The 60,948-nt window shown below is 39.9% G+C and overlaps 4 protein-coding genes across 5 annotated transcripts in view; 1 reads left to right on the plus strand and 3 right to left on the minus strand.

Moving 5' to 3' along the window:
• The window catches only part of zgc:101663 (alpha-1,3-mannosyl-glycoprotein 4-beta-N-acetylglucosaminyltransferase C), a 9,595-nt gene extending 7,546 nt beyond the window's left edge, over positions 1-2,049 (minus strand). Inside the window, exon 1 of the mRNA XM_053483123.1 lies at positions 1,970-2,049. The gene's annotated coding sequence lies outside the window, so the exon portion shown is untranslated. The remainder of the gene's footprint in view (positions 1-1,969) is intronic.
• An 8,935-nt stretch (positions 2,050-10,984) lies between these two features.
• Positions 10,985-24,498, minus strand: ap4b1 (adaptor related protein complex 4 subunit beta 1). 2 transcript variants are annotated; one of them, XM_053483445.1, is made up of 11 exons: positions 24,348-24,498; positions 22,542-22,661; positions 22,144-22,368; positions 21,920-22,050; positions 20,831-20,978; positions 20,234-20,730; positions 18,756-18,839; positions 15,491-15,594; positions 13,286-13,493; positions 11,586-11,885; positions 10,985-11,486 (listed from the first exon to the last, which is right to left on the minus strand). In XM_053483445.1, exons 2-11 carry the CDS (start codon positions 22,652-22,654, stop codon positions 11,062-11,064), a joined length of 2,235 nt encoding a protein of 744 aa, XP_053339420.1. In that variant the 5' UTR covers positions 22,655-22,661; positions 24,348-24,498; the 3' UTR covers positions 10,985-11,061. The 2 variants fall into 2 exon arrangements, with proteins under 2 accessions (XP_053339420.1, XP_053339421.1); XM_053483446.1 differs by lacking the exons at positions 22,144-22,368; positions 22,542-22,661; positions 24,348-24,498 and having other exon boundaries at positions 21,796-21,924.
• Positions 24,499-26,254: 1,756 nt separating this feature from the next.
• bltp3a (bridge-like lipid transfer protein family member 3A) lies at positions 26,255-48,216 on the plus strand. The gene is made up of 21 exons (XM_053482746.1): positions 26,255-26,458; positions 34,446-34,608; positions 34,823-34,861; positions 35,580-35,671; positions 35,784-35,973; positions 37,527-37,667; positions 37,780-37,935; positions 38,165-38,345; positions 39,729-39,815; positions 39,998-40,129; positions 40,240-40,340; positions 40,915-41,056; positions 41,466-41,659; positions 41,757-42,925; positions 43,051-43,205; positions 43,945-44,036; positions 44,198-44,345; positions 44,435-44,688; positions 45,830-45,938; positions 46,072-46,127; positions 47,541-48,216. Exons 1-21 carry the CDS (start codon positions 26,415-26,417, stop codon positions 47,655-47,657), a joined length of 3,762 nt encoding a protein of 1,253 aa, XP_053338721.1. The 5' UTR covers positions 26,255-26,414; the 3' UTR covers positions 47,658-48,216.
• A 7,856-nt stretch (positions 48,217-56,072) lies between these two features.
• Positions 56,073-60,683, minus strand: taf11 (TAF11 RNA polymerase II, TATA box binding protein (TBP)-associated factor). The gene is made up of 6 exons (XM_053482032.1): positions 60,518-60,683; positions 59,493-59,663; positions 59,252-59,400; positions 58,203-58,290; positions 56,809-56,905; positions 56,073-56,724 (listed from the first exon to the last, which is right to left on the minus strand). Exons 2-6 carry the CDS (start codon positions 59,649-59,651, stop codon positions 56,594-56,596), a joined length of 624 nt encoding a protein of 207 aa, XP_053338007.1. The 5' UTR covers positions 59,652-59,663; positions 60,518-60,683; the 3' UTR covers positions 56,073-56,593.
• Positions 60,684-60,948: the final 265 nt, after the last annotated feature.

Below are 60,948 nucleotides of genomic sequence, written 5' to 3' on the forward strand. Positions count from 1 at the left end.
AATTTGCCCAAGGCCTCTCAACCTCATGTTAGTGACGATGATGATGATGATGATGATCAGTGTTGGGGGATGTTACTTTAAAAAAAAAAACAAATTACATTACAAAATTACTGTTTTTAAAAAGTAATCAGTTACATTACTTTCCGATAAAAGTAACTAGTTCGAGTACTTTTCCATTGCAGAAAATGAAAACTCCTTTGTGATTCCTCATGCATGTTGTTTTAGTTGAGACCTTTATAATTATTCTACCATCATCACTCAGCCAAGTTTGGCCCATAATCTGTTAACTACTAATACCCCCATCTCACCTACGCGGTTTCGCGCTGTGGCTGTAACTACCGCTCATCATGAATCACCGCGAGTTTTGGCGCTGTGATTAGGTTTCCATCTTTCCGCGCATCCTGTCCGCGCATAGTCAAACCGCACAGGTGAGATAGGGGTATAAGAGCAGGAATAACAGAGGGGGGGTTATCAGGGGCGGGGCTTGTAGGACAACTTTCACACACACACTAATGGATTGAGAATGAATGCTTTCTGGCTCACAGATTACATAAATTGTCTGAATGACGGATAACATTTTTGAAAAAATAACAAAATAACTGAGTACTTAAATGGCGAACCTAACGAGTTAGATTACTCATTATATCATGTAATGTATGTAATGTAATGTACATTCATCTATGCGTATGTGTGTGTGTGTATGTGTGAGTGTCAAGCCCTTTCACTTCCTCTCGAATAAAAGGTCAAACTAGTGCTCTAGCGAGTACTCCAACGCGCTACTTTGTAATGCGTTAAACCCAACACTGATGATTGAAGCTTATCATAAAAAACAACATAAAATATGTGCAACATAAAAAACTGTATGTTTTACAGCCTTCATTGGATTCATTGGATTGGATTGGTTTGGGTGGGGCTGTACATACACAGTGTAAAGCTGGTCATTAAAAAAAAAATGAAACAAATAACGTAAGCAATCTTTAGGTATTTGGAGCCTCACGCAAATTCTTAACTGTAACTGTTGAGTCAGTGACAGGAAAAGTAACAGATATTATTAAACCCTATGTAACCTGAACACAGATATTCAAGATCCAAGATGCAATATTTTTGATTTTTTTATTGTGACTATATAATGTAGAGATAAACTAGAGCAGCCCTTACAGTGACATTTTAATAATTTAATAATTGACACATTCACGCAAATAAAAGCGCACATAATGGATATAAAATTCTACAAAGTTAAAGTTAAAAAGGGAAATGTTTTCAGCAGAAAGGTCTCATAATATCCTGGATGCGTAAGCATGCACGCCTTTTTAAATAATATTCCATTTTTAAAATAGCATATACTGTACGACTTGGCTAAGTAAAGTGATTCCGATCAGCCTGGAATATACAGTAATTGAGGAGCTTTTCTACCACGAACAACTTAAATCACACATTAAATTTTAAAGCCATAATGCATGGACTGTAATGGATTTCAAGGGCATAATTTATTAATAAGAAGTAATGTACAAACCATTTGATCTACTAATGAAATAACATAAAGGCCATCGTTATTCTAACAGCGGCGTGTAGACTAAATGAATTGCATGTCTATAAATCGTATTGACAGACGTCTGTAAAATCAGATTAGCCTCAGACCCCTGTTATCTTCACATGCCGAAATCTTAGCCCTAAAAAAAAAAGTTAAGTATTAGTTCTAAACTGTTAATGAGTACAAAAGTACAAACAGGTTTTAGTGACACTACAACATTAAAGTTCACATCTGTCAGAGGTAACGCTTTCCTTTAATTCCTTTAAATCCACTATTCACTGACAAAAGCAACATTAATGCAGGTATAACTTAAAGGAATGTAAGTCAGTTCATTGTAGTGTTTTTTCCATATCAACCTATTTTAAATATCTTACACACAACACAATACACACACCTAAGATCCTTACTTACAGGGGTTAAGGGCAAAGCCACACTCACCTGAGCGATGATCTCAGTCTGCACACACACTCACACACACACACTCGCACACACAGGTGTCATGTCAAGCTAGTAACGCTCGCTGAAGATAATGTCTGGGTTGCACGAAGGCAGAGACTAAGGACCGTTTTCCACACCCACTCACTTCCACTTCCTCATCAAAAGAAAAAAAAAGAAAAAATCAACACATTTGAGAGTGTTGTAGATTTACACACGCACCCAGAATGAACCACAATCCATAAAAAAGGCAATTACGTTAGACAACTTTTTTTATTTTTACAAAAATAGTCGTGTGTTTGCACGTCACTTGAGCTCACCAAAACACAAACTCTATACACACACACACACACAGACACAACAGAGACATGTTTGTTTCCTTTTTCGATCGTATCAAGCCTGTTGAGTGTTATTAGATGGACAGCAGGTTATTAGGGGTCATATTTGTAATAAATATTATTTCAAATGCTTAAAAAAACCCCATACAAAAGTTTTTTTTATTTGTTTTATTTTATTATCAGCAAAGTCAGAAAGCTGTTTATACAGTAATAGTTACAATCCCAAACACTCCTAAATTAAGCAACACTATTTTCATTTGTTGCTCAAGCTCGGCTTCCGACAAATGTTTGGAAAGATCATGTGACCTGAAAGCTGATTTCTCAAAATAATAATGTGACTGAGAACTTTTTATTTTTTATCAATTCACAAAATGTATAATGGGTGGGCAGGATATGAGATAAAAGTCGTGAGGCAACTTTGTTTTCTTGACATCAAAAGAAAAATGAGTCATGATCAGAGTTAGGGTTCTGCACCACCATAACCTCCACAATATATATTCATTTAAGCAAGCTGTATACAATCCATTAAGACTTAAGGACTACGATATCTAGCTCTCGCCTGGTTTCTAAACTGAACTTTATTTGCAACAAGTGAAATTAGGTCCAGTTATGATGGAGGAAAGTAATCCCTAAACATACAGCAGCTACCACCTGGTGAACGTAATGTACCTTGCTAGCCTAGTTTTACTTTACTTAACTATGTGCCTGTGTTACACAGCTACATTAGAATCCTCATACAGTGTTGTAAAAAAGTACAGGCTGACATATAGAGAGAGAAAATGGATCTTTAACCTCTCTAATGAGACTTTCTTTTGCTTTAAATGTGCAAACACACACACAGGACGACTACAGTATTACACACGCATACAGACACAAAATAAAAAATGTTTTACGCACACAGTAAACAATACACGCGTGCGCGGATGTTGATTATACCAGTAATAGAGGAGCACCAAGACCCAGCAGGGAAGACGATTACCCACAATTCCACAGTGCAAGAGAGAAAAAAACTGTTGGCTCAGTTGTGATTACGTGACGCTCGGCGTCAAAACTAGTAGCGCATGCGTGATACATGATACTCAGTACTCATAAACCAAGACTTGTTTGTTTTCCAAGTCAAAATTTATTAAAAATCTTTGCTCGTCTTGCGGAACGCTCGCAAAGCACGTTACTCGCAATCCGAGGTTTCACTGTACAATTTACAAACGTGGTACTATATTCAGGAGCCAACAAAATAATAAAACAAAACCCACTAATCAGAGACACACCAATCTACTTAACCTATCAACAAGGCAAACCAAAATACATTAAATCTTACCCGACTCCCTGACAGGCATAACCAGGGGAACAAAAAGGGCATCGACTCCCTACCTACCACTACAAGTATGTACAGGACGATATTTACAAAGCATACAAATTGATGTTCTTACAGAGGTGCAATAAAAAAATCGAGGTCAAAAAGGGCAGCAAAAGTCGATAGACAGTAAGTCAGATATAAACAAGCGAAACACCTTAACAAGCCAAGCAGTTGTCTCTCGGGCTGCAGGCGGGATGGTGTTTACAGTAAATACAGCTTCACAGGAGGCACTATGATACTCGTTACAGCCCTTTGTGTAGGTTATACTATAACGAGAATAGGGAGGTAGGGTCACAGTTCAGTTCAGTGTGTCTCTGCATCTAACAGCTGTTAGTGACTTAGTGACTTAGTGACATAGCTGAGGGTACAAATTGTTCTTTAGTCTGGGATGCCTGGGTTTGAAACTTCTAGTAGTACATCAGAATATAAGTCACACATGGATATGTAAGCAATGTCGAAACACTAACATTTACCAAGTCAGTTATAACTAAAGGACTTTTATTTTATTGTAAGCTTGATAATGGCTACTACACAAAGATAAACATTTTTGTAAGAGAACATGATGCTAGCTGAAACATGTATGACCTCTATCTCTATACAAGGTTTCTGCCTTTAGTTAATGTTTGTAATTACGCCTAAACAATTGTCTAGACATAATAGTTTCCAGTGTTAATCTGTGTAACATCTGCTAACTTACACACTCACCCATCATTAATACTAGACTTAGGGAACAGGATGGGGTATGCGATGCCCATTCCATAACAATCCCAAACTGTACACATACTCACACACATTCAACCACTATGGGACTATTTGCGAGCACCAGTTAGCCTAATCTGCATGTCATTGGACTGTGGGAGGAAACCGGAGTAAGCGGAGGAAACCCACCAAGCACAGGGTGAACATGCAAACTCCATGCACACAGAGGCGAGAATCGAACCCGGACCCTGCAAGGCGACAATGCCAACCACTAAGCCACCTGTCTTTTTGGTAAATCATTTTTATTTAAAAATGTATTTTTTATTGTATTTGGACAAAAAAAAAAAATAAATCTGCATGTCTTATCAAGATAAGCATACTGGTGCTGGCACCCATTCTTCTACATTGGCTTCTACAAATGTACATTTTAACATTTTAACTGCAAAACATGATAAACAGCATTGTCTGACTTTTACTCACTTTGGCTTGATTTTTCTTTGAAACACAAGGTTGACTTCAACAAAATGTTTCATTTGAAAAAACACTATATACGGAGCCTTGCAAAGGAATTCATACCCTTTGAACTTTTCCACATTTTGTCACGTTACAACAACAAACATATTTTATTAGGATTTTATGTGACAGGCCAACACAGTGGCACACTTGGTATTCAGCCCCCTTTACTCTGATACCCCTGACTAAAATCCAGTGAACCTAATTGCCTTCAGAAGTCACCTAATTAAGTAAATAGATTCCACCTGTGTGTAATGTATTCTCAGTATAAATACAGATGTTCTGTGAAGCACTCAGAGGTTTGTTAGAGAACAATGGTTAACAAACAGCATCATCAAGCCCAAGGAACACACCAGACAGGTCGGGGATAAAGCATTGTTAGGTTATAAAAAAAACAACAACACCAGTTTACCGAATAGAGACTCTCCCCCACACACTTGTGTGAGTGTGAAAGTCTGTAAAAAATGTGAAAACTGGTGTGTGTGTGTGTGTGTGTGTGTGTGTGTGTGAATGGCATCAGTTTTTACACTTTTCACAGATACAAACACAAAGTAAAAGATGCTTTACGATCACACACACGTGGTCACAGTGTTATAGTAAACAGTACACGCGCAGATGTTGTACAAAGATGTACACAGATGTTGACGATATGAGTGACACACACGCACATAGACCGAGCATGGGAGATGATTACCCACAAGTCTGCAGCTCAAGAAAAAGAAAAATCATTGGCTCAGTTGTGCTCACGTGATCAAAACAAGAAGTGCATGTGTGCCACTTCATACTCGATGATATTTGGTACTCGTATATTAAGACTAACTCGTTTATCAAATCAAAAATTATTCAAGAATTTTGCTCTTCTTGCAAAACGCTCGCAAACCGGGTTACTCGCAACACGAGGTTCCACTGTATGTTGCGGAAAACTAACACTGGACATCACCCCAAACACACTATCCCCACTGTAAAACATGGTGGTGGCAGCATCATGTTGTGGGGAGGCTTTTTTCAGCAGGGACAGGAAAGCTGGTGAGAGATGGATGAAGCTAAATACAGGGCAATCTTAGAAGAAAAACTCTTAGAGTCTGCAAAAGACTTCAGGTTCACCTTCCAGCAGAACAATATGCAAAGATGTGCAAAGCTCCTAGAGATATACCCCAAAAGCTGTACTCAGCTCACAGTGAACACTTTTTAGATACTTATTTGTAAAAAAAAAAAAAAAAATGTTGAAAACCATTTATCATTTTCCCTCCTCTTTAAAGTTATGTGCCACTTCTGAGTTGGTCTCTCACCAATAAAACACATCTATGATTGTTGTTGTAACGCGACAAAATGTAAAGTTCAAGGGGTTTAAATACTTTTGCACGGCACTGTATCCCTATTTTAAAAGCTTTAAACTTCCATGTTTTAAGCATAGTACGACACGCAGCTGACAGATTTTTTAGCGAATGGTGTATTTGTTTCTCTGTTGTTGTCAGCTTCCACTCCCTAAATCCCAACACAGAGAGGCTCAAATTCAAATACAAATTCAAATTTTATGTGTCAGGTACACAGTCACACATGGTGGCGTAGTGGTTAGCACTGTTGTCTTGCATCTCCAGGTTGGGGACTGTGTGCATGGAGTTTGCATGTTCTCCACGTGCTTGTTGGGTTTCCTCCAGGTACTCCGGTTCCTCTCAGAATCCAAAGACATGAAGATTAGGCTAATTGGCGTTCCCAAGTTGCCCGTAGTGTGTGAATGCGTGTGAGTGTGTTTATATGTTTGCACCGTATTGCATTTTTGAAATGTTTATTTTTTACTATAAATTTGACTTAAAATGAGTTTTTCTTTAATTATTGTATTTAGATTTTATTTAATGAACACTGGTGAAAATCATGAACATGTATTAAATTTGATATATTTAATTTGAACTTTTTATTTATGAATCGCCCTAACACGAATGAGATTGTTATGCAGCTCAGGGCCGCAGAAAGTGATGAAGTTACTGGGTGATTTGACCTGCAAAAAACAATACAACAAATTAAAAGGTCTGTGGAAACGGCATGTCGGCATAAAGCACCACAAACGAAAGACTACCATTCGAACAGTATGCTTGGCAGACTTTGGGTTGTGAGAAACTAATTCAGGAAGCAGACGCGGTAAACACTGTTTAAAACAGGAAGGGAGTTGTTCACCTCGAGGACAAAACTCAGATTCCGTCATGTACTAAATAAATTGGTTGATATCCCATATAAGGCAAAAAATCAGATAAAGCAACTAGATGAAAATTATTGTCTGTTTTGTGAAACATAAGCTTAAAAATCTGACATTCGAACATGTCTGGGATGAACTAAAAAAAAATTATTGCATGTTTACTTGCATAGCAAACCGTTACTCGTATCAATCACTGCAGTAATTATCCAGTGGAAGGCTCTTTACTTTTTGCTCGGTTGAATCCAAGGAAGTGTGTTTATAATACAGTTTATCTGTAAAATCATATTTTATTTGGGTCAAAAACCGATCGTGGCAATTTCAGTTCTACAACGTTTGACCGAACGCAGTCACAAGCCGTCGCATTAAAACTGCCGAGCCGGCACTAGCCGAGTCCGAGACCATCTTCATGGGCATTGAGCGGAAGAGTCGTCAGTCACCACACTCACACCAAGCGGACTACATGGTCCCAACCTCAGCAGCAGCGTTCATGATATGTTCATGCCACAACCAGAAGTGGGATGTACCAGGATGTATCTATCAGACGCATAGATCTGATCAGCTCACAAGGGGTCAGGATCACCGATATATACTGTATAATAATATCTATAATAAAGTCGGTGACGATTGTTATACTCTGACTCAGTTATCATGTCTAGCATTTTGAAAAAAATGTTTAAAAAAGAACACTAACCATCTTTGAGGCGCCCCACACCCACCTGCTATTCAACAGATGAATTCAGTTCTAGTTGGATGATGAAAGATGATCATTTTTTCAGGCCTGAGTGTTGAATTACAGGGTAATATAAGCACAGGACAGAGAGACGCTTTCAGAGCCTGGGCTTTCTGTATAGTTTCTAAACACTGCTTACGTTACAGGCTCTGATCTTTATTCAGGCTTCATGTCTGGTTTTTGAGTTTGTGAGTAATTGAAGAACATGCTTTGGACACCTTACTGTATAGCTTTAACCGTACCCAGATCTTCGAATGTTTTCGCTTTTGTTTCCCGAATGACAAGACTCACCGGAAAGCCTGTTTATCGTTTTTTGGAATCTGTACCGGGTGTGTACAAGATTCCAAAAGCTGAATCATGCTGTCTTTTTATATGCTTTTAAAAACAAAACAAACAAACAAAAAAACACCCATTGGCTCATCCATACATGTATCACTTCACTGACCTCTAATGATCTCAGGTAGCTATGGGAACTCTGAGCTTCTGCTATCAGATACCTGCTATTGCATCAGAAACAATTGGGTGATATCAATACTGTGCCATAGCGCCACCAACAAAAAGGACACAAAAAAATAAAAAAGCACAGAAGTTAGCTCCCACGCAACCAAACAATCGTGGTACGTACGTAAACAGATCTGGAACACTGTATCATAGCTTTCCTTTTATATTTTAAAAAAACTGTTACCACCTAGTTGGAGTCATAGTTTGCAATAAGCTAATAACAGCCGAACCTTGATAGAAACCAAGCGCAGACCAATCAGCTCCAATTGAATCATTAACTTGAGATTTCAAGCCTGATGCAAAAGGCAAATAAAATGCAAAGGATGCAGCTGATTTACACATTTTGTGCATAACACACACAAAAACATTCTGTCTTTCTCAGGTATTTTCCTCTTCTCGATAATAATTTGAACCTTCTGAAGCAGAGCAACATCTTTGCCATGAGCACAGGATGTGTCTTCTGACGTAGTTGTTTAAGAAATGAGAAACTTCCTACTACATCAGAATTATTTTAATGTAGAAGAATGTCTTTATTGTGTAAATGTGTAAATCTGCATGCACATCTTTTCAGCTAAATAACTTACATTTAGGCATTTTCCCTCTTATCTAGAGCGACTTAAAAAAAAATTATCATTATAAACCTGAGCAGTTGTGGGTTAAGGGCACAACTTGGTGGTCATGGGATTTGATCCTGGTACCTTCCCAACCATAGTCTAATGCCTTAACAACTGAGCTACCCCTGACACCAGTGGAAGGCTCTTTACTCGGTTAAATCCAAGGAAGTTTGTTTATAATACAGTTTATCTGTGAAATTCTATTCAATTCAGTTAAATTCGGTTTTAGCGTATGGCACTTTTGATAATGGGAGTTGTCAAGCAGCTATACAGTGGCGCGGTGGTAAACTGCTCGTCCTATCATACGGAGATTAGCGAGTTCGATTCCTGGGTGATGCTGTAACCTCTTGCAGCCGGAGGTCTAGAGAGAGCTGATTGGCCGAGCTCTCTCAGAGGGGAGAGCCCTAAAATTGGGGGAAATAAATAAATAAAAATAGTATTGATTATAATAAACCATTTGTCCCTGATGAGTGAGCTGAGTGCACCGGACGCAAGAAAAAACTCCCTGAGATGGAAATGTATAGAAAGAAACTTAAGAGGACTCTCAAAAAAAAAGGGGAACCAATCCTCATTTGGGTGAGAGACCATGACCATGAAAAGATGTGCATACTGATTCATACATTTTGTGCGTAACGCATAAAGAACGCTCTGTCTCCAATTCCGTCTGTCTCAGTTTAGGTTCCTGTTTTCAATGAGTGTAAATCTATTTATGTCTATCCATCTGACTACAGAGGTTTTCTATTGGTTTTTACTCTCCCCATTTGGCTCTGTCTTTCTGCCCGTCTATCTATCCATCTATGTCTGTCTCGTTGTTTGTCTCTTAGTTCAGCTCTATTTGCGTGCGTTTGCTCTCCATCTGTCAACAGATTAGTTTGCATTTCCATTTGTCCATCCTATTTTTATTTGTCTTATTTTTAACTCTTGTTTCAGTTCGGAATGTCGTTCTACCTGCCTGCCTGCCTTCCTATCTATCTATCTATCTATCTATCTACAATGCTGTTAAAAAGTATTTGCCCCTTCTTTGTTTTTTTTTATTTCATATTTGTCACACTTAAATGATGAAGATCATCAATATTATACAAAGGTAAGTAAATGAGTAAATATAAAGTATATATAAAGTATAGTTTTTAAATAATGATTTCATTTATTAAAAGAAAAAAGCTGTCCAAACCCATGTCCTTTGCCTATGTGAAGAAGTATTTGTGCCCCCTTGCTAAATCATGAATTAAGAGTGATTTCTGGAAAGTTAAATTTAATTTGCCACTCCCAGGCCTGATTACATGTCAGACCTGTTGAATCAAGAAATCACTTAAATAGAACCTGTCTGTCAAAATGCAGCAGGCTAAAAGATCCAAAAAAGCAACACCATCTAAAGGCGTTCAAGAACAGACGGGAAACAAAGTAACTGACACGTAGCAGTCTGGAAAAGGTTAGTAAGACATTTCTAAGGCTTTGGGACTCCAGTGAACCACGGTGAGAGCCATTATCCACAAAAGCAAAAAACTTGGAACACTGGGGAACTTTCCCAGAAGTGGCCAGCAGTTACTTTGTACGAGAAGAGGAGAGGGTCCAATTCCTCCTCTCTTCTTACTCGAGCCTTACACACACACACATTTATTTTTACCTTTTTTAAAGGTAAAGTGCAGGTTAATTCTTTTATTTTTTTATTTTATATTTTTGTATTAATTATTTTTATGTATTTATTTTTTCGGGCTGTGGAATGAATAATTGGAGTTTCCATTATCACTTATGGGAAAATACACTTTGATTTACGAGTGTTTTGAAATACGAGCCTGCTTCCAAAACGAATTAGGCTCGTAATCCAAGGTTCCACTGTATTTGTTTGTCTGTCTGTCATTATATAGCTTACTGTTATCTGTCTACCTAAAGTCTATCTGTTATTAATTTTAAATTTCTTTGTCTCATCTCGGTTTAGCTCTATCAATCCATATATCTATCTATAGTACATATCAGTTGGTCTTTCTGTTTGTCTCTTATCTATCTCTCTGTCTGTTTTCGTCAGAGATCACGTCAACTAAAAATGAAGTACAGGTAATTACGAAACCACAAACTACTGTAGCTCAAATGAATTTATTAATTAAAAGATTATTATGGATGAAATGAACAGTCTATAGCTTTGAAAGTGAACGCATCATGATGTGTCGGCTGAGCTCAGTGTGCGTAGGACGTTTAAGACCACAGACACGAAGCCTTCGACGGCTTCTCGCTCCTCGGGATGCTGTTTGATAGACAGTTTGAGGTTGCCGTGGCGATGGGGCTCGTCTGCAGCGTCCTGCAGGAGCTCGGCGAGGATCACGCTGCCACCACTCCAGCTGTACATGTAGAGCTTCCAGGGACGGGCGTCGCTCCGGCTGTACGCCAAGATCTGGATCTTCACCAGCTGGAAGGCGGAGTTTAGAGTGTCGGGAGAGACGGAGGGACGAGGGACGCCCAGACACTGACGGTGCAGCACCTGCAGCTCCATCCACAGCTTTTCAAAAACGTCATGGGATACCAGAGGACTCAGAGACAGCGCTGGTTCTGCTGAGGCATCAGGAATGCCGTCAGTGTCTCTTTCTAACATAGACGGAAAGGAAATTAGCTTCATGACATTGATACAGTCCTCTATGTGATATGCTAGCTACTTTAGAAGAACAGAGTGTATCTAGAGCGTACCTTCCCTCAGTGTTCCATTCTGAAAGGCTGGATCCGTATCATCTATTTTGATTTCTCCATCTCCATTAGAGATCTCTGCAGGAACGTCCTGAGCGCGGCTCTCGGCTCCTAAAAGAGGATCCAGCGTGTTGAAACTGGAAGCCCAGTGATTGACAGGTTCCTCGGTCCGCCCGGTAATGATGGTCATGGACATGTCTGATTTTGGACCCAGGAGAACCTTGCGGGTTTCGTTTACTCCACACTGCAGGAGTCTGTAGTACAACAGAGCTCGATCTCTCACACACATATCACTGTCCTCCTCTGTGGAACAAACACAATGAAAAACTCCAAATTCAACAAAGATCACAGAAACACTGACACGCTGATCTGGAGCTTTACACTGGGGTGCACGATTCTTTCTAAAATGTGGATTACTATTCTTCTCCATGGAAATAAAGATCACAATTCCGATCAAAGATTCTAATTTTTTTCCAACCAAAATATTTTATACACTTGAGAAAAAATAAAATAAAATAAATAAATAAATAATGATAATTCATAAAAAATTTAATAACAACAATAAATTATTATTTTTTTATATTTTTATATTTATTTAAGATTTTCTACAAATATAATATATAAATAATAAATATAAATAAACATTTCTAATAATCTACAAATATAAATAAAAAACTTTAAATAAATATAAATAAATATTTTAGATTTTCTACAAACATAAATAAATAACTTAAAATTAGTATAAATTAATTTTTTTAATTTTCCACAAATATAAATAAAAAGCCTGAAATAAATATTAATTAATATCGAAAAATTCCTACAAATATAAATCAAAAACTTGAAATAAATATAGACAAATATTTAAAATTTTCTGCAAATATAAATAAAAAACTTGAAATAGAAATAAATAGGTAAAATTGTCTATAAATATAAATAGAAAACATGCGTCAGGTTTAATTATCTAATACAGTAAGTTAAATAACAACCAGAATTTGTACATGCCTGTCTCTGTTCGGACGGTAATATATGTTTTAGTTGTGTAGTGTTCCCTAGAAGAAAAGGATGTAATGGTTCGACACATGCACATTGAGGGAATACAGAGAGCATGCAAAGGAGCCAATCAGAAACAGGTCATGGTTACAGTACAGAATAGTCCCCGCCTCCAGCTTAAGATTGGCTGGAAAATCACAGCGTTGTGATATTGAGTGTGCACAGGAGAAGTAAATAATCAAACATGTGAACATCTACTGGTTATTTAACATTTATCCAATGTCTAATAATTAACTGATATTTATCTAAAGCTCATCTTATGTTTATCCAATGCCCAACTAATAATACTCCAGGGTTTATCAAATGTCAATCTAATGTTGATCTAATGTTAATCTAACATTTGTTGAACTCCCATTTAACTTTTATCTGATACCCAACTAATGCTCCTTTATCAAATCTCTATATAATCTATACATTTATAACATTTCTTTCGAGTTTTATTTCTGTAAAGGGACTTTATGACAATGTCTAGCGTAAAAAATACTATTTAAAAAAAAACCTGCCATAAATTAAATTAATGTTTTTTTTTCGAATGCCCATCTAACATTTATTAAATCCCCAACTAAAGCTCATCTAACATTTATCTGACTTACTTCCGAGCTAAATCCAAAAAGTTATTACTTGGCATTTTTTTCTTCTTCTGTCTTACGTACCAATACAGTAGTGTAAGAGACGCCCCAGCATGTCCTGAGTCTCTGCAGGACGGGACAGAAATAATTTCAGCGATGCTGTGAGAAGTTCTGTCTTCACTGCAGAGGAGATCTCCATCCTTAGTCCGTCTATGAAGCCCTCCAGCACATAGGGGGCGCTACTGATCTGATCTCCATGCACCCCAAGCAGCCATAACAAAGCCTGTTTTCCCTGAGAGAGAGAGAGAGAAAGAAACATAATCTGTATTGTAAGGACAACAATGACGAAGGCAATGTTTACACTCATTTACCACGTGTTTAACGTCCGTCTAACATTCAGTCAACAATCAGCTAATACACATCATCTAAAGTTTATTTAATGTTAAGCTAATGTTAAACTAACATTCATCCAACGCCCATCCCTTGGTCTGAGGTCCTTTTAACATAAATCTAAACTTTATATAACATTCATCTAATGTCTATCTAATATTAATCTAACATATAGTATATCCAACACTAGCGTAAGTACGTGTCGTTGACCGAAAAAGAGTTTGTGGAAATAGTTAAAAGGTTTAAGCTAAAAATAGTCTGATGAACTTTAATGTAATCAGTGATATTATTATTATTTCAGGTTAAAGTCCACGTATAAGTCTGTCTGTCTTTCTGTACAGCAGAACTCTCTGTCTAACTTATTAATACAAAGAAATCACATTCGGTAAGGCTGAGTATACACGCCTAGTTTACACTACGTAAGTTGTCCTTCTTTCTGGATCAGACAAATACACTCCCTGTTCGGTAATCGGAGAGTGAATCACAAATGAAAAATGGAAAAAGTAGATCAGGTATAAAGATTAAGTTTTGTTTTAAAACGACTCCAGCGTGTTAAAAGTTCACTTATACCACTTCAGCGCTGTTATTTCAGCCAAAGTGAAAATATGAACTAATCCCAGTAAAAATATTCAGTTTAGCTTTTCTAATTAATATCTGTTGGTGCAGGTGTGTGTTTACATTGAGACAGTAGCGCATTAGTAGATTATTTTACAGTAGATTATTAAGTCCGGCACATAACTGTTTATAACATCGCTTTCACTGAACATTTTGATTTCACTGATGGTGCAGGTTAAACTTCAGGTTGAGATCTAAGGACTGCAAAAGTGCGCCCACGGTTTGACACAGGTGCAGTACTCTGTTAAAACTGCTCATAACTAAATTCTGCTTAACATTTTGATTCTGTTTATGGTGCAGATTTAACTTCAGGCAAATACCATAGTACTGCCAAAATTTCAATAAATTCTGCCCAGCCAGTTTTATGCGGCGCTGTGACAAAATCTAGCTGGACAGACATACAGACATACAGACAGACAGAAACTTTTTTGAAGGGTCCTTCACTGTATAAAGTATAACATCTTTCTAAGGTTTCGATAAAGTTTATCTAACATTCATCCAACATTCACCTTACGTCCATCCAGCACTGACATCATGTCCTACCATTCCTCCAAAGGTCATCTAATCACAATCTAACTTTCATCAAACCTTCATCTAATCTTTGATTAAACGTTCACCTAACAAGTTCTTCTAATGTTTATCTAACACTCATCTAACCTTCATTTTACTTTTGATCCAACTAGTCACTGAACACCTGTCTAACGGTTATCTAACACTGACCTGACCTTCATGTACCATCCTTCTAATGTTCATCTAATGGAAATCTTACATTCACCAAACCTTCACCTAATGTTCATCTGATGTTCACCTAACGCTCATTCCTACCACCAGTCATCTAAAGACATTCATCAAACCTTCATCTAATCCTCACTGAAAACCTCAGTCACTTATCAACCGTCTAACCTTCCAACATTCACCTACTTATCTTCTATTCATTGTTCTTCTAACACACGTCAAACGCCTGTCAATCGTCCATCTCACTCTCACTATCGTTCATCTAAAGCTGATCTAATGCTTTCATCCAGTGTTTATCTTACCGCCATCCATCACCTATGAACAAATAAGAAAAAGAAAGACAAACGGCTCAGTGTACACAAGATCCAAATGTTGCCCAAGAAAAATATCAGCATGGAAATCTATGCTAATCAGCTAAGACCTTGCAGGTAATGCAAATTTTGTTTTTTTCAACACTGGCTCGAGTTTAACTTGTCTTCTTAGTTCGTGAATAAAAAAAACTACCTACAGAATAAAACATGACAAAAGCTGAGTCTTGAGTTTCCATACCTCGTCGTCCTGAGGGAGATCGTCACACCCCTCGACGGCACGACACACGGCCGCGGTGCTTTGGGGGCAAAACCATGCCAGGTCTCTGTACGTCTGTAACACAGCTACATACACACAAACACACACAATAAGGGGCACGTTGTGTTTTACACAAAGCTTCAGCATTACCATGATTATACAGTATATTTTAGTTACATAACAACACATTTTAGATACACTGCCGTCTTTTGCTTGGATTACGGCTGTGGGATTGTTCCAACAGAGCTCACTAAACAGTACATTTATTATAAGTTCAGAGTCTTATTAGTTTCTCTCCAAATTCTTGTATCGATGATGGAAGAGTCTTTTTTAAAGTCTTCTTCAGCACATCGTAAAGATTCTCAATTGTTTTTAGGTCTAGTTCCTGTGTTGGCTTGTACGGTAGACACAAGGCATGATTGGTGCATTACTTCATCTACATCTCTTTTTACCTTGATGGCGTAATCGCTCTGAAACAGGGTAAATCTTGACTTGTTACACCACATGACTTTTCTTAATTGCTACACAGTCCATTTTTTATGCTTTCTCACAATTAGAAGCATCTTTTTCCCAATTACTCTCACTGGTAAGTGGTTTTCTTAAGGCTACACAGCTGTTTTATCCCAATCGCTCGAGTTCTCTCCATGTTGTGCGTGTGGAAACACTCTTACTTTCACTATTAAACACAGCTGGTCATTTAAATCTTGTTTCTTTATGATTTGATTTCACAAAGCGTTTAAGAGATCTCCTATTACGCTCATTCTGGCTCTTTTCGAGCACATTTCTTCTTTGAAGATGATGTTTCACCACCATCCTTCCAGGTTCTTAAGCCAACTTTAGCAGTTTCAGGAATCTCCTTAGTTGTTTTCTTTGCTAGATCCAGGGCAATCATTTGACCCTTCTAAAACAGAGCAACATCTTTAACATTTAGGCTTTTTATCCAGAGCGACTTATTTCATTATACATTGAGCAGTTGAGGGTTAAGGGTCTTGCTAAATAGCCCAACAGGTGGTGACTTTTTTCAGGGGCTGGACAGTTTATGTTTAATTTTGTGGCATGACTATAATATAAGATTGTGTGAGTGAGACGTTTCTATAGAAACAAGAACTTATTACAAAAAGAAAAGAATTAATATATGGTCGAGTCCAATAACTAACACAGTATGACACTTTTTTTCTTTTATTTAAAGCCCTATACACCTAAACAATTGATTTGAAATAAAGCAATCAACATGTTATTGAAATGTAAATGTTCAGCTTTAAATCAAGTGCTTTAAAAAGTACAAAGTTAACCATTTATGAAGTATAGCCATTTTAGCACTCAACTTTTGCAAACTCAAAAGTAAAAGGACGACTGGTTAATAAAGCAGTATAATCTCAAGTTGTGGCCTGTTTCTTAGTTCTTTCATAACAGATTTGAATCCACGTGTTGAAGTTGCCCTTATTAGCTGTTCTTGGTTACTCTCTAAATGTGGTCTACAGAGGCAGTGATGCAAGTAAAGGAGACCATCGTAAGGCTAAAAAATGTAAACAGACCTATCAGAGAAAGACAGAGATGAAACAATTAAAGTGGTGACCCGGGAATTAGTTCCTAGACGAAGAAGCACCCTTCACATGACCTAGCGGAGTCGAGAACACTCTGGACGAGGTGGGAGTATCATTGTCAAAGTTCACAATCAAAAGACACCTTCATGAATGTAAACACAGATGGTCTGTCTCAAGATGTAAACCACTAGGAACATTCAAGAACAACAAGGCCAAATTAGACCTAGCCAGACAACATCTAAAACGCCTGCATAGTTCTGGAATAAGATTGTCTGGACAGCTGAAACCAAAATGATCTTGTACAATCACAGCTTTCATGCGTCTCAGCCTGTCAGTCTGTCACGTTGCTGTTTGGGTAACTTTATGCCACTATTGGTGCAACAAACCAAGCAGCTTGGCTTAATGTGATAGCTTTTGATCATACATCTTCCTCTTGATCACAATCCAGAAGTTTACGATCAGGCTCAGATCTGGAGATTGGGATGACCATGACAGAGTCTTGATCTGGCCACATGGCCTCCATCCACACTTGACTGACCTGGCTGTGTGGCGTGGAGCATTGTCTTTAGAGTTTGGGGAACATGAGAGCAGAAGGAAAGCAAATGTTCCAGGGTGACCGTGTACATGATTTGATTCAGACAAATCTGCAAAAATTGAAGAAATCTGCAAATCTTGATGAAGCAAATATCATCATTGATCCCCAGATCATCATTGATCCTCCTCCAGATTTCACAGTTGGTACGAGACACTGTGGCTTGTACGTCTCTCCAGGTCAGCATCTAACAATAAGATGACCAGGTGTTGGCCGAAGCAGAAAACTGAACTCAAAGATGACCTTACTCAAGTTCTCTGCTCTTTAATTCCATTCTTGCAAACCTTCACAGACTTTGCATGACTTTCAAACCATCCTCACCGTGCTCTTCAACCAAGCTTAAGTTTGTCACTGTGTTTTTAAGGGCCACTTAATGCTGTCCTACAGTTACTGAGAGACGTTTGAATGGGTTTGTGGTCGTCCCTGTAAGCAGAGATTTGGTTTTGCCCTCTGCCAGTTTGTAGCTTTGTTGTCTGCTGCTTGACCTTGTTCTTGTCTGCTGCCATCTTTGAAACGTTTAAGTATGGAAGCTACCTGATGCTCAAAGAATTCCTGTGCCAGTAAAGGCAGAATTGAACCCTTCTTTTCTTCACTCTAAACTTTTCATTAAACTCTTTTGGTATAGGTAACGGTTAGTTTGAAAAAGTCAGTCATCTGATGTTGGAATCGAATGGAACTTAAAAATAAAAGAATAAATTCAGAGCACAATTAAAATTATGTACGGTTCAGAAATAAAGGAAAAGTCCTTTGCCTTGGACTACATCTACTTGATCACTTGATTGGCAAAACATTGTATCATTTACATGACGTTCTGCTCAACTGACGATTTGGCAACACACACCGTGTCAGATTTCAGCTTGTTTGCAAACGGACCTATTGTATACGAAAAGATCCACTTCTGGGATAAGAAAGTATCACCAAACACAAGCGACCTGTAACTCATCATACCGTTTAGAAATATTATAAAGTTTATACACTGAACTAAATCCAGAAACGTTAATATTGGCACCTTCTGGATTAAACATAAATTTAAAGAAATGCTAAAAATGAGACAGATGCAGTGATCACTGACCCATGTGTGTGTTCATTCATGTGTGTATTTCTTTCTTACCAGAAGTGATGTGTTCCTGCTTCAGTGCCAACAATCCTGTGAGAATCTCCAGACACTTCTCAGTGTACGTTCGTCCGATCCGGCCTTCAGGAACGGAGAGGTGTTTTAATCAGGCATGTTTCAAAGTCAAATTAGAGAAGTAATAGAATTAGAAATATAAGAGAAATATGGAAATAAACTTGGATGTAAAGGTCTTCTTTTTTTTCCCCCAGATTTTTCTTTCTAATTCAGTCGTGTCCAATTCCTTCCCGTCACTAGGGGGCTCCCACATCAAGGCTACTACTACCACTCAGTCGGGAGGGCCAAAGACTATCGCATGTTTCCTCCGACTCACGTGACACATCTTATCGAACTGCTCGCTCACGCACCGTTGGGGGCGGAGTAACACACTTGGAGGAGCGATATCCGCTTCTTCCGCTTGCGTGAGCTCACAGACGCCCCTGATTGGCTGTAGAGCCGTGATTATTGTGGGAGCACTAAGTACCTCTCATCCCTCCCCTCTGATAGAGCTCGGCCAATCAGCTCTCTCTAGACCTTCGGCTGTGAGAGGTTACAGCAATGGTGCATTTTAGAGCATAACACTGGGTCAGTAGCGTACTGTATGTAGTGAGCATAATAACGTCAATGGATACATTTGTTACATGGACCACAAAAAAAAAGGCGATTCAGCATCATCAGCCTAATCAACCATTGTCTTAAACCGCTGGCAGCAGACAGCATGAGACCCAACAAAGTAGGAAGACACTTAGAGACAACACACCCCAGTCACATAACCTAATCAGCTATGAAATGTAAAAAAGGAAAAAAATAATAATTTGGGTCCCAGTGTTTTGGATAGGGGCTTGTCCCAGGACCCCCTAAATCACTTTGTAGAGAATCAGCAGCAAATCTTAGAAGTTTTTCACATTAGGAACAATCGATTTGTACCTTTTCCCCCCCTCCTCCCCCGCTGGCCAGCGTTCACATTGCTTTGTGCTTCGTTTTCGGGTACACTTGCGTATTTACGTCTTCCGATACGGCAAGTGGCACTTATTCGGTTTGTGAGCCGTCATTAAACACTTTTGTGCTGTGCCTCATATTATTAATACTTTAGTAAAAATGCCAAGAGTGGCGCTCTCGTGTGACTTCTGCTTTGGCTGTGAAGGTTAAAGGATGAGATCGGCGCGTGCTACATGCACAATGAGATTTCGGAGGAGACAGACGTCGCATCTAAACAGCGATCTACTTCCGTTCTCAGGTACGATTTCATCCATATCTGATTCTATATGGCTGAGTGCGCTGTATCGTTCCCTAGACCACCTCTTCAAGCAGACCTGCGAACGGTTCCCGAGCACGGAGCGATTGTGTTCACACTGATCAAAATGAACCAGACTTTGGGGTGAAGTGTTCTCAGACATAATGAGACAGAAAAAGGGGCCATAATGTGAAAAAATCATTTATAAAGTGTGAACTGCGTGTATATTCACTCAGTGTGTTACCTATCGCTTTAATGGCAGCCTGGGCCAGTTCGGTGGAGACGTCAGTACAGTAACTCTTCATTTCCTCTAAGATCAGTGCTACATTCTCGTCGTTCACCAGCTCCTCCAGGATCTCCATTTTGCGGAGTTTGATGTACGTCGGTTCAGAGAAAGCGCAGAAGAAGCGTTTGTAATGGCTGCCGTATGCGGTTGGTTGACTCCGGAGGACCTGCTGCACGTGGCAGAGCGCTGTGAAGCGCATTTCGCGGGCTGCAGCTCCGCAGGCTGCCAGCAGGGGGCCCCGGGCACGCGTAAGGGCGTCAGCCTGCACCGTTGGCTGAGCGGCAGCTAAATGCAGGAAAAGGCGGAGTGTGGCGGCCATGACGGGCGGCTGAGCGCTGAGCAGGAAGGTGTCGATCAGGCTGAGGATGTCGAAGAGCTCGTCGTCGTTTCGGGGACGGTAACGCAGGAGGAACGTGAGAACTTCGCTCTGAGACCAGCTGTCCAAATCCTTCAGCCTAAAACGGAGAAAGAGAATACTAGAGATAAATACTGCACCTACAGTCACACGGTCAGACGATCAGGGCGCAGGCGGGGCGAGCTGGGGATCAATCAGACCTGTTGATGAGGTGGTGAGCGATGGGCTTGTTGATGACGACGCCTCCTTCCTGGTGTAAGATCTCCTCCAGAGCACGCAGGCAGTTTACCATCACTACAGGGTCGGGGTCTCTCAACAGAGAGTACAGCTCGTTCACCATAGCGCCATCTGCAGCACAAACACCATCATCATCAAAAACAAAGACACATCTTAAATATATATATTAGTGAGTGAGTTTACAATGACATTTTTGCACATTCTGTAAATCCTCTGTAATTTATCTCACTCACTCACTCACTCGACTTCTATACCGCTTTATCCTGGATTCAGGGTTGCGGGGGGGCTGGAGCCTATCCCAGGAGACTTAGGGCATAAGGCGGGGTACAGGGTGCCAATCCATCGCAGGGCACACACACGTACACACACTCACACATCCATTCACACACACTACGGGCAATTTGGGAACGCCAATTAAACCGGAGGAAATTCACGAAGCATGGGGAGAACATGCAACCTCCATGCACACGAGACGGCAATCGAGCCTGGCCGGGAATCGAACCCGGACCCTGGAGGTGCAAGGAAATTTTATCTTTCTAGATATTCTATCATATGTGTATGGTTGTATACGTGACAAATACAATTTGAATTTAAATATACAATCGATAAACAACGAAATGAAAAATAAATAAAGAGATAGGGGAAGAAAAAAAAGAGAAGGAAAAAAAGGAAGTAACAAGGAAGAGAGAAAGAGAAAAAAATGAAAAATGGATTTTTGAAAATTTTGGAAAAATGCAATGAAAGAAACTTGTGTAGTTTTTGAACAACTTCCAAATATTCTCTTATTACTTTCCGTATTTCTTCCAGCTGTTTCATATTTATTGGTTCAACTGGGGTGAAAAATGTTTTAACACATACTAAAAGGTAAAACGTTTTTTTCTTTTTTATTTAAATTCCTCTTTGAGGTGTATTGTGGGTACATAGAAACCTTTCTTGTTTGGATTAGATTTTTTTTTCCTTTTCATTGGTAATTCAGCAGGAGTGTGATATTCTTCAAAACGTAACAGAGGCGAGTCGATGCGAGTGATGTCATTAGAGCAAACGGTTCTGACCGATCTCAGCTTCAGGTTGGAGGCTGTGTATTTTGGCGCATCCTAACACGGCTACTCTCCTCACGTAGGACGATTTGTCCCGCAGTGCGTTCAGGACCGGCTGATGGATGTACTCGATTATTCCGGGCATCCTGCAATCAAAGAAAGGTAAAGCCTATGATAAACCAACACACCTTGTCGAGGTGGCGCCATCTTGTGGTCTACCTGGTTCCTGACATCCGTACCTGAGGTTGCACATGTTGCGGAGCGCCAGGCCGCGGATCATGGGGTTCGGGTTGTCGCAGTCCTTCCTCAGCGTGTTTATCGCGAGCAGAGCCATGTCGGGTTTCACCGCGGCGAACGTCACCATGTAGAGAAACACCAGCTTCTTCTGCACCACGTCCACCGTCGCGCTCGCCTTCACCATCTCCATGAACACACTCGACACGTCCACACCCTCCGTCATACACCTGCAAATTAAACCGGCAAAGCCATTTTTAATCAACATTTATTCAACATCAATCACAAACTGATAGATAGTGCTGCAAGAAGCGATCATAGGGGTCCAAGCACTTTAAAAAATGTAAGTGTAATTGTTACTGACGAACAACAACCACTGTGACAAACTAAACTTGGCACTAACCTGATGACCCGTGTGATGTAATTTCTGTAGCGGAGCCGGTCTGCTTGGACATTTGGATTGGACAGCGCCCTCTTCAGGTCCTTCACCGTCTCCTCGCACCCGAAATACGGCATCGTCTCGCTGGAGACAAAGACAGGAGATAGTAGAAGATGAATTACTGAATAATGTATACGTTACGGCATGTTTAAAAAATGTTTCGGCACTTGTAATCTTCTGAGATCTTTGTTTTTCATAGTTAATTACACGTTACAAAAGAATTGGGCAAAGTATGCAAATCCATATACATGTGTACTTGAGAAACAACCATTAAAATGACTGAAGTTTCAAAGTAAATTGTAAACGTGCTGTTGTGAATGTCAGCTTCTCATTCCGAACACCTGTTACATTATTATGTGTGTCTCAAAAAAAAAAAAAGGCAAGTCACGCAATTCATGCAAACTCATAATAGTATGCAGGTAGCGAAATGTCATTATGTACCGCAACATCATGCAGAAATGTAGTGAAGTAAAAGTATATGTGCTGTTCTGTTGAGTGGAGTTAAAGTATTAAAAATGATCCACTAATAGTTTTTATATTTCACCATGTACAGTGATTTATTACGCCAATTTTTTTTCCACCCAAGTATCAATATCTTCTGTATATTATGTAACATTATGTAATAAATTACTTATTATTTCTGTTTGTTTATTATTATTTCAGTGGGCGGGGTTTGTGGTGTTTGGACAGGTGGTTCTGTTAACCTTCTCGTCAAAGGCGTTCCTCCCTGAATCTTAATCTTACAGTAGGCAGCCTCATCATCAACTTTTATGTTGAACATCCAATCCGCAACACACATGTTTTTTGGCACAGGTTTTACCCCGGACGCCCTTCCTGGCATAACCCTCCTCTTTTATCTGAGCTTGAGACCAGTGGCGGTGGTTTGGCCGTTGGGTGGGAATCGAACCCGGGCTTTCCACATGGCAGGCGGGCGGAGCCGCAGGTAAACCACTGGTTTTCCATAAAAGCAGCTCTGAAAGCAGCTCCAGCTGCGAGGAAAATCGTTGGTTTGTATTAATGCGCTCTTCCGACTCTAATCTCATTTATAAGGACTTGTATGGCTGATGTGTAACATAAACATTACATATAGATATCATTTCTAATAATAAACAAAATATAAAACATGACGTTTCACCGTAACGTGACAAGCTGATTCCGGAGCGAAGGAAAAAGTGTTTCTTCATAAATGTTTCACAACATTACACGGAATTATAAATTGTTAAAAAACAGGATTTGTAAAATTAAAATGTTATAATGAAGTAAATTAAATGTTACAAGTCAAATGTACTAACTGTAATAAAACTGATACAGCATTAAAATGCATTTTTGGTGTGATGCTATAGAAAACAGTCTTTTACCCCTTATATAAATGTATTTACATAGATCTACAGCAATATCTGTGTGAAGTTATATTATTATTTTATTATTATTATTATTATAATTATACATCCACAGATTCTAACTGGTTTCAAAGCAGCCTCATTTGTAAACCGTGCCCCAAACGATGACGTCATCACCAAGGTAACCGAGAATTAACCGTACAAAAAAACGTTTGTCCTAAGACCTGCCCACTAGACAGAGCGTCATCCTGATTCAGCCAATCAGATTGTAAGCACAACCCGGATGACGTGCAGAATGTGCAGATCATACCGAATACGTCAAAACACGGGTAACTAGCCGGTTACAAATGACTAGCGTAAAATGATAACTCTCGGTTTTAGACTGTTTGTCATCATTTCGCCCTCAATCCCAGAGTTAATAATAACTTACCTGATTAGTTACTTAATCCCGGTAAAATGGTTTATTCCGCTTTTTAAAGTGTAATCATCGGGTGGAGACGGGACTTAAAAATATCTAGATACATTTTGTTTATGGGGAGATTGTCCAAGCGTGAGCTCGGAAACAAGACCGATACTTCCGGTTGTGTGTAAAAATGCAAAATAAAAGTCTTTACTTGTACCAAACATCAGACTGGTAGTGACATGTTTTAAGAACCAAAAAAAAACTCCACTTGTTTATGATTTACTTTATTTACAATAAAAGATCTAGCTATCTTAAAGTATGATCTGAAGTGCACGATTGATGCAAATACGAATTCTAAATAAATAGCTAAATAAAAATACAATATAATAATGATAATGATAATAAAATGATATTAAAAGGAAATTTAAAAGGAAATATAAAAGGAAGGGTGTGTTTTACCCTGTAGCTCATAGCTACTGAAACCCCAGATCAGATTGTGAAGATTCAACAGCAACAGCGTCTTCGACAGGCGCGAGTTGACCATCACTCCATTTGGGCTTTGGACCCGTACTGCATCCAGTGGCTGTGGTTTAGGCATTGTATAAAATGAATCCTGGGCCTTCTGTATGGCATATATTGTATTAAATTTACATTCAAATTTTGTTTGTCAGGTACACAACCATATACAGTATGATATAGAGTAAAATGCTTATTTGACTGTGATTGGAAAAAGTAAATTTTAAATGTAAAACTTTGGCATGAAATGTACAGATCTAAAATTTACAGATTTACAATGTTAAAATAAAATATAAATAAAATAGAAACACCCGAAATATATAAATTACACAAGATGTGCAGGATGTGCACTTTAAAGGGGTATATTATATTACTAATACTATATATTATATTATATTATATTATATTATATTATATTATATTATATTATATTATATTATATTATATTATATTATGCATTTATTTACATTTTTACCACAGTTGTTATTTTATTAATAATTATCATTATCATACTAATATAAAATAAATATACATTTTGTCTCTAATTTCGCATTTGATCAATAGAAATGTTTCTTATTAACTTTAATTAGTAAGAATAACTTAACAAACATTAATATTTGGCCATACTTTATTTAATAAATGTTAAACATTACACTTGCAGTAATTCTTTAAGGAGAATTACAGGTGTTTAGAGTAAAAGTGGTCTTTTTTAATTAATTATGGAGTTTATTCTATAAAAATAATTTTTATATATTTGTTTTAGTTTTTGTATCGTTTTGTTAAATAAGTTGCTTTATTAGAAACAATTTGATTTTTCTTATTATTTTTAATTGTTATATTGTAAAAAAAATATTCTTTTTATTTGACGTTATTTTGTATTATTATTATTTTATTGGTTATGGATCTATTTATTTTTTATGATTATTTTTTTGTTCTTTTATTGTTATAATTATTGTATTATGATTTTATTTTTTTATATTGTTATATTAACTTTTTATTTAATTTATTTTTATTAAATTGTTATATCTATTTATATAAAATTTACATACACTATTTACTACATGAATAAAAAAAATTCTATTTATTTATATACATTATTAGTATTTGTGTGTTGTTATATTTATTTTTATTATTTATTTTCGTTTTTTTATTAGTTTTAATGTTATATTTAATTTTAGTGTTAATGTATTTGTTATTTACGTTTTATTTTATTTTATTTCATAGATTTATGTTTTATTTGTGATTTACAACATTTAGATTTTAGACTCAAACGAATAAACATCATCATTAATACCGTCACCATTAACATCGCAATGATGACGCTGTAGAAATTGACATTTTGCACGCATGCGCAGTTTATCCGGGATTTCCGGGTACACAGTTCTGTCAGCTACCAGATTTCCGCGTGCCACCGGCACCGTGCCCGTTGTGCGCGAGCGAGAGCAGTTATAAAGATGTTGTGGACACAGGGCTTAGCCTAGCCTAGCTTAGCCAGTTAGCTGGAACATGCGGATTAAACAGGAGGGTCAGTAAATAAACCCAGTTTGCTCTTGATCCCGGAACTGGACTGGACTGGAGATGGCTGGAATCATTAAAAAACAGATCCTGAAGCATTTGTCCAGGTAAAAACATGTCCAGGCTGAAGGCTGGAGCACAAACAGGGCTCTCATCAGCTGTACAGTGTGTGTGTGGAGGCTTTCACTCTAATGCTGTATTTTATTTCCTTTAACTCTGATTAGCTTGTGTATTTCCTGTCTGTATCACTCACTGCAGGGGTTGTCATGGTGATTAATTAATTAATTAATTAATCTGTCTTCATTCTAAAACCAGGACAGTCCTGCTCGGCTTCACCCTTTTGTGTGTGTGTACTGCAGTGTTTATCATGTCTCCTCTTTATTTAATGGTATTTTTTGTCCTGCCAAGGGAAGGTGAGGGACGTCTCCTCCTTCTGACGTCACAAGGGGACACTGTTCTGGATGCCTCCTGATACGGGCGGTACCACAAAGTTTAGAGATTAGCTCCGTTTACAAGCTCTGTGTTTTCGCCATATGTCCACCTTCAGACCTGGCAGTTGAATTCACTCCTGACGATCTGCCCCCTGAGGACACATACTGGCAAAAAAGACGATGGACTTGCACTCGGTCGAGCTGTGGACCTGCCTCGCCTTTTTCAATTGTGGCTCGTCAACTGTGAAGACAGTTGCTTCGTGTCAGGGCCGTCCCCGTACACCCTGGCAAGTTTTGTCACCTTTAATGATCCCCGACATGATGGACGGTTTGCTAGCTGTCCATGATAAAATAAGGAACGTGGTGGTCAGAATGGCACATGTAGGCAGAACGATGTCTTTTGGCACACAAGGTCGCTGCTTGTGCTGCCATTGGTTGTCATGAAACTTTTTGACACCATCTCGTACAATCCTCAAATCTGATTGGTCAGAAAGTGTAACATAGGAGTATTAATAATAATTAATAATTTATTATTATTATTATTAATTATTATTATTATGTGATGGTTGATTTGATGATGTTTTTTGTGATGAGATGCAAAATTTGTGGGAGGAGTTTCAGCAGTGTGTGAACGTTTCCATGCGCAGGAGAGTTCCCCAGAGTTTATACTTTCAGATTTCTCAGGAAAATCACAAGCTGTGTGTGTGTGTAAGCGTGAGAGGAAACATGAACTACTCAGTCATTCTACAGCTACAAGTTAAATCTTATTGTATAAACCGTTTAAAAATGTGAAGTGTGTTGTTAATTAATTGATCATTATAATCCATTGATCAATCATTAAAACCCATTACAACTGATGATTTTCCAACAACAGCATGAAATTACCTCTTCCCCACCTCGGGATATTACGAAAATGTCGTAATTACGAGGTGAGCGCATTGGGAAGGACACCACGATGACGTCATTACTAATTCGGAACTTCTGCAGTTCCTCTGTAATCCTGCAGGGGGCGAGTTCCAAACCGTCCGCACTGCTGATAGAAGCGAATTATTATTTGCTTAAGAAGTTTGTCACCAAATCTAAAAACAAGTACGTATTTATAAAATTGTGATATGTTCAGAATCGTGATACAGATCGAATCGACACGGGGTATCGTGATGATATCGTATCGGGTGATCCCTGGTGATTCCCTACAATAGAGTTCGACTTAATATTATCACATTAAACTTTGGAATACGTTCAAAAATCGACGCAGTTACAATTTCCTCGTGTTCTCTTCGGTGTGGACAAGCGATGAAGCCGCAGGAGCTTGGTCAGAAGACCAGTCGTGGGACAGATCAGGGTTTTGGCAGCGACTTGGCCGTGATCGCACACACACACACACACACACATATCACAGCATGTGCTTTTCCACCCACTGAGTGTCTGTTTAACTGCACACACGCTGAGCGTGAGGGAAAATGATAATCATGTGATACACACAGCTTCTGGCTTCGTGTGTGAAGTAGCAAGAATAAAGAGAAGAAGAAACGAGCCGTGCTGGGGATGAGACTCGGGTGTTGGAGTCGCGTTGAGTTCAGTCAGGCTTTGAATCCATGACTCTGATTGGTCAGAAAGCGTTGATTTTTTTTTTTTTGTTCACAGACCTGTACGCTACACGCTTCCCGCTATGACTAAAACATAGATAAGCAGATCAATCGACACGCGCGTGAGTGACGCGACAGAAGCTCGTCCACTCTACCCTCGCCGATACAGACACGCGAGTTTGAATCCCAATTCAGCCATTTGTAGCCGGGAGCTCATAACCATCATCTTTGCTCTATTCCCGGCCCCTAACAGTGCACGTGCAGCAAGTCAACAATCTGTCGAGTTTTCATTTTCAGTTGGGTTTTAATTTTATTTAAAAAGCGGGACAAAAGCTCTGAGCAGGAACCTGAAGAAAATCGTAAAATTGTAACAGCTCCGGACAAAAATGCAAAACCTACCTTTCATCTCTCCATTCCTCAGTTTTCTTCTTTTCTCTTCTCTTCTAGCCCTTCTTTTTCTTTGATCCTCCCTCTCTTCTTCTTCTTTTTCTTCTTTGTCTCTCTTTTGTCCTTTCTTTTTGCTTCTTCTTTTTCTCCTTACCTGGGTCTCCTTCTCCCTTCCTCTTCTTCTCTCAACCTTCTCTCCTATTTTTCATCCCTTCATCTCTTATTATAATTTGCAGATTTTTTGCTCCTACCGTACAGGATAATGTGCCGTGTCAGTAGTTTAGAGAACCACGTCCAGGATTATAGAGAAACTACAACATTTCACATTACAGCATTTGGCGGACTCCCTTTTCCAGAGATGATTTAAATTTTTTATCTCATTATACATCTGAGTATTTGAGGGTTAAGGGCCTTGCTTAAGGGCCCAACAGGGACAACTTGGTGCTTGTGAACTGGTGAATTTTCAAAACCTAAAATAAAAACCGGTTTAAAAATGGAATAACTCCCCCCTCCCAGTTTTGTTATATACATTTAATTGAATACATAAAAAAATTAGTTACAAATAATGACTTTGTAAGAGATGGATCTTGCAGCTTTTTCACTCGAGGGATCATTTCAGAGAACACTCGACCCTAAAGTCTGCTTCGTTTCGATCAGTGTGATCACAAACGTTCCATGCTTGGGAACGGCCTGAAGAGGTGATCTATACAGCCATCGCTGATGCAGTAGGAAGGCACACGAGAGCGCTACTCGACTTTTTTATTATTTTTTATTATCATCAGGCATAGCACGAAAGTTAACTTCCTTATTCTATTTCTCTCTCTTGCGTTTTAATGGCAGCTCACAAACCAAGTAGCTGCACACTGCCCCCTACTGTACCAGAGAGTGTAAAAACCCAAGCGTACCCGAGTACGGAGAACAAAAACAACAACAATGTGAACGCTGGCTAGTGGGGGAGCGAAGCGAAGAGGGGGGGGCACGCTTGGTGTATTTTCCACATGCGAATCTGATGGACGTTCCACAGCGCTGTAACTGTGAACGCTGTGTCATTTCTTAATAGGTTTTTAAAAGTGGGTTGTTAACAAAATGTTCATCGAAATCGATGCCGAGACCGAGAAAGAGTTTTTATTAAAGAGCAACTCAACAGAAAGGATCACGCCTCTCCAGTGTAACCATGGCAACAATTAGATAATTGTAGCCTGTTAGAGTGTGTGCACGCCTGTGTGTGTGTGTGTGGGTTTAAACGCAGGTCAGTTAATGTTGTATGTGCGAGATAACGGTGCTGAAGTGTTGGTGAGGGTTATTTCAGGAGACGAGTTAGTGGGAGAGGGAGTGTGTAAAAGAAGTCAAGGTCCCACACACTCATGAGGTGTGTGTGTGTGTGTGTGTCAGATGTGAGATTTTCTGATTCTGTCCAACTGTGACAGAGGTCGGCTATTTAGAGAGGGAAAGCGAGAGACCGCATGGTAATGATGAGCTAGTGTGTGTGTGTGTGTGTGTGTGTGTGTGTGTGTGTGTGTGTTACCTGTTACACTGACTAGAGGAAGCTTTCTGACTTCCTTATGTCCTCACTCCCTTTTTTCTTCTTCTCTTTTTTCCTTCTTTCCTGTCTTTGCTTCCTCTCCTCTTCCTTCAACACCGATGCTGATATTCAGCACAACAGCATGACCTCACGTGTGATATTGCTTTTATGTGACAGTTCCACAAACCCCATTTGTTATAAACGGATTATGTTTTCTCTTGTGTGTTTCTGTAACCAGTCCTTCCACGCCTGGTTTAAGTACAGCTAGTCCCCGATTTACGAACACGCTTAGTGAACGGAACTCGTTCGTAAGTCGGATCTGTTCTTAAGTCTGACAAAGTGAGTCTTATTTGCCTTTAACATGAAAATACAATGTAAATTATACCAATCCACTTGATTAAATCTCTGTCCCGTTTCCCCACACTGCCATACTGCTGTAATCCCGCCTAAGGAAATGAATCTCACAGTGAAATGTAACAGTGTTGTCCATGCGCCTTTACATAGTGAGGAAGAATCCCAGAATAATTTTGTCTCAGAGCTGTTTTCCACTGTATTAGACTTTAAATTATGCTGTTTTGTTGAGGATTTTCCAGAAATTAGAATTCAGGACTTTACACTGACTGATTTATTGAAACTGGTGAGGCTGACTCATTTCTCCCGTACCCACATACAGTATATGGGACGTTTTATACATTTACTTACACACGAAAAAAAGTAAATATTTACAATTATAGTTATCTGGTGCACTAAAGTGTCTACATTTACATTTAGGCATTTGGCAGACGCTCTTATCCAGAGCAACTTACAAAAAGTGCTTTAAAGTTTACATCATTGGATACATACTTACACTGGGTTAACTAGGTTAATAACTAAGTGCCATTAGTTCAACACAACTGGAAAGAGGTTTTTTTGGGGGGGGGGTTAGTCCATGTACTGGAGAAACAGATGCGTCTTGAGTCGTCGTTTAAAGATAGTCAAAGTCTCTGCTGTATGGACAACTAGAGGAAGTTCATTCCACCACCTAGGTGCTAGAACAGAAAAGAGCTTGGATGAATGCCGCCCTTGATCCCTGAGAGATGGTGGAATCCAGTGCTGGAGGATCGGAGGGAACGTGGTGCGATTAGAGCAGATAGGTAAGTGGGTGCTGGGCCATTTTTAGCTTTGTAGGCAAGCATCAGCGTTTTGAATTTGATGCGGGCAGCTACAGGAAGCCAGTGCAGGGAGCGGAGGAGTGGTGTGGTGTGGGATAACTTGGGAAGGTTATAAACGAGACGTGCTGCTGCATTCTGGATCGGTTGCAGAGGACGAATCGTGGACTATAGTAGTCCACGTAGAATAGTAGTAGAATAGTAGTAGTCGTAGAATAGTAGTCTAGTCTTGAAATAACAAGGGACTGAACAAGCACCTGAGTAGCCTGTGAAGAAAGAAATGGGCGAATTTTTCTGATATTGTAAAGAAGAAATTTACAAGAGCGAGTAAGGTTAGCGATTTGTGGGGAAAATGACAGATGATTGTCCACGGTTACCCCAAGATTGCGGGCGGTGGTTGAAGGAGTGATTTGGTTGTTTGGTTGTATCCAATGATGTAAACTTTAAAGCACTTTTTGTAAGTCCAGGGATATCACAAGGTCTTGACATGGGGATGAGTCACAAGGGATAAACAACAGATCGGTTTTACCGATTGAGCTTCAGCTGATGAGCAGCCATCCAGGATGAGATGTCTACCAGAGATCTGGGTGAAAACCTGAGTGTCAGAGGGAGGAAAGGAGAGAGTAAGTTGGGTGTCATCTGCATAACAATGGTATGAAAATCCATGCGATGATATGACCTTACCAAGAGACCGGGTATAGAGGGAGAACAGAAGCGATGTGAGGGGAAAATGACAGAGGGTGGGGTAGCTCAGTGGTTAAGGTATTGGACTACGGTTCAAAAGATCCCAGGTTTAAACCCCACAACCACCAAGTTGCCACTGTTGGGCCCTTGAGCAAGGCCCTTAACCCTCAACTGCTCAGATGTGTAATGAGATAAAAAAAAAATGTAAGTCGCTCTGGATAAGAGCGTTTGCCAAATGCCTAAATGTAAGAAACCCAAGTACTGAGCCCTGCGGGACACTAGTAGAGAGTCTACGTGGGGCAGATGTAGATCCCCTCCATGTTACCTCATATGACCTATCTTCTAGGTAAGAAGCAAACCATTGCCACGCTGTTCCACAAATTCCAAGGCTTGTAAAAATAAATAATAGAATCTTGTGGTTCACCATGTGAAATGCAGCTGACAGGTCCAGGAGGATGAGGACAGATGACAGTTTAGCAAATCTAGCGGCATGGAGCTTCTCAGTGACTGGCAGAAGGGCAGTCTCTGTAGAATGTGCCACTTTGAATCCAGATTGATTGGGATCATAAAGGTTAGAACAACCTAAAGAGATAAAGAGACATTTGGTTATAAAAAGCTCTTTCAAGAATATTGGAAATAAAAGGGAGAAGTGATACCGGGCGATAATTGTTAACTTCTGATGGCTCCAGGCAGAGTTTCTTTAGGATGGGAATAACCCTTGCCTTCTTAAAAGCAGCAGGAACATGACCAGAAGATATGGAATGCTTAATGATGGTTGTGGTGAAAGGAAGGAGGTCTCGTGAGATGGCCTGGAGCATTGTGGAAGGGATTGGGTCTAATGAACAGGTGGTGGGGTTAGATGACGAGATGATCTGCTGAATCTCATCAGATGACAGGATGGAAAATTCTGCTAAGGGAGGGAAGGGAAGGTCCTGAGGTTCTGCCATCGGAGTTTGGTTGAGAGCGAAGGACTGGCGGATTGCTGCAATCTTCCCATCGTAGAATGTGGCAAAATCATCAGCACTCCGAGAGGAAGGGGCAGGAGGTTTAGCTGTTTAAAGTTAAAGAGAAGGAGTTAAGGAGAGGGAGAAGGAAAGGGGATTTGAGTTTGTCAAATGGAAGGTTATAATCTCCTAGAACAGTGAGAGGAGTGTTAGCAGAAGCAAAAAGACTAAGAAGCATGTCCATTTCATTTAGAAAGTTTCCTAGAGAGCCAGGAGGACGGTAAATAACCAAGATGTCGAGGTTAACTGGAGAGGTTACCTTAACTGCATGAAATTCAAATGATGAAAAACTGAGATGAGACAAGGGGAAAGGCTAGAAGGACCATCTCTTGGACAACAGGAGACCCGTACCACCACCTCTGCCAGTTTCTCGTGGAGAGTGAGAGAATACATAGGCAGAGGATAGGGCAGCCGGTGTAGCTGAGTTCTGAGGAGATATCCATGTCTCAGTTATTGCCAGAAAGTCAAAAGAGTAATGGGTAGCTAGGGCAGAGATAAAATCTGCTTTCTTTACAGCAGATTGGCAGTTCCAGAGCCCACCTACCACCAGTGCAAGGCAATGAGACAGTACTAGAGGGTAGATGAGGTTTCTGGGAGGTCTGCCTCTGCTGGGTGAGTTAGAGCATCTTTGTCTGTGATAACTGACAGAGATAGGTTGAAGACACATGCTAGACTGAGGTAATTGTCTATAAAATTTGTAACTTTTTGGTAAACTAGAGTTTGAGTCAGTTCTCTATGCACTTACTATCTAGATTCTTGACTAACTTTGTTGCAGGATATGCTTATTAACCGCTACAGACACTTGTAGCGGAGACACCTTCAATATATGTAGCTAATCCCTGCCCACAATTCTCACCTTAAGGAAGCCAGAAACTACTCTTAAATAGGTACAAGAGTACCTAGGTACAGTATACAGTAAAAAACCAATCGTGTTTCTAAAACAGTACAAAAGTTAAAAACCTACCTTACCAATGAAGAAGAATCCGATTTAGAAAACTAAAGCACACAGTGTCTATTTTTTGTTTAATACATGTAAGCTACTCCTGGTGTTTGTTCACATCTACGAATGTTCGTTCACATCTGCCAAAATTCGTAACTCGAATGTTGATAAGTCAGGGACTACCTGTAACTAACGGCAACTGGCAAAGCTGGCGACCGACAGTTAGTGTAATTCACAGGGGTGGAAGAAATTCTTACTGGTTCTGTGTAGCCAAAAAGGTGAGAATATATCAAACATGGAGGTTTTGGACAGTCTTGAGAAACGTACAAGGTGTGTGGAGTGTATATGAGACTATACAAGTAAGAATTCCTTTCGCTCTGTTTCTGTTACAGGTTTACGAAGAACCTGTCTCCGGATAAGATCAACCTGAGCACCCTTAAGGGAGAAGGTCAGCTCTCCAACCTGGAGCTGGATGAGGAGGTTTTGCAGAACATGCTGGATCTGCCCACGTGGCTCTCCATCAGCCGGGTCTACTGCAACAAAGCTGCCATCAGAGTGAGACCGTAGATACCAGAGAGAGAGAGAGAGAGAAAGTCATGTTTCACTTCCATGTTAACAGAGGACACTTTAATATAACATTATATAATTTAATACAATGATTTATTCTGATTGTTGTATATAAAGTTATTTATGTAATCAAATATTAATATAGCTGTGTTTACACTAACTCCTCTCTCTCTCTCTCTCTCTCTCTCTCTCTCGCCTCCAGATCCAGTGGACAAAATTAAAAACCAGCCCCATATGCCTGGTGAGACTCCCCGTCTTCACTCTCAATACTTCACTCTCACTTTCTCTCTGTTTCTCTTCCTCCTTTTCTGACTCTGACGATCATCCCTTACTTTATTCATTTGTTTGTAGACTATTTTGCCTCTCCGTTAATGGACAGGCAGAAAGACAGTCAGGGGAAGAAAGAGACAGAGAGTAAGAAAAAGGGAGAGACAGAAACGGACAAGTGGACAGGCTCGGGGAGAGAGACGGGGAGAGAGACACACCAAGAAAATGAGAGGGAAATAGACAAAGGGAAAGGGAGACAGATGGAGAGACAGACAGTAAGGTAGAAACAAGAAAGAGAGACAGAAACAGACAGGTTGAGAGAGAGTGAGACAGACAGAGAGAGGTAGACATGGAGACAGGCTGAGAGAAAGCGAGAGACACAGACAGGCCGAAGGGGACAGACAGACACAACCAGGCCAAGGGACACAGACAGACAAGTAGGCAGGCTGAGGGAGAGAGACGGAGAGAGAGAGAGAGACACCAAGAAAGTGAGAGAAAAATAGATGAAGGGAAAGGGAGACGGACAGAAAGACAGACAGTAAGGAAGAAAAAAGAAAGAGAGACAGAAACAGACAGGTAGACGGGTTAAGAGAGAGAGTGAGACAGACAGCAAGAGGTAGACATAGAGACAGGCCGAGGGACACAGACAGACAGACAGATTTACAAATTAATAACCATTTCTCTCTCTCTAGTTTCTCGACAAGGTGGAGGTAGAGATGATGACCTGTGAGGAGCCCCGTCCTCCTAATGGCCCCTCCCCCATAGCCATCACTGCAGGTCAAAGGTCAGAATGATCTGTTTTCATGCATCAGATAATGCAAGAGATAATCACTGGAGATTGTGTGTGTATATGTGTGTGTGTGTGTGTGTGTGTGTGTGTGTGTGTGTGTGTGTAGTGAGTACGGCTTTGCCGAGAAGGTGGTGGAGGGCATGTCGGTCATCATTAACTCCATCGTTATTAAAGTAAAGTCCAAAGCGTTTCACGCCTCCTTCGAGCTCTGGCAGCTTCAGGGCTACAGTCTGAACCCTAAGTGGCAGAAGAGTGACCTCCGATACACACGAATCACACACCCTAAGAGAGGAGAGGTAATACACACACACACATGCACACACACAATAATAATATTGTGTTCTAAATCAGTACTTTTCCAAAGTCTTAGCAACAGACAAAACTAATCTTTTACACCACAGATTTCTGTATTAAATCCCTAAACAGGTGACAAAACACAGGCAAGTGATGTTTGCACAGAAACCTCGGCCCTTTTCTCATAACAGCCGCCATGTCACGTTTTTAGACGTTTTATAATGAAATATAATTGAGCAATATCGCACTCGGCTCCGCGCTGTTATGCGATCGTAGTGTGATGTTGCTTTTATACAACAGTCACACAAACATTATTTATCATCAATAGATTATGCTATGTTTTTTTTTTTTTTTTTTTAACCAGTTATTTGCTTCGCTAACACACATCCTTCCGCGACTGGCGGAGCTGGCGACTGACAGTTAGCGTAATTACCAGGAGTGAAAGTAGTTTTATATTTTATTGGTTCTATATAGTCAAAAGGCGAAGAGTGTGAACCATGGAGGTGGCGGACAGTCCTGAGGAACTCACAAGATTTACTTAAGATTTCCACTTATTCCGCTTTAGAATACCAGTTTTGTTAACTTCCATGTTCTGGGGTTAAATCCTAAATAGCGTTAAATAAAAAGCTAACATACTACTTGTATGGAGGGATAAAATACAGTAAGAGCGAGCACTAAGACCCAGCAGGGGAGATAAATACCTGCAGCGCAAGAGAGAAAAACCGTTGGCTCAGTTGTGATGACGCGACGCTCAGTGTCAAAACAAGAAGCGCATGCGTTACACATGATACTTGGTGCTCGTAAACCACGACAACTCTCATTTTTTAAGTAAAAAATTATTCAAAATCTTTGCTCGTCTTGCGGAACACTCGTAAACCGCGTTACTCGTAATCTGAGGTTCCACTGTATAATCGTTCTCTTGTTTTTGTTGCTAAGACAGGAAAAATAAAACATCATAGCAGGTGATGTCACAGAGAAACCAAGAAGTGCGAAATTTCCCCACTTTAAAACTTTCCCAATAGTGGAAACTTACTGAATGTTACAGTACAAAGCACTTGCACTGGAGATCTCTTTGAAAATCAAATTAAAATTTTATTCATCACATACACAGTCATACACAGTATGATATGAAGTAAATTGCTTACACGACTGCTGTTGACCTCAATATTACAAAAAATATTACAGAAAATAACTTTACATTTTATTTATAATTTACATTATACATATATAAATAAATATATAAAACAACTGTTTTATAGATATACGTATATACATAACTGTTAATTAAATTTCTCTCTTAAGGAACCGTTTCTTGTGTGTCTTAAGTAAATAATACGCACCTTTACATTACACAGATTTTAGACATTTTTGGGATATTGCATTTATAGAAAACGTTGTGTGTATAGTCTATAATGAATTCTTCGGCCCATTTGATGACATCATGAGTTAGGACTTTAAAGCCGTAGAGCAAACGTAGAGCAGCTTTGCAAACACACACATACACAACTTAATAGTAACTGCATGTGCCTATGTATGTTTTGTGCTTGTATTGCAGGTGCTGACCTTTAAAGAAATCAACTGGCAGAGTTTGCGTATCGAAGCAGATGCTATAGAGAGCGAGGAACAGGATTTAGGGAACACACCGCTACGCCTCATCACCAACCAGGGGCGCATCCGGATCGCTCTTAAACGCAGAGTAATCGTCTTATAAAAATAATATTAAGTTAGAATATCCCCTGAACACCATAAACCACATCCATATATACACAAGGTACCTTCTACATTCCTAGCATCTCTGTTTCTCCCAGGTGAAGGACTGTAACGTTCTGGCATCAAAGCTGCTCTTCATCCTGGATGACCTGCTGTGGGTCCTGACCGACTCTCAACTTAAGGCAGTAATCCATTACGCCAAATCTCTAAGTGAGGTCATGGAGAAATCTGCACAGCAGAGGAAGAGCATGGAGGTAGACACACACACACACACACATGGATGTTGATTAGGTTCCTTATCTCTCTGATTTAAGTGGAATTTCATTACTGTAATCATTCTAAATCGTATCCGCTAGTATTTCTGAACTGGGGCGTATTTACTTTTGGTATCAGGAAAAAGTTCTTTAAGCCACTTTGAGATCTGCAATCTCCATTAAAGCAGCTCCTCTCTTAAGTAATGGTTTTCTATAAACTGTGTTTCAGACAGTCCCGACCTCTCCTGGACCTCGTCCACCGTGGCCAGAGCCACACCCGGTTCCCGTGTCGACGCCCAACACGTTGGCACAGTATTTCGACCTTTATGATGTGAAAGAGTCGTCATATCACACGTTTATTTCTCGCCTTGACCTGCACATCTGCAACGACAGCTCACCATCAGAAACAGGTCAGCAACTTTATCTTATCAAACCAGTTTACCTCACCTCCATACACGTTGTCTCATTTACCTCACCTCGATACACGTTGTCTTATATACCTCACCTCGATACACGTTGTCTTATTTACCTCACCTCGATACACGTTGTCTTATTTACCTCACCTCGATACACGTTGTCTTATTTACCTCACCTCGATACACGTTGTCTCATTTACCTCACCTCGATACACGTTGTCTCATTTACCTCACCTCGATACACGTTGTCTCATTTACCTCACCTCGATGCACGTTGTCTCGTTTACCTCACCTCGATGCACGTTGTCTCGTTTACCTCACCTCGATGCACGTTGTCTCGTTTACCTCACCTCGATGCACGTTGTCTCGTTTACCTCACCTCGATGCACGTTGTCTCGTTTACCTCACCTCGATGCACGTTGTCTCGTTTACCTCACCTCGATGCACGTTGTCTCGTTTACCTCACCTCGATGCACGTTGTCTCGTTTACCTCACCTCGATGCACGTTGTCTCGTTTACCTCACCTCGATGCACGTTGTCTCGTTTACCTCACCTCGATGCACGTTGTCTCGTTTACCTCACCTCGATGCACGTTGTCTCGTTTACCTCACCTCGATGCACGTTGTCTCGTTTACCTCACCTCGATGCACGTTGTCTCGTTTACCTCACCTCGATGCACGTTGTCTCGTTTACCTCACCTCGATGCACGTTGTCTCGTTTACCTCACCTCGATGCACGTTGTCTCGTTTACCTCACCTCGATGCACGTTGTCTCGTTTACCTCACCTCGATGCACGTTGTCTCGTTTACCTCACCTCGATGCACGTTGTCTCGTTTACCTCACCTCGATGCACGTTGTCTCGTTTACCTCACCTCGATGCACGTTGTCTCGTTTACCTCACCTCGATGCACGTTGTCTCGTTTACCTCACCTCGATGCACGTTGTCTCGTTTACCTCGATGCACGTTGTCTCATTAATCTCAGCTCGGTGCACGTTGTCTCATTAATCTCAGCTCGATGCACGTTGTCCCTTTTACCTCACCTAGGTGCACATTTTTTATATAGCTCACCCAGACACACAACGGCTTTTTATGCATTACCTCATTTTCCGCACCTTGACAGACATGGCCCCATTTACCTCACCCAGAACTCACTCTAAAACGCAATGCTTTATTTTCATCACCTTAGAACATGTTGCTTCATTTACGTCACCCAAATATGTTTTTTTTTCCTCATTTGCCTCACTCCAAAATGTATTTCCTTGTTTATCTTACCTCGACACGCATTGCATTACATCATTTGCCTCATTGAGAACCCAGACCTTACAGATGATGCACTGAGTTTTTGGCATTTAACTTTTCTTTTTTTTTTTTTTTAGATGAAGCCCCCATACCAGGCTCCCAGGGTGCAATGCAACTGACCTTTCGTAAGCTGGGCTTTGATTATTACCCCTTCCACAGGCCAGGTGAGTGTATACAGGGGCATCTTTTTAAATAGCTACCTTGTCTTTTTTCACTTATTTCAGCCTGACATGTGTCATTGAGATCATGCATAAAGGTGTAACAGAGTAGTCATTACCTGTTGTGTGTGTGTGTGTGTGTGTGTGTGTGTGTGTGTGTGTGTGTGTGTGTGTGTGTGTGTGAGAAGGCGATGGCTGTCGGCATTGGGAGCGTTACTGCAGTGCTTTAGACTCTCGCACTCAGTGGGCGTCCAAACTGTTACAGGACTTTCAGAAGAAACTGGAGAGCTCAGGATTTCCCCAGCCTCCATCTGAACCTCGTAAGATCTGCTCTATATATATATATATATATATATATATTAGTGTATATACAGCTTCTGGTGAGATTTTGTGAAGTGGTGAAATCATACTGATGTTTTATATCTATTAGGAGATGGAGAGTCAGTTACAAACTCTGATGAAAGTTTGGCTTTAAAGAAACTCCGCTCTAGCTGTATGGTGATCCGCGTGGACGATCTGGACATTCGCCAGGTTTTTTGTCCTCACAGACACTCACTCACACTCACACAGTCGTAGTTTTGTATAGCAATCACTGTTCCATGTCTATCCATCTGTCAGCCTATCTATTTGTTTAACTGTTTATTATGCACCTGACTTTCCTCCGAAAGTGTCAAGGTGACTCAAACAGAACAGAGAAGTGAAAGGGTTTGTGGTCACAGGAACGACAGAGGGACGACTAATGGGGCGAGAAAAGTACAGAACAGAAAATAGAGTGAAGTATGAAAAAGAACAGAAGTGAGAGGGGTTTCACTATCAGTCATACAGATATTGTTTTCTAATATGGATATTTGTCTATCTCTCAATTCTAGTCTGTTTTTGTGTTCCTCTCTTTCCCCACACACACACTTCCAGTGTATACAATGACATCACAGGTGCTTTACACGCACTCAGATGCTTAAATGTCAGAAAGTTCCCAAAGTTCAGAAGAACTAATCGTAGAAACTCAGTTATAACTGTGACTCAGGGCTATAAGATGCCCGCAGTGACCCATTGGTTTGTCCATGTAGTGAAACCGAACTGTTGTTCTTTCTCCGTGTTGTCTCAGGTGTCCACCGGGGGGCGTCACAGCAAGAAAACCCAGTCGCTTTTATCGTGTAACCGCAAAGTGCTGAACATGGCGGAGAACACACCTGCGATCCACCTGCAGTTCACAGAGTATTACTTCCCCCACAGCGCCGGAGGACCCGGTACCTCTGATATTCAACTACTGTTTTATTATTTTTTTGTTATTTTTATTTTTATTTTTACGTCATAACACAGAGATTTAGATAACACAGAATTCGTCCTGTATGTACAGTAATTAATTGTGAGTACGGTTCACTTCACGTACATTAAGTGGGTCATTGAAGGTAACCAATAGCTAGCATTAAAGCTAAGAGAATAGAACGTAGAGAATATAAACGCCACCTACTAGTAAAAATGTAATATCAAATTGGGAAATTTATAAAATCGCAATAAAAAAATGGAATTGGCAGCCAGGTATCATGATAATATCGTATCTGCTGATCCCTGGTAATTCCATCTTTAGTAAACAGGCTAAACAACAAACTAGCACTGGATAACCGTCTTTCTGTCTCTATCGCTGTCTCTCTGCAGTGCCCTGCTCTAATCTGTACGGTCAGCTGAACGGTCTGCAGCTGTGTGTGGACGCTGCGAGTGTGTTGTGGATGTATGTGTTTTGCCACGGCTTGCTGACGACTCTGGAGCAGGTCAAGGCCTTCTACCACCTGCAGGACAGCAGCAAAAGCGAGGAACACGTGGACGTCCGTGTGGACGCTACGCAGCTCAAGGTGAGGTCATGACTCTCAAGCCGCTTTAAAATATTAGTTAACGCTTTATTTTTCTGTCTCACTGATAATTGTGTTTTTTTTTTATTTTACTCTGAAGCTGATTGTTCCTCTCGACTCGTCCATCCTGGATCACCCCGATCGTCCACACGCTCTGGCTTTCACCCTGTCTCAGGCGTTCATAAGCAACACCCATCACTCTCCTCACTCGTCCTTGTCCGACCTGGAATCCACGTTCTCTTCGTTCTCCGCACATCCGTTTTTCCGTCCATCCCCACCAGTCCCCCCTTTTCCTCGTGACCAGAACACCCTGCACCCTCTTCCTCCAGCCTTCTTAAAGTCAGAGTCTTCGTTTTCGCTTTCACGTTCTTCTTCCTCAAGGGACGTGTGGAGTATCAGCCTGTCCCGGGCAGCGGGGTATTTTGAGGGCGCGCGGCGAGGAGGCAAAGTGCCGCCGTTCATGGAGCCGTTCACCGCGTGCGTGTGGATGTGCCGCCCGCAAGCCCTAACGAAGTCGTTAAGTCAGGTTTTAACAAGGGCGGAAAACGGTGCCGCGAATCCGCCCGGTCACGACGCTCCATCCGCATCCGTCCACCTCCTGGTTCAGTCCATCACCCCAATCCGAATGTGGCTCAGTCATTACCAGTACGTCGCTCTGCTCCGGATGAAAGATTATCTCGCCAGGTTGGGCTCCGACCTCAATCGCATTCCGAGCGCGAAGACCAGAACCGTGTCTCCTCCCACCGTCTGCATATCCCTCCTCATCGAAGCCGTGGAGCTCGGTCTGCTCCTCCCACCCGTCGTCGGGAAACCAGAAGACGACGAAGCGCCCGAGGACACCGACACGCAAAGCCTGACCGACTCCGATCTCTCGCCGTCACGGCCGGACAGCGGGATAATGGGAAGCGCGGAAAAATCGTCGGAGCAGCAGCAGGAGGAGGAGCGTGATGGCGCAGGGGAGGGGCCTGTTGAGGAGGCGTGTGAAGCTGTTGAAGAGGGATTGGATGAAAGGACCGGCCAGGGAGACGAATCCCAGGGCAGTGTCACTTCACCACCGCCGTCTTCAGCCACAGTGCAGAATCCAAACGCTTCTACGGTCAGCCTGGAGGGGGAGCTGTCCAACGCGCTCAGCGTGACCAAAGACGTGACTAAAGACGCCTTCAATGCGTCCCTGGACCTCACCAAGGGGGCGCTGTCCATCACTAAAGACGCTTTTAGCATCCTGAGCCGCGGTTCTGCCATGAGCAAAATATTCAGCACTCAGAGCAAGTAAGAGTTCATATAAAAAAATAAAAAAACAGTGTCATTTTATTTATTGTTGTTTACGAAATATACAGTGTGACCTTTGTGAGGTTTGTCTGTATGGATTGTGTTAACTCGCTGTGTGTGTGCAGGGAACCAGACGACTCCAGTTTGCGTCTGCCACCCCTCAAACACTCGCTTTCCCAGAATTCCTGTGACAGCGTGGTCATGGACACCAGCGCGGCTGACGATGGTCTCTCACTGGACAGCGACACCAGTGAAAACTTTGTCATCCTCACCGACTCGGGTATGACGTCATCACCGTGTTGAGTCTTTAACCACTAACACACATCTGTCTTTCTGTCCATCTCTCTCTCTCTCTTTCTCTCTCTCTCTGTCTTTTTTCTCCTGTGTCTCTGTCTGCATGTGTCTCTTTATCTCTGTTGTTTTTTTGGCTTTTTGTTTCTTTCTGTGTCTGGCTGTCTCTTTCTTCCTCTTTCTTTCTCTCTGTATGTCTTCATCCACACGTCTTTCTCTGCATATGAATTTCTGTCTGCCTGCATATTTGTCTGTCCTTTTGTCATGTTGTCTGTCAGTCTGTCTGTCTCTCTTTCTCTCTTCATGTCTGTCTTTTTTTTTTTTCTCTGCATGTCTTCCTGTTTGTTTGTCACTTTGTCTCTCTCTGTCTATCTGTCTTTTTTTGCCTTTCTGTCACTTTCTGTTTATATCCACCATATGTCTGTCTTTTCTTTTTTTTTTCTTTCCTTCACGTGTCTGTCTTTCTGTTTGCCTGTGTCTCTGGCACTTTCTCTCCACATGATTCTCTCTTCATATCTGTCTGTCTTTTTGTCCTGTCTGGTTCTCTGGTCCCTTAATTTTTTCTTTCTTTCTCTTTCCCTGCCTGCCTCTCTTTCTCTCTTTCTCTTACTGTCTTTCTGTCTCTGTATGTCTTTACCTTTGTCTCTGCCCCTCTCTCTATTGCTTTGTTTCTCACTTTGTTTTACTGTCTGTCTTTTTTTTTTTTTCACTCTCTGTCTCTCTCGCAGAGTCCACTCGTCCCAACGGCACTCCCATTCACTCATCGGCTGATCTGAGCAGCTCCCTGTCTCAGAGCACTGAAGACATGTCTCAGGAAATGGTGAGACGCAAACACACACATACACACACACACACACGCACGTACGTACATCTAGCTGTAATAGAAGTTTGTGTGTTAAAGCAAAACTTTTAGTACCTTTTGATGTTTTATGAACCATATGTCTCTCTGTCTCTCCCTCTCTCTGTCTCTGTCTGTCTCAGGTGTGTGTGGTGTTGCTGTCTGTGCGTGCACTTCGCTCTCTGATGGAGTTCCACGCGCAGGACGCAGTTGTCGCGATGGAGGTTCAGTCCGTTACGCCTAAGCAGCTGGGAAACCAGCGAGTTCTGGAGCTACAGACGCTCGTACAAGGTGAGACACATGCGCACACACACACACACACATTTGCGATACACAACTTTAACTTAGACTTAACGCAGTCTCTTCTCTCCTCTTTACAGGCGCTCTATCTCCGCCCGTGTCTCCTGTGTCCCGCCCACCAGTGGTGTGTCTGAGGGCGGAGGCGGGGCCAGGGGCAGGGCGTCATTGCTGCACGGCGGAGAGTGCGGGGTTCATAGAGGTGTGTGTGCGTGGGTGCGAGGCAGAGCTGCTCACCTCGACCATAAACACACTCGGGCCGTTCATGGAGGACGAGCTGAACGCAGACGCCCAGCCAATCAGGATCACCGTACACAACACGCGCGTCACACTCAAGGTGAGGGGGCGGAGCTATCGGAGTTTTAACCGCGCTTATGCAAAACCAATCGAAATAGATTTTATTAGATACAGTGAAACGTTGGATTGCGAGTAACGTGGTTTGCGAGTGTTCCGCAAGACGAGCAAAAATTTTTACATTAATTTTGACTTGGAAAACGAACAAGTCTTGGTTTACTGTGACCACGTGTGTGTGTGTGTGTGTAAAACATATTTTATTTTGTGTATGCGTGTTTGTACAGCGTGCGTGTAAAGCAAAAGCAAGTCTCATTAGAGAGGTTAAAGATCCATTTTCTCTCTCTGCTCAAGGCTCAGTCTGCTTTATTTGTCTGTGTGCGCACGTCATTGGACACTGTGCCACACACACACACACACAGACTCCTCCTACTTTCGCCTTCACAGACACACACATGCACTTTTTCTCTGCTCTGTCGTGATTCTTTTCAAAGGTTAACTGCAGGTTAATTTGTTTTATTTTCACTTTACAGTAGTGATTCCGTTAGTGTGTCTCTCAATCGAGTGTCATTAGAGAGATTTCTTGTTTATTATTCCGATAAAACAGTGTTTCCGTTGTGTGCGCGCGTGTGTGTGAAAAGAGTTGAGGAAGGGTGTGTAAGACAAAGAGGTAGGGAGAGCGGAGCTTACTTCATATTCATACATACGCACACACGCCTGCACACACAAACGGAAACCCTTATCCTTGTAAGGATTTATTTTAACTTTTTTTTTTTTTAAGGTAAAGTGCAGTTCCTTTTTTTTTATTATTTTTACTTAATATTTTGTGTTAATTATTTTTATGTATTTATTTTTGGGGGCTGTGGAATGAATACTTTAAGGTTTCCATTATTTCTTATGGGAAAAATCGATTTGGTTTATGGGTGTTTTGGAATACGAGCCCGCTTCCGGAATTAAGTATGCTCATAATCCAAGGTTCCACTGTATTATACTATTGTTAGGATTATAATACTGTTTCTAGGCAACATGGAAACAAGGACAGTGAGAAGCGGCCTACTAGTTGGCTAGTTGTTTTAACTAGTTACCTGACTAACATGTACAGAAAGAGGAGAGAGAAGAATGAAGGACTTCTCAACACTAACTCTGTGTGTGTGTGTGTGTGTGTGTGTGTGTGTGTGTTTTTTCAGGATGATGGTCCTCGTGTTTATCCCACCTCCCCCCAGCCTGTTCCCGTTTCCTTTCTTCTAGACGGTATAGTTCTGGAACGTCTGGACGACACCATGCTCACAGTCAGACGTGGGTGCTCTGTGTGTGTGTGTGTGTGTGTGTGTGTGTGTGTGTGTGTGTGTGTGTGTGTGTGTGTGTGTGTGTGTGTGTGTGTCAGTGTCAAAGAGAGAGCTCTGTTCATATGTCTTATTTTCTCTCTCAGCCACTGCCAGCCAATCGGGAAGCAAAGCCTGCTGTGAACCTGAACGAGATGACACGGTAGACGTCTCTCTTACACACACACACACACACACACACACACACACACAGAAACACAGTTTCGACTAAAGACTTTTGAAACCGTTCGGATAAAGGACTCCTAATGACTCTCATTCCTGTTAGTGCAAATGTTTATTGTACCAGGGTAAGTCGGAAATTATCCGCACTCTGGTTATATTAAAACCTCTGTTCTGTCTCATCGGCGCGTTCTGTTGAAGGCCGCTGTCTCCCCCAGTCTCTGCTGTGCAGGTGTGACCGTGTTACATCAGTTCCTTTGTAACTGATGTAACATGTACATTCTCAAGGACCAGAAGTATTGGAACATCATCTGGCAAAAAGGTTCAACAATCAACAGCGCTCGTTACAGTGAGACGCTTATTGAAGAGCCGAAGACTAAACACAGAGGACTGATCTCGGAGGGCGTCGTGATCTCTCACGATGATGCACGTTTCTTTAGTCCTGATCTCGCTCCATTAGACTTTCAAAGTGAATCTAAACTCGAGTTATTATCCAAAGATGTTGAAATTGTCGACAAAAAAGGTAGCACGAACTCCGTTACATGAACGCATCACCCAAACGACCACACTGAAAGCATAAAAATGCGGGCCGATGCTACTCCGTCAACTAGCAGGGCTATTAGTGGGGCTGTACCAAAGCAGATATCGATCATGTCGTCTTTCGTGGCCATTACACCTTATGAAAGGTGTTCCAAAAGGAGCAAGGATAAAACCAGGGCCGTTACTAACTTTCTAGCGAAAGATATGATGCCCCTAAGCACACGAGGCTGAAGTTAGCTCCTTATTCACAGCTTCCGATTTGTTTGGCTTCTTGTGCGCAGCGTCTCATTCTGCGGCTGAAGTTAGCTCCCTATCCGCCTCGTTACTAACGGGAGTGTTCACGTTGGCGAAAGCTGCGCAGATTTTTTAATAAAACGTTATTTTGGTGGCTTAAACCATTCTGGCCAGGCAAATATGAACTATACCATACCATCTGGGCCAGGACAATTTTACTTTTCCTATATAGTTGGGTACCTGCTAGGTGTTGTATAGTTCATATTTGCCTGGCCCAGACTGATAGCTGCATCTAGCCATTGGTAAGTTAAGCTTCGGGAAAAAAATTTGTGGCTCCAGTCACTGTTGGGATACTCTTTTAAAGCTGGCAGCATTAACAGTTTATATCGAAATATATATCGTTACCGTTCAATATGGGGAAAAAATATCGAGATTACTTTTCTGCCATATCGCCCAGCCCTATTTGACTCGCACTCATATACGTTTAACTAAGTGACTCTTGTTCCCATTAGACTAAAAGAATTGTTTATCTGTTTGGTTAAATGACTCTTCTGTCTTTACATTCACAGCTTTAGAAGTTTCCTAGTTTAGTATTTTATTTCTAGTGTGTATGTGCTTTCAGATCCAGGCCCTACACTCCAAGCTCTCAGACGTTCACTCCGCCCTCTCCGCTGCCGTCTCCGACCGAGAACGTCTCTTACAGGAAATCCGCAAATACGACCCGTACTTCGCGCTGTGACCTTACACCACCAGCATGGGGGAAGGTCGGGGGTCATGGTTCAAACGCAAGAACTAAATCTGTGGGTGTGGAGTGTTTACTTACTGTGTCGTCCAATGTCAACCAGGTGCCATGAACTTCCTGTTACTTCGTGACCGTGACAGTGTTACAGCTTTTTTTTAATACTGATTTTCCTTTTTTTTTTTTTTTAGCTGTTAATAGAGTGGTGTGTTTAGTCTGGGTTTACACATGTGTATATGTGGTGTGTGTGTGTGGTAGAGAGAAAGGGTTAAGGAGAAAAGTGAGAAAACACTGGTCCTCAGTTTTATTTCAGCTGCAGTGTGTGTGTGTGTGTGTGTGTGAAAGAGAGAGAGTCCATGAGAAGAATGAAAACACCGCACTGGTCCTCACTCTTATTTCAGATGTATGTGTGTGTGTGTTAAGGCAGATATGTGTGAGATGTGAGTTTTAGGGACTTTCAATAATACACACAAAGTGCAGCTGAAATAAAAGTGAGGACCAGTGTGGCGTTTTAATTTTTTTATGAAAACACACACACACACACATACATACATACATACATACACTTGTTCTCACTTTGATTTCAGCTGCACTCTGAGTGTGTGTGTGTGTGTGTTAAGGTAGTTATGTGTGAGATGTGAGTTTTAGGGACTTTAACAATACACACACACACACACACACTCAAACCAACAATGTACACGCATCATATGTGCCAATTTATTCCTCACAATTTTTACACACACACCCACGCACGCATCCTCCTTTGCTAATATCCTCAAGTGCAAGTGTACAAGTGTTGATTAGAACACAACCGTAATTGTTAGATACAAAGACCACAAAAGTTCTAGTCTGTGATTAATCACTAATCGATTATCAGCACATACTTGCTTTCTTTTTTCAGTTTTTCGGTACGGGAAGTGTGTGAGAGACTAGCTCTAAGTTTGTTTGTTTGTTTTCTACTTCTTTTACATGATTTGCACAAACCTGAAAATGTGATTTTTGCATGCTAAAGGTGTTAGGTGTTAAAGTTCTCTTGGTACAGAGTCACGTGTTTCACGTTCAGTGGTTCGTTGTGTAGTTCTAGAGGTACAGGGTGGAAGGTTCGAGCAGATGGTGTAGTGTACTATAAATACGTTTACTTTGTTTTACGTCTAAAAGACTAGAAAAACTAGCAGCGGCATTTTATATTCCCAAAGTTCAGTGTTTCAGCATCATACGACCGCCGCCGCCCTGTAGCGGACCGTTAGTTAAGCATTTTATTCCTCTTGTATAACAATGATCATCACGCGACTTAGTTCCTGTCATCATTTGTTATAGTATCTATAAAAACACGCGTAACGTTAATACGCTAAAAATCACCACATGACGTTACTAAGAAACCGGAACCAGACGTTTCCCGACTGTTACGCAGCGCTGACACTGGAAACTCTTTCCATACATGTCCCTTAAACATATCCGTAAATAAAAACGTCACCATAATCGTTTAATTTTATTCAACCACTTTTTTTTTTAGGTAACATGTTAAAACAATCACTAACATTTTTGTAGGCAGTATATCCAATATGTAGTGTTTGTTTATTTATTTATTTATGTAAGTGTAAATCCGTTAAATTTCTCGAACAGATGTTAAATTTTTCAAAAGGTTATACCAGATGACCTTTGGTGACCCCATGACTTTAATCAGTAATTTGACACCATTTCAGAATCTTTGTGGCGATGGAATTTCCATCATATTGCAGTCAGGCTAAACGTAATTAGCTAACAGGGTCACGGGAGCGCAAGCTCGTTTTAGGTAACGTCTAAATGCGTCACACTTCGTCCAATGTCTGAAAATGTTAATTTAGCTAAAAACATACAAACACACGAACATCTTAAAAAAAAATTTTTTTTTAAATAACACAAATGTCCAAAAATATAAGTGTGATTATAATTAAAGAGGCAGGAATTTTCTTTTTATTTATTCTACGAAATAAGAAAACGCTGAGAGTGCGAAAGTATTTCCCCCCCCCCTTTTTTTTGTATGCTAACGAACCACAATGTTTAGCATTAGCTTTTTGTTGTCTGTAGCCGAGTTTATAGCTCTGACTTTTTTTCTTTTTTTCCCCCTCTATTTTGCCCCCTAGTGGAATAACAGACAAGATGATGTCCGTTTGACAGGTCTGCTCTAAAACATGGTGAAACAGACAAGACGGAAAAATTTCCACATACAGTACACTGTCAGTTGAATGTTTTTAAACATCATGTATTAACATTCTTAGATAGATTTAAGGGGAGTAACTATGAACTTTAATCAATGTCTTCGAACCAACAGATTTACACCTAATAATCTTCATGTGATGATGGTAGAAGGATATTGTAGTTGGGGGAAAAACTGTCATTTCTTCATATTAGCATTTAATTATTTGTTCAGCTCAATGAAGGGATTTTTTTCCCGCATATCCTGGTTAGTCAGAGATGCTTGGCGGTGCTCGGGCTCGAACCCCATGACCTTCCGATCAGTGACCCAGTAACCCACATCCCTAACCGAATAAGCCAGAACTGGCCTATTTGTCTTAATGAGGACATTCGGGTCTCAGAGGCTAAAGAGTTTTAGCTTCAGCACACGACATGTTTGTGTTACAGTTGATATCAGTTAACCGTTGTCGAGTCTGAGACAACTTTTTGTAATAAAAATAAAAAGTCAAGGTTCGAGTGTCTAAGTAAAAGCGAGAGCAAGAACAAGAAGCTTCAGGTAATTTTTCGATGTCAGGTTTTAGTTCTTTTTTTTTTTTTTTTTTTAGGAGAAATGACTTCACATCAAAATTTTAAACAAAGATGAAAGGCGACTCTTTCCATGAACAATTCCGTAAACAAGAACGTCACCATATAAATATTTAATCTCAATTGACAACTTTTTTCTTCCGTAAATCAGTTAATCATCAGTCTAACATTTGTGTGTAAGATCGAACACTAAACATCACATCATATTAAGAAATATCAGGTTAAAACAATCACTAATGTTTTTGTATACAGTATAAACAAACACTACGTATTGAATATTTAATTATTTATTTATTCATTTATTTATTTATTTATTTATTTATTTATTTAAGTATAAATCAGTTAAATCACTCAAAGATTTTTAAAAATCTTTTTACGAAAGAATATACAAGGTGACCTTTTGTGACCCCGAGATTTTAATCAGAAATTCAAAGTCATTTCAGAATTCCTTGGAATATTCGTCGGAAACGAGACTGAAAATATTCAGCATTTAGTTAAAAAGGTACATCCTAAATAAAAATACAACACGTACAAACACACAAGAACCTTTCACTATCAGAATTTTGAACAAAGGCAAACCCGAACAAAGGTTATTTTTATAAGATCAAAGTCAGGACCAGGATTATATTATGTTTAGAAAGACCAGCGTTTGGTCAGTATACAAAAACAAAGTCCAAGTCACAGACCCAGACTTAAAACTAACCCTAATATTACATTTTTACCTTAGCATTCGGCAGACGCCCTTAACCAGAGTTAAGTCAATAACTAAGTTAAGTTAATTACTCATTACATTAGCAGATGAGGGTCAAGGGCCTCGCTCAAGGGCCCAACAGCTCGGTGCTATGGTTTGAACCCCGGACCTTCGGCTCACTGAACAAATGAACTACTACAATTTGAGAGGGATTAAAAAAAAAACTTTGACTGACAGTGTACATTTAACTCGGCCTAAAATAAATAATGACGAATAGTAGAAGTATTTTATTTCTCACTGTAGACCATCACAACCATACAGGGTGTACAACTGTACACTGTAGAGTGATGAGTGTAGCATCTTTGTAAGCATTTAAGAATGTAAATGGTCTTCCAAAAGTGTGTGTGTGGTTGCTAATGTAAATACTGTACACATTAAGAAAACGAGAAAAAAAAAACTTAAGTTTTTTTTTTTTTTGGTCTTTTTTTTATTTTCCTGAAAAAAAATGTATGCATGATCATACTTGATATTTTACACAAGTGCAATACTGTGTAAATATCAGTGTGTACTTCAGTGTCATGGGTTTTATTGTTGTGTTAGAAAGGGACACGGCCCTGTCTCGTGTAGTTTGCAATGGATTTTTATTGTTATTATTTTTGTTATTATTATTTGTAGGAGTTGTATTATTGTGTACGAAGGTCATTAACATTTGACTTCCCTTCAAGGGTCGTGTTTAAGATCGGTTTCTCGCTCGTTTTATCTTATAGCTGACGGTGCAGATATGCCGACTCTGTGGCTTTCGTCCCGAATGAGCGCAGCAACACGCGCTTGATTCCTGTAGAGCTTCTGGACAGAAAGACACCCTGTCCAGGGATTAGCTCGGTGGCTTTGTCCGAAATCGCTATTGGCTCTCGCGCTCATAAAGAAAATGTTGTGTCTGTACAGCTTTCACAAACAAACGGGTGCCTTCTTGTAACAGTTCATCATCAATATAATAATAAATGACAGTGTGATCCCGAGTCATATTTCTACAAAACCCTGCTAGTGACATCCTTGCTTAGTAATGCGTGGCTGTGACTTAAGAAGCCACTTAATTAATTATCTTGCCTGGCAGAACAAGATAATTAATTAAGTGTTAGTCACAACATAACATGAGAATGAGCTTGTTAAAAGCGACCTGAGTAACGTGAGGAAATGAGATGCGTAGCCGTGACTTACTTGGTAAAATGTAGATGTGGCAGTGTGAGGAAATGAGATAATTACAGTACACGTGGTCGCAGTCCTGTAACGCGTCAGAATATGATGATTTAAATATGTTCATGATTTTGGCATGAGAGAATAAGATACGTAAATATGACAATTGGCATTTATATCTCAAGGAATGAGATAAAGAATTGAATATGGTCATGACTCTAAGGTTAGAGAACAAAACCAAAAAAAATGTGGCCATGATTCTGAAATGAAAGAATGCAGGAAAACAATATAATTAAATAAGAATGTCACCCTGCAATATAAGTGAATGAGATAATGAAAGAAAATGAGATAACTGAATATGACCATGACTCTGCAATGTGAGGAAACGAGATAAAGCGGAAAAACAAGATAATTAAAGATTAAGAAAATTAAAAATACACTAATGCAAAAAAAAAAAAAGAAGATGATAAATAGATCTGGCCATAACCGAGGAGAAAGATCATACGAAGGAAACAAAATAATTAAGTATTGATGTGACCCTGCAATGTGAATAAATGAGATAATGCAAGAAAACAAGATAATTAAATGTGACCATGACTGTAAATTGTGAGGGAATTAAATAACGTGGCGGGGGGGATATTCAAAATATCTGAATATTATCATGACTTTACAACTGCACTACAAGGTGAAGAGACAATTACAGCCATGACTCTAATGCAAGAAAATGTGATAATTAGATTTGGCCGGCACACTGAAATGTGAAGAAATATGAGATTGCAGGAAAATTAGATAATTAAATGAGGTCATTACCCTACAATGTGAGGAAACTGGATGAACCGGGAAAACAAGATAATTAAATATGAATGAAATGACTCTGCAATTTGACGGAATGACAAAAAAGGTCAAGAAAACAAGATAAATAAATCTGGCCATAACTTTGCAATGATAATGAGATAATGCAGGGGAAACAAAATAATTTAAAAAAGGGTGTGACATATGTGACAATATGAAGAAATGAGATGATGCAACAAAAAAAAACAAGATAAGTAAATATGATTCTGTGACGATAAACGTAAATTGTGAGGGAACAAGATACCTGGATATAACCATGACTCTGCATGTGGTGGAACGAGATAAGGCGAAATACCTAGATAATTAATTATGGGCATGACTCTGAAGTACAAGGGAACGAGACAAATATGGCCATGACTCTTATGCGAGAAGAGGAGATAATTAAGTGTGACCATGACTCTACAATGTCAGGAAATGAGATATTACAAGATAACGTGGAAAAAAGAGACAAATATGTCCTAGATGAACCTGAAAAAACGTGATAAGGCAATTATATAGGCTCATTAATATGAGCAAATAAGAATTAAACATGGCCATGACTTTATAACTAGACTGAATAGCATGTTAATTTTGCATAATTAAGAGTTCTCTAATTAAAAATAATGAGATAACATAGATAAACATGCTAATGTAATATCTTTTGTTGTTTGTTCTTTAAATAAAAAAAATGTCGAAATCGATTGAAACTTGATTAACCATTAAAAATGAAGACGTCTCTTTTTTTTAAGACTTTATTTTACTTCGCGTCATTTTCGATCTGAGTCACGTGGACACGCATTATTTTTAAGTGTGATGTCATCAGTAATGGGTGTGAAAATTTCCACTTCAGTTATCATTTACTTCACATAAAAAGAAACCTTTTTTTCTGCTCTAAAATGTCCCCATTGCAGTTTTATTCTTTTTTTCCTTCACTGTTGAGGTTCACCAGCAACATTAAACATTTAAATTAGCTCGAAAGAAGAAGTATGACTCGGGAGCAGACTCAGAAATCCCCACAATTTACATATGAAGGCACTTACACACGTGAACGAGGCCATCTGCTAATCCTGGCTAATCGGGACGCGACCCAGAGACGGAAGGTGCGTTTGATTCTTGGTTAATACACTACGCCTCATTACATGCACACTCGCATGCCTTTACGGATCCTCTCTCACAGCATCTCGGATCCTACAAGAATTCAGATCCTCAGTTTATATTTATATCGTCATTGGGAATTTGCTTATTGAGGGGGTAAAAACATTTGGTTCTGTGAACCATGACTGTATGTGGAGAATAAAACATTTCAAATAAGATGAATAAACATTGACCAAAAGATTGGAAATGGTGTCTGTGCTTTGTGTTTGTCAATCTCAATGAAAAACCGCATGTTTGCTCCGGGTTAATAAAAACACATACGTATTATATTTCACATTCTTTTCTTTTATTTGTTTCCTCTTTTTTTTATTTAAAAGCTTTCCCTTAACTAATCCTAATTGAGATCATCCTAATCATGTTCGTCAGAGAGTTGCAGGTTGTTTACAGTTAAAGGACACTACTTTACACCTTAAAATTCCATGTTTTTCCCCCTGATTTTTATTTCTTTCTACACTGTAAAACAATACTGAAGGCATTTATCTAAATTACACAATAATCTTTGAACAGTTGATATTGAGATGTATCTGCTACTTCTGCTCTGTAATCCTTCAAGACGGCTCTAATCTGAGGTGCTGGTTGTTAATCAGTGATTTATGAGGCCGGTAGGGTTGGGGTTCAAAATTAACTTTAGCAGAGATAACGTTTTCGTCTTGCTTTCCTGGGAAGGTCTTTATGAGAGACAGTTTCATCATGTTGCTTGATGGGTTTCAACACTGTTCTTGCAAGAACTTTTTCAGGACAGCTGACCTTCATGTCTTAATATTACAACTGACTGTTGTTGCTGTTACTTAATAACCTAATTACCATATGTGTTATTTCATAGTTTTGGGGGAAAACAGTATTGTTTTAGAATGTAGAAAATAAATCCAAAACTCGGTTGTCTGGTACTGTACATCAGCAACAGGCATGGGATGTTAGGGTTAGTAAGTGCTAATAAATAAGCACATCTGCTTTCTTTTTTGTGTTAATATGTTTGCATTTGAACTTGCTCCTCTTTGTGTTGTTTTCTAATTTTCTTTTGCACACTGATCATTTTTTCCCTTGAATTCCTTTTAGTTGCATTTTCAGATTTCTATTTTGTTATTCGCTTTAAGTTTTCATTCACTTGTGTTTTTATTGTATTTTCTAAGTACCTTTTTCTTTTATGGTCTTGCAATTTTGTTGCGTCTTTCAGCTTTCCTGTTGGATTTCTAGTGTTTATGATTAAACTTTTGTTTTTGTTGCATTTTCTGATTAGCTCTTCCGCTGTTTTTTTTTAAAGATATCCTGTTGTGTTTTTTGTCGGACTTTTTCAGAATCTGCAGTGACCCAATTAGATGCTTAAAAGAAAATTTATACAAGGGGTGTTCAGGTCAAACTGGGACTTTTAATTGTACAGGATAACACCACCGTTATGAGAGTAAAAACTTCCTTTATTTCTCTATATAATCCTCTGCTACACTAATGCACTTATTCCAGTGTTTCACTAGTGCTTGGACACCATCAAGGTAGAAAGTTTTCTCAGTACGCTGGCGTCATGATCAGATTGTCTGCTTTCTGTCTGAAACCATGGCCTCCCAGGAGCTCCTTAAATGGCACATACATGTGATGGCACAATCAAATTTCTGGTGAATAAAGGCGTAAAATTAAAGACTTTAAGCACAGTACTCCCAGCCGAGTTCCTGTAACGTGCAAGTGGTGTTGGTGAACGATTGTGTGTACAGTTCCCACAGACAGATGCGTCTCTTCTGCAAGTTGGCGACAAGTTATGCGTTGACTTTCAAGGACCAAAAGAGAGTAAAGGCTCTTTACAAACACACACACTGTTTATTAAAAGTAAAATAACTAGCATTGCACAACATATGCAGTATTTACAGGGGAGTGAAAAGTGATGCTAACTTGGACACGCTGCTGGATAAATGCTTATTAGCAGGGCTCAATGGAAACAGTGCCAGGACACGTGACTAAACAATATACTCTTACACAAGTTCTATTTACAGTACAAATAATTACACAGAATCAGTGTGTGGTGGTAGGCAAAAATCTGAGAGGTGCGGTTTGTAATGTTTTAAAGAGTTTCAGGACCTCTAACAGTCTTATCATTATAAAGATTTTGTTATCAGGCTATTTCTCATTTCAGGTTTCAGTTCACTTTTTCTGACTATAAAATAAGGCCGGTTCCAAAAAAGGAAAAAAAAAAAAAAGAGTTTTTTTCCTTAATTAAAAAAAAAAAAAAAGTTGTGACCGGAGTTAGTCAGAAACTTTTTCACAGCAGTTCACCTCATGGCCAGAAGGGGGCTCCAAATATAACATCACTCACTGAAGTTTAGTGGAAGAGGATGCGCTTGTGTTTTGTGTTGGGGATCTGTTCTCGGCTCTTCAGCCTCCTCACTGCCTCCCTCATGTGTTTGGGCTGGAGTGGAGGCGTGTCTCCCCACTTCTCACACACATCCAGAGCTACACAAACACAAACATGTTAACAAGAGGTTAATAAACACAACCGTAATTATATTTCAACCCGTCTGTGAAAGTAAAGCTCACCTTCCTCAACGATCTCCCCGGCGAAAACTTTGGAGATACCAGACATGGCGATGACGACGTTCTGAGACACTGATGATCCCGTGATGGACTGAATAAGCTGAGAGTAAGTATAGCAATAAATTTAGTATTAAAATATTTATACTGTACAAGTTTTTATTTTCCTGAAGTTTATAGTATTTTTTTTTTAGCTGAATCGTAAAAAAAACTGTGCCATGTAGGGTGTACAATCCCTTGATCTGGGGTTAGGGAGGGATTTGGTATTCAGCCTCATGTTAGGAGCTAGTTAGCTTTGTAGATGCGATTCAGAACAACTTAAAAATCAAAGTGTCGTTTAAGACGGCATGACGTTATCAGATATAAACTGAAAGTGCTTCTGTGACTGGGTTATGAATGTGTGCTTTGTCAGGCAGCTGCTCTCTCCGCAGTACTGCTGACCGTACAGACCTACTTTCACCCATGCTGTGACCGACAGTTAGCATACGTGATATCAGAGGTGGGTCGAGTAGCCAAATAATGTACTTAAGTAAGAGTAGCTGTACTTCAAAATAATATTACTTAAGTAGAGGTAAGAAGTAGTCAGAAAAATATTACTCAAGTATCAGTAAAAAAAAGTATTCGGTGAAAAGATACTCAAGTGCAGAGTAACTGTTTCATCATGCAGATCAATTCATGCTCTCTGTTTCACCCAGATGAGGATAAGTTCCCTGTGGAGTCTGGTTTCTCTCAAGGTTTCTTTCTATTACCATCTCAGGGAGTTTTTCCTTGCCACTGTCGCCTCGGCATGTTCATCAGGGACTATTTGATTCATACATATTCACATTCCATACAAACTGCTTTGCGACAATGACAATTGTTAAAACCGCTATACAAATAAAATTTAATTAAATTGAATTGAAACAGTGTCACGTGGTCGGTCCACCAGCGGCCTTTCTCTGGCAAAAAAAAAAATATATATATATATATATATAAAGTGTTGAATAAATGGTTAGAAATGTAACAGGTGTGTAGCCGAATGTAGCGGAGTAAGAGAGCGTTTCTTCTTTACAAATCTACTCAAGTAAAAAATATGGTGCAGTAAAACTACTCATAGAAGTACATTAAAAAAAAAAAAGTTACTAAAGTAAATGTAACAGAGTAAATGTAACTCGTTACTACCCACCTCCGTGTGATATACGTGATACTTATAGTTAAACATCCCAGTGCTGTTACAGTCTATTTCTTTTAACCACTCATGGATCGCCTCTTGTCTAATCAGATTACTCAGACATAACTAACCTTTGTATAATTAAGATTACCAAAATGTTAATGTTGACATTATTATGCTACTTGTATCTAGTAGTTTATCAGTAGTGATTTCTGAAATGTGAATTAAAGCAGTTGTTTGTTTTTCTCACCCTTTTGATGGCGGCTTTGGGGAAAGCTGAGCGCCTGTACATCTCATACCGGTTCAGCTGCTCCTCTGAGAACGAAGACACCAATATTCTACACAACACAGACATACATACATACTAAATAACCAAAATACATAATACACTCTTCTGCACACTATGTCTAATATACAAACTATGAGATATATAAACATACAATACCAGTCGACCTCCGAAATTTTATGATTTTTATGGTTTAAACCCTAAATGTGCTCTCAAAAAACTTTAATTTCATTTCAGACTCAGCTTAATACATTACCCATAAAAATACGGTAATAATTTAAGGGGTAAATAAATTGTAGGGTAAATACGGTAATAATTCAAGCTGTGTTTTCCATTGATGTGTTTTTTTTTGTTGTTGTTGTTTTTTGCAGCAAGCATTGGTAAGAATGCAGAGACGTACACGGACATGATGTAATGATGTCACAAAAATAAAGTCAGTTCTTAGAAGGTTCACTATTAAACCGGCACTAGCACTTGGTTCACTTTGATTTGTTGTTTTTGAAGACAGAGGGGAAAAAAAAAGGTAAACCACAATAAAGACCAGAGAGCAGTTGATGAGAGAAAAGCAAGAGCAAGCCATCGTCATAAAAATTCAATCTCGCTGAAGAGAGGCTCTCTATATAGGATTTCTCAAAAGATACATGACTGAAACTCGCGCATCTTGGATGCTCATTTGCGTTTGTCGACACGGCAAAGCTCCAGACACACATGTTCCCAGGAGTGAAAACGTGTTGTGCAGGTGCTGTTGGAAATGAGTCTCTCGACAGAGGAATAAGTATCCACAATAAGCCCCGTTCGCCCGATCTTACACCACCTGATGCTTACTTGTGAAGAACGTTAAAGGAAAGCATGTTGAACTTGTAAGGATCCGGCAAAAAATTTTCCTGCATCACGCGAGCAAATTGTCTCCTTTTGTTCTGTAAAAATTTGATAAACTAACCCAATTCGAATAGTGCTCGTAGCAACAAATACATTCTGAACCATCTTAAAAAAACAAGCTTAAAAACACTCACTGCATCTTCTGGATCTCATCTTCATCCACTTTTTGTTTCTTCTCCTTCTTCTTCTCCGGCTCCACTTTTAGTTTTTTAGCAGCCGGAGGATGAGCGCCAGAGTGTCCTTCGTCGTCCTCGTCTCCTCCCGCCGCGTCCTTTGCCACGCCCTACGGACAGAAAAAAAACGAAATATCCGTTCTTACGCTGGTCTCCTATCATATTTGGACTTTAATATTTTGGACAGGCTCACACGTCTCACCATTTTATCCTCTGGTTTCATGGTGGCCGGATCCATCGTCATGGCTGAAGCTGAAGCTCCTCCGCTGGAACCCTCACCTGCATTCTGATTCTGGTGAACATGCTCTGTGGGTGTGACATCATTTCCTGAGTCGCTTTTTACGCGAGCCGGGTCGGCCATGACTCCCACCGGCTGTACGACACACAACAGAAATTATGGAGAGACACCAGATATATATGTATAAGTCAAGTTGAGTTTTGAGGCATTCGAGACAGTAAAATGCAAAGTTTGTTTAGAAATTATAATTATGGATGGTAATTTAAAGATACTGTATGTGCTGCTCAGTAACCATGTAGCATTTTCTTTCTTTTAATTTGAAGTTAAAAGTTCTTATAATTCTTGGTTTTTAAGTGCGAATACAAATATTATAAGGAACATTTGCAATTGCTTTTTATAGCCAGATAAAAGTCTTTCAATTCTTGTACTTGGGATTTTCTCGCATTCTTACTTGCAAAAAGGCTTCTAGTTCTGTAATATTCTTTGGTCGTCTTGCACGCACAGCTCTTTAAAGATCTCTCTCTCTCTCTCTCTACACGTAATACTTACAGAATAGCAATAATAATCAAACCTATACCGAAGTATCGTGATAATAATCGTATTGCGTGCTCCCTGCTGATTACCATCCCTACTCTAAAAACAATATAATTTTATACTTTTATTTTATGGCGGTTAGAATCCAGTAGGTTACAGTAGTCATAATTCTCCCTCATACTCCAATTACCTTTTTTAACACTATTACACATTATAAACGTGTGTTGTGACACACTCCTACACACCAAGGCTCACTCATTTCCCTTCTAAGCCTTCTTATATTTAGTGCACCAACATGTAACAGAGTCTTATTTATTTATTAATCAGCCTTACTTCTAAAACATCTTCTAATACTCTTCTATACAGATGAGTTAGTCAGGCTAGTTCTATCCTAGCTGTAGCACTATGCTAACTCGCCCGGTGTTTGTAAACACATGAAGTATTTTCTTATTTACCTTTCACGTTCACAATCAGGAGTTACGCAGAAACAAACCGGCAAATTTTCCGCTGTAATTTAAAGAAATATATTTTTTATATTATATCTGTTACAATTTTTAAAAATTTACACGTAAAGCTGACTGGATCACCGGCAGGCTAAAGCTAACCAGTAATACACATAACTTCCGGAATACTACAAAATAAAAGTTCGAATGAACATTTTTTTCAAGTAGCTACAAAATAAAAGACGCGTGCACAAACAGTTTTAGGTCTTACATTTACAAAAAAATAAAAAATAAAATAAAACAGAGAACAATATTTTTCTCGACTTGAAAAATGTATCTTCAGTAACCATTTTATCCTGGTCATGCTGATATGCCATCAATTTAAAGATTTATACCTTTAAATCAATGTTTGGTACTGAAGTAAAATTTAAGAAGTTCCAATT

The sequence above is a fragment of the Clarias gariepinus genome, chromosome 22, assembly GCF_024256425.1.
Source record: "Clarias gariepinus isolate MV-2021 ecotype Netherlands chromosome 22, CGAR_prim_01v2, whole genome shotgun sequence".
Taxonomy (NCBI): domain Eukaryota; kingdom Metazoa; phylum Chordata; class Actinopteri; order Siluriformes; family Clariidae; genus Clarias; species Clarias gariepinus.

Coding starts and splice junctions, on each gene's coding strand:
- bltp3a (XM_053482746.1), top strand. CDS start 26,415: ATGGCTGGAATCATTAAAAAACAGATCCTGAAGCATTTGTCCAG. Junction 34,609..34,822: donor GCAACAAAGCTGCCATCAGA/GTGAGACCGTAG, acceptor TCTCGCCTCCAG/ATCCAGTGGACAAAATTAAA. Junction 45,939..46,071: donor CACCATGCTCACAGTCAGAC/GTGGGTGCTCTG, acceptor TTTCTCTCTCAG/CCACTGCCAGCCAATCGGGA.
- taf11 (XM_053482032.1), bottom strand. CDS start 59,651: ATGGCCGACCCGGCTCGCGTAAAAAGCGACTCAGGAAATGATGTCACA. Junction 56,906..58,202: donor CCAAAGCCGCCATCAAAAGG/GTGAGAAAAACA, acceptor ACTTACTCTCAG/CTTATTCAGTCCATCACGGG. Junction 56,725..56,808: donor CGGGGAGATCGTTGAGGAAG/GTGAGCTTTACT, acceptor GTGTTTGTGTAG/CTCTGGATGTGTGTGAGAAG.
- ap4b1 (XM_053483445.1), bottom strand. CDS start 22,654: ATGCCGTATTTCGGGTGCGAGGAGACGGTGAAGGACCTGAAGAGGGCG. Junction 13,494..15,490: donor ATCTCCCTCAGGACGACGAG/GTATGGAAACTC, acceptor TCTCTCTCTCAG/GGAAAACAGGCTTTGTTATG. Junction 11,886..13,285: donor TCTCTTACACTACTGTATTG/GTACGTAAGACA, acceptor TTTGTTCCACAG/AGGAGGACAGTGATATGTGT.